The 62,636-nt window shown below is 41.6% G+C and overlaps 1 protein-coding gene, 1 non-coding gene and 2 pseudogenes across 3 annotated transcripts; 1 reads left to right on the top strand and 3 right to left on the bottom strand.

Annotated features, from left to right (window-relative positions):
- Window positions 1-11,216: 11,216 nt before the first annotated feature.
- SPTSSA (serine palmitoyltransferase small subunit A) lies at window positions 11,217-30,407 on the bottom strand. Its single transcript, NM_001195042.1, is given in 2 exon segments — window positions 11,217-12,366; window positions 30,281-30,407. Coding segments are annotated over 2 exon segments (207 nt in total). The 5' UTR covers window positions 30,384-30,407; the 3' UTR covers window positions 11,217-12,262.
- TRNAC-ACA (transfer RNA cysteine (anticodon ACA)) lies at window positions 18,345-18,417 on the top strand. Its single transcript has one exon. It is a non-coding gene; the product is annotated as a tRNA-Cys (tRNA).
- A 17,948-nt stretch (window positions 30,408-48,355) lies between the features above and the next one.
- LOC100299201 (large ribosomal subunit protein uL23-like) lies at window positions 48,356-48,883 on the bottom strand (annotated as a pseudogene).
- Window positions 48,780-60,711, bottom strand: LOC107131615 (small ribosomal subunit protein eS25-like; annotated as a pseudogene). The gene is made up of 2 exons (XR_009492068.1): window positions 60,678-60,711; window positions 48,780-60,053 (listed from the first exon to the last, which is right to left on the bottom strand). The product of XR_009492068.1 is annotated as a small ribosomal subunit protein eS25-like (transcript).
- Between the last annotated feature and the right edge of the window lie 1,925 nt (window positions 60,712-62,636).

Below are 62,636 nucleotides of genomic sequence, written 5' to 3' on the forward strand. Positions count from 1 at the left end.
AAGAAGATATTTGAAGAGTTAGGGTCACTCAATGACTACTTCAAGAACTTACAAAGTATTCCATTCAGTACAAGTTCTCCTTTCACACGTGTAGGCACTAACCATCAGCTTGGTCTTTCTAGTGCCTCTGAAAAGGATGGGACACTTGTGTTCCTGGGTTACCATTGCCTTGCACCAGCAATTTTACCCTGCAGCTAGATAATATTTGAATGGCCTTTCCTTGGAAGTACATACACCAACCTTCACTCTGACTGAACATTAGCATTCGATAGTTTGCCTCAGGGCTGTTCATTCTGTCAAGCTTTGACTTGAGTGGTGACCAAAAGCAAAGGCCTCAAAACCAAAGACGACCTTGATTCCACAGAATGAAGAAAAAAAAAAAAATCTTCCATCTTGGCACAATTCCAAACTTTCTCCTCTAATGGCATTATAGTCCTGTTTCATTTTATATGACATTTTAAAATGTTTAGAATATATGTTTGGGACTCCTGTAATAAAACTGTCTTCAGAGATAAATTATCAGCCACATAAGAAAAATGAGTCCTATTACTCTATAATCACAAAATACTAAAATATTCCTTTATTTATCAAGTTCTCTCTCTTTCTCCCCTTCTCTTTCCTCCTTCCCTTTCCTCTTCCTTCTCTCGCCCAGAATTGCTTAGCTTAGTTCTGATCTCTCTTTCCTTGCTCTTCAAAGCCTGAGAATCCCAGAAGCAAGATGCCCCAGGACCAAAAAGTGGGCTGGAGACAAACTCAGGTGTTAACCATAGAAGGACGTACCCAGAGCATTAGCAAGTAGATCTATACAAGAGGGCACCTATGTTTACTGCTTATTTGCTGGCAGGAGTCAATAAATGGGCACAAATAACTTGGCACCCACATGAATTAATCAGCAATTAATTCAGACCTGCTTGTGCTTGTCTCTAAATTAAGAAAAGGAGACTGTCTGGTATTGTAGAACTATAATTACAGAACAGCATATCGGACTAGCAGGGATTTCCAGGCTCTACTGCAGATCTCCTGAATTAGATATACCATGGATGACCCTCCTGGTTAAGAATCACTTAAAAGAGGGATGCACACAGAGGGTCAGCCTAGTAGCCCAAGGCATAAATCTACAGACACACACGTACATAGAGGCCCATCACTTTTGATTAGCATCTGACTTTGCAAGTCATTATGAATTTTGCTTTCCTTATCTGTAAGACAGAGATGATGCCTACCACACAGGGCTGATTTAAGGATTCTATGCATAAAGCACTTGTACATATCAGATTCTCAACAATAAATTCTTATGATAGTAATAAGATGACTTTAACAAGATGATGAGTGGCATCCAATTTTTTTTTAAATTTTTTACAATAAGCTCATATTTGTTATACTTAGGGGAAAAAATAAAGCTACTTCCATTTTTAATGGGTCTTACTTTTTCAAGAGCATAGGCTTTAAATATCCATTATAGAATCTGCTATTAAAATTTTAAAGAGGAGGGGAAGTGTGGGTCAATTTCGTGGAAGAGGAACTAGGGGAAATAATTTCCATCTCTTCACAACATAACTTTTTTTCATCCCAGGTGTATTTACAGATATTGAAATAGAAATGAACAAGACAGATGCAAGATCTACACTCCAAGTCTTCATAGAGTAGTAGAAAAGCAACAACTCATAAAAGAAACCAATGGAACTGTGCTAAGTGACACGTGTCACAAGGCCCCTCACCAGATCTAGAGGGTCAAAGAGGTTTCCTTGGAAGGATGCCTGAGCTGCTGGGTAGAAAAGACAAAATCTAGAAGAAGGGTGGGGAAGCCCTCACCAGGCAGATGAAAAAGCCTGGGTAAACACCTGTGGGGGAAAGAAGCACAGGAGAGGGAGGGGTAGTTGGTTGGGAACAATAAGAAGCTTGTGAAGCACAGAGGGGGGATCATCCAGGCCTTGTGGAAATGTTAAGGATTTGGGACTTGAACCCAAATGCATTAGAAAGCCATGAGTGGGGGAATTTGCTAGTGGTAGAGTGGCTGGGACTCTGCACTCCCAACGCAGGGGCCCAGGTTCAATCCCTGGTCAGGGAACTAAATCGCACATGGCAGAACTAAAGATCCCACAGGCCACAACAAAGCCCTGATGCGGCAAATACAGAAGTAAAAATAAATATTAAAAAAAAATAGTGGGTTAATGGTGAAATCAAAAAGAAAACTCTAAGAACGAAAACTAGCTCTTTTTAAAAAAAGAAAACAAAGCCATGGATGAGTTTTAGGTGGAAGTGATATCATATGATCTGTTCCTTCATAGGTCAGTCTGGGTGCTACCATTTGGTAGCGTAATCTGGCTTGACCTGAACTCATTTGTAAGCAAAACCTTCTCTGGACTGATTGAAAGGCATTTATAGTTTTATGACCTCGTTTACTGTGAATATTCATATAATTCAATGCAGAGCTAAAAATATATTTGATAAACTACATATTGCCCTGGGTCTGACCAGGAATATTAAATGATATATACCATTTACCTTTCTAAAACCCCCCAAAAATTAGAATTTTGAAAGATAGTCCCAAGTGTCTTTGATAAGGGATTATGGAACTCCTTATTGATTTCTAAACTGTTTTTGTAGATCAGGAAAGTTAACATATTTTCATGGCTATTGCCAGTTTTTCCCCGTTTTGCAATGGTCCAATCTATCTTATACTATCATAGGGTTTTTTAAATTACTAATTCATGTTTAATGAAAAAAAAAAAACACTTCACATATAGATTTTAACGGTGGTTCTTAACCCTCTCAAGCAAATGATGACTTTGAAAATCTGATTAAAGTCATGGGAGAGCTCCCCTAGAAAATGTACAGATAATTTTGCATATAATTTCAGGAGCTTTAGAAGCTCAAACACTAGATTAACAACTTCTGCCTTCTATGCTCTTCCTAGGAACTTTCATCCTTTCCTTCAACTTCAATCTTCAGCCCATATCCATTTCCTGATTATATCTCAATATTCATAAGACTACTAAACATCTCCACTCAAATATTTCACTAACATCAAACTCAACACATCAAAAACTGAAATCATTTTCTCTTATGCTAAATCCATTTATCTCTATGTATTAACTTTTAATGAATCAAAATTCATTAAAAATTCACTAACCACTCAACTGAGTCAGCCAAAAATCTGATCAGCAACCATGACTTCTAAATCTCCTCTAACCTTGACATCTCTCAATTTTATCAGCTTCTCATGTCCATCGCAACAAACTTAGTTTGGCCATCATGCGTTGCCTGAATTACTCTAACAGACACCTAAAATAGTTTTTCTACCAGAGTTTTTATATCCTCTGTGGAGAGAGAGCAAATTAGCCAAGATGGCATGTTCAGGCTGTCCCACCCCGTTTTGTAAGTAATGACTATGCAGCTGCTGAGATCATTTATAGCACTGCACATGTGCGTCATGAGATACTTGCTTAGTCATGGGTTGTGTGTGGTATGCCTGAATGAGCTTCACCCTGAAAGCCCTGGCTGCTGCTGCTGCATTTAGGCTAGACTGGCGCAACATCATGATTATGTTATATGAGGTTATGTTATGGTTCTGTTATGGCTATACTATGGTTATGTTGTGGCTGCTGCTCCAGCTGCTGCATCAGCCAGGAGAAAGGCTGTGTTATGGCTGCCATGCCAGCCAGGAGATAATAAACATGTCTGCAGTTCCTACGGCTCTTTGAGTCTTCTTCCAGCCTCTTAGCTCGCACCTTGCCTACCCTGGGTTCAGCAAATAGGGCAGACAATGTGAACAGCAAGACAACTGGCACTATGAGCAAGATCAGCAATACACCCTCCAATCCCTGTTTAATGTTGTAACCAGAATAACCTTTCTAAAATGCAAATCCGGGGCTGGTGCACTGGGATGACCCAGAAGGATGGTATGGGGAGGGAGGTGGGAGGGGAGTTCAGGATTGGGAACACGTGTACACCCGTAGCGGATTCATGTTGATGTATGGCAAAACCAATACAATATTGTAAAGTGAAAAAAAAAATTAAAAAAAAATAATAATAATAAAATAAAATGCAAATCTGGAGAATTTCCTGATGGTCCAGTGGTTTGACTCTATGCTTTCACTGGGGAGGTTCCAGGTTCAATCCCTGGTTAGGGAACCAAGATCCCACAAGCCATGCTGCATGGCCCAAAAAAAAAAAGCAAATCTGATATCTCCTTCATTTAAAACTCTCCAATGACTCTCACTGCTCTAGGGATTAAGTCCATACTCCTGAAAATGGTTTACAAAGTCCTTTATCATCTACAACTCACTAACTCCTGCATGATCACCCTTATATCTGATCATCTCCCCCAAATGTTAGTGAATGTTACCACTTACCAAGTTATTCAAGACAGAAACCTGGACTCTCTCCTCCCCCTCCCCCTCTGTACCTAATTAGTCACCATATCCTGTTTCTACCTCAGTGCCACCACCTTGGTCCAAGTTACCCTCTTTTTCTCACCTAGACTACTAAACTAGCCTTCTTTCATTGAGGAGAGTGTGAAGCAGACAATTCTCATCAATAGCTTAACCAACCAGGCTTAGGCAAGAGTTCAACTTTGTACTGTACAAATGTTTGTATAAGTACATTTGACATACGCTTTTAAAAAACCTTGGCAAATGAATATTTAAGAATTATAGAAACTAGAGTTTCCATGTAACAACAAAATAAAATAAAATAAAAACAAGATTGAGACTTTGTATATATTCCAAAGACTGAAAGCTGACAAATAAAGAAAGCAAATACCAAGAAAAAATACCATGCTTTAATTAAACCATGGCACTATTTCATTACTCAAGGTCAACACAGTAAAGAAGTTTAAAGAAACTGAGATTTCATTCTGCTTGGTCTTTATTGTCCTCAGCAATACCAGTAACTGAAGGATAGCATTTTCCTACTGAAAGAAAACAAGCTCTAATTCTAAGAGAGACACAAAGAGAGCCTAGGTGACATCATATATACATCAAGTATACAGACAACAGGTTTCATTACTGACGAGAACCCCCGAGCTTCGAGAACCCATATCTTTTTATACTGGACAGCAAGCATGTCTCCACTCTCTGCAAGCATGTCTCCACTCTCTGCTCCAGTGGTGAACACTGTTACCATCCAAGACTCCAAGCAAGCCTACCATTTACCCTAAAAGGAGACACTACATCTTCCAAGGCCTTTTCTTTAATAAATATCCTTGGAAAGATGGTCTAGAACAAAACCAGTCACAACTACTGTTCGCAAGACATGCAGAAATGTGAGAGGCCCACAGAGGACTATATCCCAACAATATCCATTCCACACATCCATATATGTATAATTATGTTCTATACATAATTATGTTGCTCCAATAGTCACTCTAATCTAATCAACAGAGGCGAGAACCAAATCAACTTCTCTAGCACAGCATTTAATTTCTACTTCTGCTTTATTAACTATGCCAAAGGCTTTGACTGTGTGAATCACAACAAACTATGGAAAATTCTTAAAGAGATGGGAAATACCAGACCACCTGACCTGCCTCCTGAGAAATCTGTATGCAGGTCAAGAAGCAAAAGTTAGAACCGGACATGGAACAGACTGGTTCCAAATCGGGAAAGGAGTACATCAAGGCTGTATATTGTCACCCTGCTTATTTAACTTCATTGTAGAGTACATCATGCGAAATGCTGGGCTGGATGAAGCACAAGCTGGAATCAAGATTGCTGGGAGAAATATCAATAACCTCAGATATGCAGATGACACCACCCTTATGGCAGAAAGCAAAGAAGAACCAAAGAGCTACTTGATGAAAGTGAAAGAGGAGAGTGGAAAAGTTGGCTTAAAACTCAATATTTAGAAAACTAAGATCATAGCATCCAGTCCCATCACTTCATGGCAAATAGATGGGGAAACAATGGAAACAGTCAGAGACTCTTTTCTTGGGCTCCAAAATCACTGCAGATGGTGACTGCAGCCATGAAATTAAAAGACACTTGTTCCTTGGAAGAAAAGCTATGACCAACCTAGATAGCATATTAAAAAGCAGAGACATTACTTTGCCAACACAGGTCCGTCTAGTCAAAGATATGGTTTTCCCAGTAGTCATGTATGGATGTGAGAGTTGGACTATAAAGAAAGCTGAGCGCCGAAGAATTGATGGTTTTGAACTGTGGTGTTGGAGAAGACTCCTGAGAGTCCCTTGGACTGCAAAGAGATCCAACCAGTCTATCCTAAAGGAAATCAGTCCTGGGTGTTCATTGGAAGGACTGATGCTGAAGCTGAAACTCCAGTACTTTGGGCACCTGATGCGAAGAACTGACTCATTTGAAAAGACCCTGATGCTGGGAAAGATTGAAGGTGGGAGAGAAGGGGATGACAGAGAATGAGATGGCTGGATGGCATCACCAACTCGATGGACATGAGTTTGAGAAGCTCTGGGAGTTGGTGATGGACAGGGAAGCCTGGCGTGCTGCAGTCTGCCGGGAGCCGGCATATTGCATATTGAGTCCAGCACTTTCCACAGCATCATCTTTCAGGATCTGGAATAGCTCAACTGGAATTCTATCACTGCCGGGAGCCAGCATGAGGAACTCCGCCCATGACAAAGGTCATGAGGAAGGAGGCTCGGCATATGCAAAGGCGGGATCGAGCCTCAGGAGTCCCCCTGGAAATTCTCAAGCATCTACCCCCAAAACCAGAGTCTGCCTACTTTCTGCTTTGTGCTTTCACCTACACCTCTGACTTTACGGGGGGCTGTCCCCCACTACCTCTCTCTGAAAAAAGAGTTAGCTTACAGCTCTAGTTAATAATTCCTGGGTGTGACAGTGTTTAACCTACAAACTCCTTTGGAAATCCTCTAGCCTGCCTGAATAGGTTTTTCTGGCCACATGTGATTGTTCAGAGCCTCCCAACTGTGAGAGGCAGGAGATGTTCTAAACTGTCTAAACACAGATTCCTTTGAGTAGTTAAAAGATTGATTAGAAATTGTATTGGTGAAGGGTTTTTCACTTGTTGGGCCAATGTTTGCTGCTAAGTCTGCATACTCCTTACCTACTGTGTCCTTGGCAGTGTATTGATTGATATAATGGGTGTATAGAAATGTAAGTAGTAGCCTCAATGTTTGTAACCTTGGACCCTTGAGTTAATTCTTTTCTTGATTGAGCCCACCTCACCTTTGCCCTATAGGAATGCAGCTTTGTCCAATGCTGTTTTGGAGGCTGGTGCCTGACTTTGGAATAATCACCTTTAGAGAAAAATAAGTTTCTTAAAATGTTAACAGGCCTCCTGGCCAGAAGATGATGTAATTCACCTGAACTTTTGCATATGGTAAGTTTGCAGGAAGAAAGCCTGGCTTGCTGCATGACTCTACCCCTTCCCTCATTATCCTCTATGCATAACTTAAGGTATAAAAACTACTTTGGAAAATAAAGTGCGGGCCTTGTTCACCGAAACTTGGTCTCCCCATGTCATTCTTTCTTTCACCTTCTAGCTGAATTTTTCCTCTGAGGCGGGGAAGCTCGTCAAGCCTACTTATTTTGCCTGGGCTTCTAAGATCTGACCGGGGAGGCCTTAGTGTCTCCTCTCCTTCGGGAGAACGGGAGGACGCCTGCTGCCTTCGTAGGTGACGTAAATTTCCTGCTTTGGAATTTTATTCAGCCTCTTTTCTCCACTGAATTTCCTCACTGAGCTATCCTCATTCTATTACTCTTTACATCTCTAGTTAATATCTAATTAAAGCTATTGTATCCTGACCCTCGCCAATGCCGTCCCCGCTTCGAATACCCTGGATCAGCCGGGGCTGGACCCCGGCAGCAGTCCATGGGGCCTCAAAGAGTTGGACATGACTGAGCGACTGAACTGAACTGTTAAATAGGATTCTGACAGGAAGCAGCCATCCTATATCAATCTCAATCATGGCACCCAGGGTCTGAGAACCTACCAGCTTAACAAATCCCCAAAACTATCAAGGTCTAATTTAGAAATCCATGTTTCTATAAAGACCTTTCCACTCGGCCCAAGGCATTATTAATCCAGGCATAGCCAAATGTACTTAAGATCGCACAAAATCCACCTTGGCCTTTAAGAAAGAAGTCTAGTGCAATTCTCTCATCCATAACAACCTTGCTTAATGAGCTGAGACCAGCCTGAAATCCCTCCAGAGCCAAGGCACTGTCATGGATCGCTTCAACTAAAATCATGAAATTTTGTACCACCTTTTCTAATCAGATGACTCCTGGTACAGAGATCACTGCCCATAACATATGCATGAATAATAAATCAGTTACCTTTCTGGAGAACCCTGTTAGAGAGATCTCTGCAGTCATCTGAGGGTCACATGATCTGTTAGTGTTTCTAAACACTTGCAGGCAGGTCTCTTATGATTGCCCTGAAGGGTGTTTTTCAGGACACAAGTTAACTTCTTGCTTCCAGAAAAGAAATAAAGTCCAGAAATCACGTAAGGTATCCCTGGAAAGAAAATGTTGTTACAACTGTTGGCCTCAAGTGAGACCTTCATCATTCAAAGGGCATAGGTTGACAGTTCTCCAATGGGGCCTTCTGGCAAGCTAGTATACCTCAGCTAGGGCTCACCATTCAGTTTAAATAACTGAATCTAGGATTGCCTGAGGGCCAACAGCCCCAACTGCCTTGTCAGTCCATGCCACCAGGAAGGTGGCATTTGTTCAGCCCCTAGAGACTGCGAATGGCTATGGGAATGAACGAAATCCAGAGGTGTTGACCAATGTTTTGCATGGAAGATGCAGGAGCAGGGGCTACCCTGTGCTTTACTTGTGAGTCAGTTATGGGAACAGTAAGTTCCTGGCTGTTTTTCAAACAGACAGCCATTATCAGGGGGCAAGAGGACCCAGGAGTCCAAATATGGAAGGAGCACCTTAGATGGAAGATGTCTCTTTATGCCAGATTCTAAATGGCTAAATCATTAGTCATAGAGACCTGTAGCTCAAAGGGGTCATCAGAGTTGTGGAAATGCAAAGGTACTAGTATTTCTCTACATACCTCTCTTGCCAAATATGGGTATCATCTCTGGCACTTACAAGCATTCATAGCACAGACATCGACATCAATTGCATACTCACCATAGGAAGCCACAAGAGTATACTGAATCGGGCCTAACAAGGTCACAGAGATTTTCCTTCTGCATTACAAAAAATGTCCTAACTCCACTAGTTAAATACTGGTGCCCCTTCTCCCACAGGAATGGGTAGGATGACTTGGGTAAGTATATCCTACAGAGCCATCAAGTTTGACTCTCTCCCCTCTGTGAAACTCCCCAGCATACCCAGGCAGGGTACACTGGGTCTCACCTTTAATGAACCTGAAGCCAGGATTGGGGAGAAGGGGCACAAAGGGAGAGAGCAGCTCTGAGCCTATAAGCAAGGCTTTGCATTCAGTTCACCTGAATAAACATGGAATGTTTCAGACCACCCAAATGTGAATAATATGCCCTCGTGTTATTCAACAATTCAACAATGTTGTCACCATTGATTTCCATTTGGAGGTTCTTTGACTTAGCATGACAGACACAATGTCTTTAGAGCTGTCCCTTTATCACGAGGTTCCTTCTTCCAACTCCCCAGAGGAACATGACCAACCACCAAGGCACCAGGTAAGCAGATTGGCACAATCATGTCTCTCGCTTCTCAGCTTCAAAGGATTAGTTAACAAGTAGGATAGCTGGGGACCCTGGTTCCCCTAACTCCCCCAACACTTGAGCAAGAGCATTTACTACTGGATACCAGGGTGTGTCTCATCTCTGAATCTGGCCTGTGGGGCCATGGTCTTTCCTCTTCTAGCAGACACCACATCTCTTCTTCATCGCATTCTCACTACCAAAACAGTGTCAAGAACTGTGAAGAGTCTGCAAGCTAACAAGTTAGTTTGGCATAGCTTTGTGGGTGCTGGCAGAAGGCTGAACAAAACAAAACAAAAGACTTAGTTTCACACATAGAAATAGCCCAAGTATCACTTTCTTGTTTGGTTCCCAAGCTCCAGTCCCCACAGGACAAAGCAAAGAGGACGAGGTGACACCTGTACATGCAGAGGGTCACATTACAGGAGAGGAATCCTGAGCACAGGGAACTCAGATTGTTTATGATGTCCATTGCTTCATAAGGAGACAGTCTTTACCTTCACCTTCCAAAGCTCTAAGCACACCTGCCCTTTGTTCTAGACGGAGGTATTATCTCTTCTTTATCTTCTCTATCATACAAACATCCTTGAAAAATATTCCAGAAAAAAAGACAGTCAGTATCTCTGTTCAGAAGACACAAAAACATAAGCAACCTATATAGAATTATCTAATAAATACCTTCTGCAAACAGATAAAGAGAAATGATCTCCCCATTTGTTATTTACTAACAAATGGACCAGACCCTTGCATCAGTGGGTGAGAATATGCTTCCCTGATCACCTCTCAGTGGACCTGCTTCTATTTCTCTTTCTGACTCTTCTCAAAATTCTCTGTAAGATTAAAAAAAAAAAATTCTTTTTTAATTCTCTGTAAGGCTAAACTTATCTTTCATCTGTCTCTCAGGTCAGTGTTTCATAACAACCATTGGCTATACAACAGCAATTTAATGGATTTCAGCAGAGTGAGGATGAATTAAAGATTTCTGAATAGAGGGTGAAGACAGATTATCTGGATATCCCTGTCAACTAATGATTCTTGACTTGTCTTGTTTTCAACTCAGCAAAGATCCCGATATTAGAAGCTATTTGTCAATGATTAAGAGGGGAGAGAGGATGTCAATGGGGAAAGCCAAATTTGAGCAGTAATTGAATAAATTCAGACTTACATCCTCATATTCATTATTTCACTTGAGATAATCTACTTTTAACCACTTCAAAATCAAATTATACATTACCCTCACTCTCCCTATCTAATGGAGATGATACCAATTGATTCTTTAAAAATACCAGGCTTTCAAATATTACTTAGTACCTCTGGGCTAGAAAACACTTCAAAAGTCTAATCTGTACAATCTGATGCCAAAAATATTTTTCTAAAAAAAAAAAAAATAGCAAAACATTCTGGGAGGCATGCTTTAAAAAAATGTCTAGTTTTTTAAACTAGCAATACTTTTATGTTGAGAGACATGTTAAAATATACTTACTGCTTATTGGCCCACAGTAATCAGTTCAGAAATATAAATATTAGATCAATATTTAACCATCAAGGGAAAAAAAAATACTGCTACATCAGCTGATTTTTCTCTCTTCGAATTTAATGAGTTTACATCAAAAAATTAGGTAGTCATTTTACATTTACGGAATAAAAATCTTTTTAAAAAAAAAAAACAATACAAAGAGTGAGCAGATTTTAACCAAGTGTACATTTCTTTTTGTTATACGTTTTAACAATTCATCTCATCATATTGCAATGTGCAAATGCATTTGCAGCACCCATTACAATCATGAATCTAAATTTAAGGAAGTACAGTGCTACTAATGGCCCTCAGAAGAAGCTCATTACCTTCTGTTAAAAACTCTATGGTATATAAGCCTTACATAATAGTGCTACTAAACCACCATTTGTCACAAGAACCATCATCAAAGTTTTCCGGAAATGAGTTCACACATGAATTAAATATTTAAAAGGTGAAAGTTTCCTTATTTTAACTTTAGCGAGATCTTCCTTTTTCATTAAGAAACACTTTATAGTTTTAAAGCAAAAGCTGATAAGAGTCCAGATAACTAAAACTGTACTCCTGAGTTCAAACTTACAGATAAGTCTTTTGTAAATAGTTCTCAATAAAATATCCTCCCTCCCCAGCCCCCTTGCCCCAAATCTTGAATTTTTTTCTTACAAAACTTTGGTTAAGAGTATAAATATTTCCAGGCAGATATGTATGCCAAACAATAGCAAGAACAGTAAAGCCCAACTAATGACTTTAGGTTTTAGAAATAGAAGGCAATTAAAATGTACTCAAAGTTACATTAAGAAAAGCTTTCACTGGGTAATATTGAAACAGTCACAAAGGTTAAGAAAATACTGATATCAAAGTACAAATGACTACAATGTTAAAATAGACAAAAACTACTATACAAGAGCCTCTTTTAAAATTAAAAATAAAGAACACAACACATGAGTCAGGATCGCTTTCCTGTTCTACTCATGAATTTTAGTCTTTATATTCATAGGGTTGGTTATGTTGACATCTAGGAGAGTTTCTTATGACATCTGATGAAGTCTCTTTCCAAATTCAGGCGATGGGTCTTCCCTAAGGAGCTTCTTGACTTGGCCACATGTTGGTCACTGTACAATTTCGAAGTAGTGCAGTATCGCCATGATGTGCTGAGGCATGAAGACATATCCCGTGTACAGTGCCATCCCCACGATGGAAACCAGCATGGAATCTGAGTCACAGTTAAGGAAACTTCATTTGATTTTTCTCAGTTTATCTAAAACTAAATTCCCCAATTTTTGCAGCAACTGTTTTGTGTGGAAGTATCCATTCACTTAATTCTTTCTCATCCCTATCAAGTATTTATAGAGAACAAATAACTATAATTATAGCTGCTCACCTGAACTATTGTTAAAAACTATTGTTTTTAACAATTTTATTTATTTATTTGGCTGCCTCGGGTTTTAGTTGCAGAATGTGGGATCATGTGTTTGTGACATGTAAACGCAGGTGCAGCATGAGAAGTCTTAGTGGCAGCATGTGGAATCTAGTTCCCTGACCAGGGATTGAACCTGGGGCCCCTGCATTGGGAGTGATGAGTCTTAGCCATGGGACCACCAGAGAAGTCCCCATTCTAAATTTTTTAAGCTCATTTTATCTTCACCATCACCTTGCATGGGGCATACTATTATTCTCCCTGTTTTATTTCAAAACATCAGGCTGCTTAAAATGAAGCAGAGAAAGTGACTGTTAACCTAAGAAATAGAAATGTATAGGAATAAAATTGTACAGTATTTAATGACTGCAAAAGGTCTTCCGACGTGAATAATAAGAATGTCTGATCCAAAAACTTTAGAATTATTTAGACTAGAATGTGGTAAGATATTGATTTTAGGGCCAAAGATAAGATCAATCATAAGTATATAAACTGATAACATATATAACTGATAAGTATATAAAGTGACATAAATTGATAACACCAGCTATATTAAACACATATTATTCTCACTAAACTTTGCAATGTCAAACAAAAGTCATCTTGATAACCTAAACCACAAACATTCTGCACTGTGGTCCTTTCTCTGCATTCCAAAAGGAATTTAAACTGTATAGACACAAATCAACAGAGTCCTCCCTTTGGGCCACGTGAAACACTGTTAACAAAAATTATGTAAAACCTAAGGATTTCTAAGGGAGTAACTGCTTCTGAACTAGGACTGTGTTTCAGTCACTCCTTCATTCATATCCTCAACCTCCCCTCCCCCTACCTCTTGTCTTCCATACATTCAGCTCTACAAACTGGTAGTTCTAGCATACCTTACATTCCTCTGTGAGAAAATAGGGTTTAAATAAACAATGTGCTTACTACCAACTAATATTTGTATAACAGTTTAGTTGACAAATCTTTTATGTATTATCTCACTTGACCTTTACAGCTTTCAGCTTTCCTGTGAAATGTTTATTGACTACCACTCTTCAGAGACTGAGAAAACACTGAGGGGACTTGTCCAAGGCCACACAGGAAGCTTTCTTTAGAGTCGGAGCTCAAACCTGACTCAAACCCTAAGTTCATTCAGCAAACATGGGTGAAAAGTCTCCCACAGTGATTGCTTTTTGAAATGCAACTAAAATCACAATGATTTGGGGACTTTCCTTGATGGTTCAGTGGTTAAGACTCCACGCTCCCAATGCAGGGGGCAAAGGTTCGATCCCTGGTTGGGAAACTAAGATCCCACATGCCACACAGCGCAGCCTGAAAAAAAACAAACAAACATGATTTTATAGTGGGATCTCACAGTCTTCATGGGAGGGGTCAGCCTACATTCAGTCTTAGCTTTTAAGTGAAGGTTGGTCAAACTGTGGGTCCTGGGATGGGGAAGGCAAGTTCTTGATGATTAACAACCATTATTTGGGGATTTACATTTTTCTGGTGGGGTGGGAGGAGCAGTGTGGTGATAGAGTTAGGAGGAAGACAGAGAGAGGGCCACAGTGGACATTCTTAGTCCTTCAGTGTGCCTCACCATACCCAGAATGGTTGACCCAGACAACCCGGACACAGGAATATCCTAAAGCGGGATTCATGAAGAAAATGGACAGGCCTTTGGAAACGAGTCACTAAAGATGGTGGTGGAGGCCAGTGTCACATCTGGAATGACACCAGTGACCCCACTGGGGGTGCCTGGGTTAGTGCTGCTGTCCCTGTGAAGAACTTCACAAGAGGAAGAAGGGGGTTTGCAGGAAGGAGGTTGCCCCGGAGGAGGTGGAACTGGCCACCTTGGTGGAGACGCAGATGTCAGGTGTAGGTAATGTCCACCCATGACAATTTTTTTAACTTACTTTTTAGCCCCCCTTAATTCAGTTCTTTCTTAAACAACCAGCCTGTATTTACCACTTAATTTCTTTTTTTAAAAAAGTGTATGTGTGTGCTGTTTCCACATTACTGTTTATCATCCACACAACCATATGCCTTCTATCCCTCCAGGCTATAGACACTCTCAGGTCACTGATGACCCCCTACCAAACCCAATGGCTATTTGAATTGACACCATTTTCGTCTTTCCTCTTCAAAACCCCTTCTACTCTGGGTTGAGGTACTTCTCTGGGGGTTCTCCTTCCTTCTCTCACATCATTTTCCTGTTTCACTGGTTCTTTTCCCCTGTCTGCCACTGATATGTAAGATGGTTAATGTGCTTTTCTCCCAAATATCCACTCCACTTCTCCTGCTAGTACAGCTGTCATGTTCCTTGAGTGGGCCTTATGCAATCCCATCTCCAGGGACAAGCCCTGACTGATCTGAACCAATTAAGATCTTCTCTTTGTAACAATGCCCACCCCCAAATCTGATCAACCAGTTCAAAGTTTAAGACCTCACCAATCCTAAAAGAAATCAATCCTGAATATTCATTGGAAAGGCTCTTGCTGAAGCTCCAATACTTTGACCACATGATACAAAGAGCTGACTCGTTGGAAAAGACCTTGATGCTAGGAAAGATTGAAGGCAGGAAGAGAAGGGGGTAACAGAGGATGAGATGGTTGGATGGCATCATCAACTCAATGGATACAAATCTGAGCAAACTCCAGGACATAGTGAAGGACAGGGAAGTCTGGCATGCTGCAATCCATGGGGATCGCAAAGAGTTGTACACGACTTAACAACTGAACAACAAAGATAATAGCAGTAGCAGCTTTCATTCTGTGAATATCTAGTGTGCACCTGGAACTGTGTTAAGCCCTTCAGTGAGTTTAAGTAACAGCCCAAAATCAGAGTAAGCAATGGAGCCAATTCCAAACCAAATCACTCAAACCTCCAAAATGTGTTCTTCACCATTACCATAACACCTTCCTATGAACGAGAAGTCCTATTCCTCCAAATAAAACCTAATCATTCTCTCAGCGACTCATCCCTTCTTAGATGAGGCTTTCCCTAACACTCGCTTTTTCCATTCTTACCCCAATGTCCTGACAGAAGTAATTACTCCCTGATGTTTGTCAAACTCTTTATTAAATGTCACAGTGCTTATATCTGTAGATTTATCTCATCCAGATTGTCAACTCCTTGAACACAGGAACAATGTCTAATCATTTTTGTATCTCCAATATCTAACATAACACATGCTTAAAAAATGTGTGATGAATAAAGGAATTGCTCAAGAAACATTATTTGACCCTGGATTCACTGTAGTGCTTTCTACATATTCCACATATGTACTGTGACTGACAAACTCTACAGTGACTACAGCGAAGAAACACAAAATCTTTTTCTAATTGATATTTTCAAAATGTTTTTTGGTTTTTTTATACCTTTTATGTAAGATTTATGAGTGTCTACACCAAACAAATGAAATGACATAGTAATAAAATTCAGGTCATTGGCTCAAATTCAAGTAAGAAGTAATTACTAAAAACAGCCATTTGAATGATTATATTACCTACTCTTTATGGCACTGTAATCCTTCAATTTATTATGGAAAATGTATCAGTTATGGAACATGCATAAATTTAGCTTAACAGAGACTATTCCACATAAGATAGGAATCTGAGACTTAAGGTCAATTTTGTGAACACTAAATTCTCAAATCTTTAAAATTTTCTTTGCATATAAAATCAGGATGTTTTTCTAAATAAAACAAGAACTTACTGAAACTTGAAAAGATTTTTTTTTTGGCCTGATTAAGATATTAGACACTAGAGCTCATGACATTCTATAGCATTCTGTTGTAATGAATACATATGGAATAAGAGGACATATCTATACCTGTGGCTGATTCATGCTGATGTTTGGCAGAAAACAACAAAATTCTGTAAAGCAATTATCCTTCAATTAAAAAACAAATTAAAAAAAAGAATAAATGGCAATTATATAAGCAAAATTCAGCTACTGGATACTTAATGGGGTGAAATGGGAAGAGGAAGAAGAGAGACCCGCAAGAAGGGGTGTAAAGGGGCTTCATATGTATTAGTAATGTTTTCCTTCAACTAGTTGGTAGCACACTTTCATTATATTATCCTTTAAGGGGTGTTTTGCATGGTAGAATAGTCAATAATTTTTTTAATAAGTAAAAATTGCAAAGGAAAATGTAACTGTATATCATACTAGACTAAAAGCTATTTTATTTGAAGGATCTTCTTCCTTGACAAAGTTTGGGTTAGGCATCATTGGATCTAATTTGTTCTTAGGAAATAAATAGAAAGTCTTAGCTCTTAGAATAAATAACTCTCAATTCTGACCAAAATAAACAAAATCACCAAAAGTCACTTGAACCAAGATGCAAATGCCAATTTATTAGCTGCTCGAAATAATAATAATAACCCTAAATTTTTACCCAGAACCACTTATTAAACTTTTATTCTGTTTCCCTCGAAAGTTTCTATATTCTGACCCCAGTTCTCCTAAATATCTTCAGAATCGTAATAATAACTCTCTAAAAGTAAGTTTGCTATACAATTAAATTTCAAAATTATTTCCAAAAATTATCCTAAAGCTCAACCAGAAAAGAATATTTTTCTAATTGAAGTACAGTTGACTTACAACATTTCAGGTATACAGCTAAGTGATTCAGATATACAGATAGATTCTTTTGTAGATTCTTTTCCATTGTAGGTTATTATAAGGTACTGAATATAGCTCCCTGTGCTATACAGTAGATCTCTGCTTAACTAGTTTATATATAGTAGTATCTATTAAACCTAAATTCCTAATTTGAACGTTAAGTCACTCAGTTGTGTCCGACTCTTTGTGACCCCATAGACTATAGCCTACCAGGCTCCTCTGTCCATGGGATTTTCCAGGCAATAGTACTGGAGTGGATTGCCATTTCCTTCTCCAAGGGATCTTCCCAACCCAGGGATGGAACCCAGATCTCCTGCATCGTAGACAGACGCTTTACTGTCTGAGCCACCAGGGAAGTCCACACTCCACTAAATAAGGGACTATTTAAAACTCACAACTGACTTAACTATACAATGAAACTCATAATAAGTGAACAAATAAAACAATGGGACCATGAGGAATTTCTACTGGCCTTAATAATCACCTTGCAAAACATGCAAAAAAAGAAGAAATGCCTTTTATAATAGCTTTCTACAAATGCAATTTAAGCAATTTCAGCCGTGTAGTTGAAATAGCTCTAAATACTGAGTTGGATATTCCCTGAGAATGCTTGGCTCCATTTATGATGGCAGTCTACTGACATTCTTAGGCCTTGGTTTTATTGTGACATTTGCAAGGTTGGGGAACCTGTGACCTTCACCTCCTTAGAAATGTTCTCCCAAACAAAGCTAAAAGTATACTATCTAGAATACAACAGCTATTATTTGTTATCTGAGTCCTTGAGTGGATTTCTCAATCCACTGCATTCTTTTAACACGCCTCTCAAATTTTAAAGTGTCCTTGATACAATGTAAAGTTCAAGAAATGGATACTGGAATCACCACAGCACTAGAAGAGACCTAGGTCTGAGCTGACATTTTGTCAATCCCTGATTGTGCCAAAAATTATCTGATTACTAGTCTCTTTATCTATAATATGAGGATATAGATAACTTACCTTTCAGGGTTGATATAAATCTATTCTTCAACAAAAGGTAACATAATCTTTATTGAAATTACTGTTTTAAGGCTTGGGCACGTAACACTATGACTCAGACCTCTGTTTGGAAATTGCCCAAGGTCACTCTGCTATTAACTTGTTGTTAATTTATAGTATGGACTTCCCTGGTGGCTCAGATGGTAAGAGCGTCTGCCTACAATGCAGGAGACCCAGGTTCGATACCTGGGTTGGAAGATTCCCTGGAGAAGGAAATGGCAACCCACTCCAGTACTCTTGCCTTGAAAATCCCATGGATGGAGGAGCCATGGACGGATGCTACAGTCCATGGGGTCGCAAAGAGTCAGACACGACTAGGGCATCACAACTCTCTGAACCTGTTTCTTCTCCGTAAAATGAAATCCCTTCCTGCATCAACATGTTCAGATTCCACTTGCTTAGAGAAGGCATTTAGGCACCATTTCTCAATCACCTAATGTAATCCTCTGAGATGCTGACACACACACACACACAGATACACACACAGAAAATGTAAATATCAGTGCTACATAATACACTTATATTAGAAGGTGACATAATCTATATTTAATGTTACATAATATACAAAGGTGATAGAGTAATCTTTCCATTTGGGCTTCCCAGGTGGCTCAGTGGCAAAGAATCTGCCTTCTAAAGCAGGAGACTTGGGTTCAATTCCTGGGTTGGGAAGATTCCCTGGAGGAGGAAATGGCAACCCATTCCAGTATCCTTGCCTGGAAAATCCCATGGACAGAGGAGCCTGGTGGGCCACAGTCCAAGGGGTTGAAAGAGACTTGGACAGGACCGAGCGACTAGACCACAACCAACTCTCCACTTACCAAGCCCTTACTGCTGTTTCCACAAGCATCAGTTAGCTGTACAAGACTAACCAGGTTCATGCTTTAAAGCAGGCTCCATGATTCAAGCAATACAGAACTAAGCTAGTGAAATCTAGACTAACAAACCAAAAATCTCAAGAACTAAAAAAAGTCTTTTCTGTTTTGTGTGTATGTAACTGCCTCTACCACTGATTTTGGAGTGCTTCAGAGGGAGTGCCTCGGCTGCTCTTTGCTTCTAGCTGTAGTGCATTGTTAGACAACGCCGGGACTTCGTCAATCATCAAGAACTGAGCAGATGATGTATAAAATAGATATCTAATGAGAACCTACAGTAGAGCCAAGAGGAACTCTACTCAATGCTCTGCGGTGACCTAAATGGAAAGGAAATCAAGAAAAGAGAGGATATAAGTAAGCATATAGCTGATTCACTCTGCTACACAGCAGATACAACAAAAGTCACCGTACTCCAATAAAAATTAAAAACAAACAAACAAAAAAAGAACTGAGCACATAATGTGCCAAGACTGTGCAGGAACTGCCAATAAATGTTCAAGGGCTGAGTGAAAAATTAGAGGTTATTTATAAACCTGGACATAACTTAAATATTTTATGGGTTCAATGGATTAAACAGCAAATGGATGTGAAGCCATATATCTGTGTATTGTTTTCTGTTTTCTTTAACAGGAATCCTCAATTAATCACGAGCTGGTAAGTTCCCAGCTAGATAGGAAAAATAAATAAAGACGTTTTGCTCATACAAGGAATTGGCCACCCTAGGCCTTTTCCCAGCAACCTAAAAACAAAACAAAACAGGAAATGCTTTAAAATACAGTACATCATAAGCTTGCAGAAACTAACATTCCTGCCCTAACCAGTAATCTCACACTATCACCACCTACCTTAGCAACCTGTTTGCAAGACTCTGGAGAAACCAAAATTAGTTCCTCACTGGGAAAAGAGTAAAGGTTTTTGTTCGAGTGGGTATGATTTATTCCTCTTCACTGAATAGTTTCAATGTTTTTAGTCTCTGATGGCCCTGGTCACATCAAAAAACAGAGCTAAAATGTCGTTTTTCAACCTTCTACTAGTCAACCCAATCTTCTATTAATCAAATTCCTTTTGTAAAATGAACTCTCTGAATGCTACTTTTATCCTTGCTGCTGCTGCTGCTGCTGCTAAGTTGCTTCAGTCGTGTCCGACTCTGTGCGACCCCCGAGACGGCAGCCCACCAGGCTCCCCTGTCCCTGGGATTCTCCAGGCAAGAACACTGGAGTGGGTTGCCATTTCCTTCTCCAATGCATGAAAGTGACAAGTGAAAGTGAAAGTGAAGTCGTGTCCGACCCTCAGTGACCCCATGGACTGCAGCCTTCCAGGCTGCTCCGTCCATGGGATTTTCCAGGCAAGAGTACTGGAGTCGGGTGCCATTGCAGTGGAAAAGTGCCATTCTCCAACTTTTATCCTTAGATATATTCAAAAGTTTTGATAAATCTAATTTATTTTAAGGAACCATCTGAAAGAAAACAAAGCATCTGATAAAGTATAACCACAGGCTGTTTGGTGAAAAGCAATCAAAGTTCTAAGGGAAAGCAGGTGTCTGCTGTTAAACAATGCTATGGAAAGGAATCTCCCTTATTACTGCAGGTTTTGTCCCTTGACCGCAAAAAGAAATGTGCTCAGTCTTGTCCGACTCTCTGCAATCCCATGGACTGTAGCCCAGCAGGCTCCTCTGTCCACAGGATTTTCCAGACAAGAATACTGGAGTGGGTTGCCATTTTCTTACTGCAGTTTTTGTTCCCTGACCTTGAAAAGAAATGCTAAGAAAGCTTATTTTGGGAATTGCCTGGCAGTCCAGTGGTTAGGACTCCATGCTTTCACTGCTGAGGGCAGGTTTTCACTTCCTGGTCAGGGAACTAAAATCCTGCAGCCTCAGAACACCACCAAATGTTTAAAAAAAAAAAAAAAAGTTTTTTTCCCCCAAATATGTTACTTTTGATACTCTGGTTGTCATATATGAAAGCAAGTAGAAGATACAGTCCAGTATATGTCAGCCAATTTGATATTCTTGGGCCATAGTAAAGGACGTCATGGGCTTCCCTGGTAGCTCACTGGTAAAGAATCCGCCTGCCAATGCAGGAGACATGGGTTCAAAGCATTGATTGGGAAGATCCCCTGGAGAAGGAAATGGCAACCCACCCCAGTCCAGTATCCTTGCCTGGAAAAATCCATGGACAGAGGAGCCAGGCGGGCTACAGACCATGGAATTGCAGCAGAGTCAGACACAACTTATCGACTAAACAACAACGAAGAACATGACATCAGCATCAGAGGTTAACGTTAGCAGGCAAAACCCATTCTCTGAGCTTTCTGTAGTGTCTGTCATACGTAAGTATGGAAACTGATTTTAGAACAACTCAATGATGAACTCTTTAAAAACTAAACAAGCAAAAAAGTCTGCTGCTAAAACCAGCAATGACACTGTTCAACTCTGAACTGAAATCCTAGAAATGGTTTGCAGATCTGAGCCCAGAGACACTGAAGCTACGTATGGCTATATCCCTTTTTAATTAGAGCTTCTGTTAATCTAATGAAGATCTGAAGTCCCGGAGTCAAGGGGTGGGGGGGGGGGGGTGAATTACCTGTTTGCTCTAAAATATAATCTGCTATAACACATTTCTGAAACGTCAATCAGCTCATACATAACTAGGATTTGTTTCATATGGGATTTTTTCATAAATTAGGGGAGCCAGATTAGTGAGAAAAGAATACTAATCTTCAACAAGAAACATCCCTCAGCTCAGTGGCTGCAAGTCCTTATAGCTCTATTTTAAGAAAATTAAAAATTAGTGTCTGCACCGGTTCTCCCTTTCCAAAAAGGCACACCTCCCAGCTGGAAAAACTCTCCGCTAATGACAGGCCTGCACCGCCTCCTCCAAGGCAGCCCACACCATCTCTGTCACACCCCAGCATTTCCAGTCAACTCTGTCCATCAATTTTTAATGTCCCTTGGGGCAGCCTCCAGTCTGCTTGCCCTGGCTATCCAAGTTATCCCCCCAAATGCTAACCATTGTTCTCATTAGAAGTTGCATCAGTTTTGAGGAGTCTGCGCCAGTGGTATTTTCCCATAAACTATCTTATTTGAGAATTTTTTCAGGAACACATACAACACATAATGGGGTTCACCGGTGGCTCAGCAGTAAAGTATCCGTGTGCCAATGCAGGAGATACGGATTAGGTCCCTGGGTTGGGAAGATCCCCTGGAGGAGGGCATGGCAACCCACTCTAGTATTCTTCCCTGGGAAATCCCATAGACAGAGGAGCCTGGTGGACTACAGTCCACAGGGTCGAAAAGAGTCAGATACAACTTTGCAAGTAAACAACATCATGTGATGCCAAAATTCCTGTATTAGTAATAGTTCTTTTCATAACTTTTGATCATAAATACTCCTCATTCCATAACTGCTATTTTTTTAAGCACTGCAATTCATGAAAAGTATACATCCTCCATTAAGTAGATCTTCTGGAACATGTAGCTTTAAGCATTGGGCTTTTTTTTTTTTTAATCTAAAGAATTTATCTTATCCTTACCCCTAAGCATCACCAATGTTAACAACACTCAAACTCTGAGCTGGGGTTGGGGAGAGGTCACAAAGTCCTTGAGAATATGAAGCAGTAGAGAGAGGATCCACATTCACCTCTACTGAAAAATCACTTGTATCACACACCGAAACACTGTAGATTACATGTGCTTTGTCCCCTCAACCATCAGCTCCCCATGATTTTCCTGACATCCTAGTATAGGAGACTTACTCTTTGTGTAGCACAGTTCTGGTCTTTTGTTTTTGTCTTTTTGTTACTGTTGTTTTGCTTTTATATTCCACCTTTCTCAAAAGAAGAGTTTTTTTTTTCCCCCCACTAAGGGAAAATACTATCCTAAGGAGTACAGATAAGGGATAGTCTAACATTCTCATGTAGCCAGCCAAATATCCAGGCAGTATGAAACAGGCGAGAGCAGCGATTTTCAAACTAAAGCCCACTGGAGCCCTGGAGCAACTTTTCAAAGGGCTTGGATCAGTTAGGGGAATCAGTTTATAAATCAGCTTCCACTGTTTTCTCTCCTCCAGCTGATCTGAGAACTGTGATCTGCTAGTTCTCCTTCTCATCACTCCCTCCCCACTTACAATTTCACTTCTCCCACTTTACTTCCAGAATCTTACAATCACACATTTCCCCAGACTATAAAATAACATCCGGGACAGCAAGCAAAGGAATGGTAACTAACTTACTCTGTACTTTATTTCATTCAAGTTACAAATTTCTGGCACAGCTCCAAGCCTCATCCATCTGTGTAATAACATGAATTTGGAAATGAGACACCTTTCCAATCTGGACCCCACAAAATGCCTCCTGCAAACAGGATACAGAGAAGGGCCATTCTGCCATCAATGAGGCAGTGGCCAGAGAATCCACTGCCAACATTCACAAGTACACCCATGGAGTCGGCTTCAAGAAGCATGACCCTCAGGCATGAAAGAGATCCAGAAATCTGACATGAAGAAAATAGGAAATCCAGATGTGAGCAGTGACACTGGTTTTAATAAAGCTTGGCCAAAGGGATAAGGAATGTCCCATACTGTATTCATGTGTGGTGGTGTGGCTGCCCAGAAAACATAATGAAGCTAAAACTTCACCAAATAAGCTCTATATATCAGTTACCTATGTACCTGTCAGCACTTGCACAAACCTAGAGTTAGCGTAGATGAGAACGAACCACTAGTTATCAGATAAATTAAAAAGCAACAACAAAAATTTTTAAATATAAAACAAATAAAACAGCAACAATAACAAGGTGAGACAGGAGTAAAGGTGTTTACATAAAAATCATTTGGACAAGAAAATGACACTGAGTTTTGTTTTTGTTTTTTTTGCTGCACCATAGGGCATGCAGGATCTTAGTTCCCAGACTAGGGACTGAACCCATGCCCCTGTATGGGGCGTGTGGAGTCCTAACCACTGGACCACCAGGGAAGTCAGATGTTAAGGCTTTTCTGACAGAAATTTAAGACTGAGTTCACCTACCTGGCTTCAGAGTGAGGACCAGCTTTGCTAAATCAGATCATGTGACGAACATTTTCTACGAATTGTATATGGAAAAAAATCATAGTTTAAAGCTTCTAGCAAAAATACACAGTATTTTTTTAATAGCAAAAAAACCCCTCCTGTTATTGTCTAAATTTACTATGAAAGATTTCCAATGTCAACTTAAATGAGTGAGAGGATACGTAGTATGTGCTTTGTGTTCTTTTAGGGGATACACAAACAAAATGTCTGAATACCACTGGGCTGGAGAATTGGAAGTATTAATTTATCAGTTACAGTTTTTCCTACCTCAGCTTTCCTCATTGAGTCCCCTCCCTGACAATGGAAAACTGCCTTCATTCCTCCAAAAGGCAAAAAGGAAATGGCATAAAATACAAAAGAAAGACTGAAGATTGTTGAGAAGAAATTCTTTCCCTACCTAAGTTGGAAGGTAGTACAGAATGTTCAGGTTATTTCGAGGTTATTTGGAAATCCTATTTGACTTGAAAGTACCTTAATAAAATCTTTCTAAAAGGCATTAAGCTTGTTTACTAATAATTTTTTTCTAAAAGTAACTTTCTGATATTAAGAATTTTGCCTAATCACAGGTTGATTTTTACTGGAAACCTATTTAAATTGTCAGATGGTTCTATATTTACAAACATTTTCTTCAAAAAAGGAGCTCATTAAGAAAAAACAAGTTCTAGTAGAAGACACTTGGTGAATTAGGGTTTTAATAATTTACTGACTAGCTCAGAGAAAGCTCTCCCAAAGAGACAGACAATGGTACCCACTGGCCTATACATAGGGGTTTTCTTTGTCAATTTTGTTTTGTGTGCTGTGTTTATTTACAAAATATACTTTATATAGAAAATATACAAAAAACAGAGACACTTCATTGTAGGGAACCATATCAATCATTATTAGTACCTCCAAAAGGGCATAGCAAAATATATTCTTCAAACAATTCTCTATTGGCTTATAAAAGCTTTGATTTCACCAAACTACACGCACCAAAACAACACCTATTACTTTCCAGGTGTTCAAAGAATGAAGACGCACAGGCAGCTGATGACAATGGTTGCCTCGAGGTGGCTGGGGCAGGGGTGGAAGGAAGACTTTCACCATCTACATTTCTGCACCTTTTGAGTTTTGACCCATGAGGATGTATAAACTATTTTTCATTTATAATTCAAGAAGGTGTACTTTCTAAACTCTCAAACACACTACTTATTCAAGTATATTCAGATGTAAAGAAAAATCTTTCTCAGGTCCAGCTTTAGACATTTGAGGATACAGCACCAGCTTTAGACATTTGAGGATACAGCAAAACTCTAAGAATACTCTAGTCGCTACTGAAAAGAACATGCGAAAGCGGGAGTAGTTCAGTCGTATCTGACTCTTTGCAACCCCATAGTTCCTGCCAGGCTCCTCTGTCCATGGAAATCTCCAGGGAAGAATACTGAAGTTAGTAGCCATTCCCTTCACCAAGGGATCTTTCCAACCCAGGGATCGAACCTAGGTCACCTGCGTTACAGGCAGATTCTTCACCATCTGAGCCACCACTGAAAAGAACATACAGCTTAGAAAATGTAATGCTGGGGCTTCCCTGGTGGTCCAGTGGCTAAAATTCTATGCTTCCAGTCAGAGGGTCCAGGCTAGCTCCCTGGTCAGGAAACTAGATTCCACATGCTAACTAAACAACACAGACACGGTGCAATCAAATCAATCAATAAATAACAAAATGCTGGGGAGGGAGGAGGGGAAACAGTGGTGGGGGAGTGAGAGGTACAAACTATTGGGTGTAAGACAGGCTCAAGGCTGTACTGTACCATGTGGGGAACATAGCCAATATATTGTAATAACTGTCAATGGAAAGCAACCTTTAAAGTTGTATAAAAATTTTTTTTACAACGTATGCTGCAGTGAAGATCAAAGATTGAAGATCCTGCATGCTGCAACTAAGACCTGGAGCAGCCAAATAAATAATTTTTCTTAAAGTCAGATTGGAGTACTCTTCTACCAGATCTTCCAAGAGCACCCCTTTTTACCAAAATTAAAAACGAAAGTCCTTACAAAGACCTCCAGGACTTCCAATGAGTCTGATCTCACCGACTTCTACTCTCCCCAGCGCTCACTCTGCTCCAACCATACCTGCCTCAGTGATGGCCTTCATCCACGCCAGGCAGCTATGGACTCAGGGACTTTGCAACTGCTATTCCTTCTGCCAGCTACTGTCTTCTGTCAGATGTCTACCCTGCTAACTCCCTCAACTCCTTCATGTTTCCACTCTCAAGTACGCTTTCACAATGAAGCCTCTCCTGAGACCTTGTTTAAAAATAGTAACTCCATCCTATCCACACATTTCTTATCCCCTTTACCTATTTTTGTTTTCCATATGCTTACCACCTAACACACTATATATGTCACAAGTGCAGAGTCCTAACCACTGGACCACAGAATTCCCACATAGTTCACTTATTATAAAAGTTCCCAAAGACAAGGATCTCTGTCTTGTTTGCTCACTGACACATCAGAAAAAGCACCTAGAGCCAGCATCTGGCACAAAGTATACACACAGAAGCATCCAATTAATAAACAGCCTCAACCTGCTTTTTCAATTGTACTTTCCACCTATTCTGCCTTAAAGAATCTGTGTTCCAGCCAGTCAGCCTGGCATACTCACTCACCATCCTAACACATCTCTACACCCCAGTCCACACCTTCTTCCCATGTGGGGAAAATGCAGCCAAACCCTCAGATACCTCCCTCTGCAATTTCTCTAATCGCTCTTCCTGCCCTGGGTCCCAAAGCACTCAATGCCCAGCTCTGTCAGCTGAATGGGGTGAGGGGGAAGGGGGAATCTGAGAATATGTGTAAATTCTAGTTTTGCCTGAACTTGGATTTAATTTCCCCGAAGGAAAAACTGAAGTTCATATTCTTGGAAACTCAGAAGAACTCAGTACATTGAAAAAAATTTTAATTAAAATAAGTTTCAAAAATCCCATTCCTAGGGTGTGTGTATGTGTGTGCATGGTTTCCACTCAGAATGAAAAGAGCTTTAAGTCTCAAGAGGAAAGGAAAAAATGTATATTCCTATTTCCGACTTTATCCAATATTTAAATGTCAGGGAGAAAAAATGTCAGTGAGAAAACTGTTACTGGATCTGCGTGACTCTACTCAAAAGGTATGAGCACTTCCCTTCACGTCCAGAACTCACACTCCATGCCTAGGAGGCCCTACCGAATTGGATCCGACCTCTCCTGCCACTCACCCTACTTTCTCCACCCCAATCGCACAGCTATCCTTGAAACACACCAGACATGCTGGTGCTTCAGGGCATGGTTACCATTCCTGCTACCTGGAAAGCTCAATCCCCTGGGATTTTCTCCCTGCTTAAATCTTTCTAAATGTCTCCTTCCTGACCACTCTAGCTAAAATCAAAGAACAAGACTTCTTCCTTAGTTCCTATCCTCATCTCTGCTGTTTTTTTTACCTCCATAACATCTATAAGAACCTAATAATCTATATTTTTATTTATTTATCTAGTGGCATTAGAATACTTTTATATTTTATTTGTAGGTAAATCTCTACTCTCTAGAATGGGCTTCCCAGGTGGCACATAGTATCTGCCATTAGAAAGTATATAATACTTGTGGAACAAAGAATTTAACAAATGTACATATTTTACAAATGAGGGGACAACAATGCAAATTTTGTAAACATCTCCAAAATAAAAGAAATTCTTTCAACTGACAGCTTTTTCTACTTCTTTAAGTTTGAATATAACTGAATGTTGTTCATCAGAAACAATCCAGTTCCAAAGCTACTCTAAAAGTGGCTTAAAATCAGCACTTCTGCAACATATAAGCAAATATTTGTCAAGCATTATTTGTGTGCAGTAACATGTTCCTGAACAACAACAAAAAGAACTCTTTCTTTGAAAAAATCATGGTCTCTCGGGGGGGAAATCTAATTTCAAACATACACCAAAAAACTGCCCACATTTTGTTTAAAATAAACTAAAGTATAAAATGCCATGGAAACATAAGAAGCCATAGAAAGGTGGCAAAAATAAGTGATAACAAAATACAAGTTTATTTAGTTTTTCTTTAATTAAAAAACAAGGCTAAAATAAATTTTATGTATGCTTCTAAATTATGTTAACAAAGTATCTGTTAATTTTCCATCTCCCCTCAACAGCATGGTTAAAATGTTATTGGGTGAGCCACACTACAGGGAGTGTCTCACTGGTTACAAAACCCGTCTTGGTTACAAAACCTGGTCTTTTCCTTTGCCACTGATGACTTCCAGGAAGGAAAGGGGATTTCTGAAACATGTTAAAGCTTCCCCTCAAGAGGCGGAAATAAAAAGTTCCCAGCAGATCTCCTTCTGGTTTTTGCAGATCTTATTATTTTTTGTGTTTTAGTTGAAATCATGTGGTTACATAAACCAATGAGAAGTCAAATGCTTCAAAGGCAAATTTCCACAGAGGTACTACAGACAATTTCATAATTTATTTCTCCACATCAAGCCCCCAAAGCCATCATGGAGCTATTTACAGGACATTGTTACTATTGCAACATAGTACAAAAAAGCCTTAACACCACTGACACTGTAGCATTTATCTATAGGCCAAAAAAGCCTTCAAGAGTAAAATCAAGAGTGTAGACTCTGATAGTGGGGCATTACATTCAACTTCTGATTTCTTAAAGAATTTAAATTTACCACAACACTGTTTAAACTCACTTTTTAGTCATTTTAACTAAGTCAAGAGATGGTCTCTATTTTACTATACACTTTACAAGGATGACCTCATGCACTCCAACCTACAGAACTTAGAGTGAAATTAAACTGCAAAAAAAAAAAAAAAAAATCCTAACTAAACTACAGCTACAAGTAAATGATTCAGGAAACTAGAGCATGCTTTACATTCAGATTTTACATCCAAAATATGCATTCTGGTTCTTAAATTCCAGGTTTGAAAAGAAATGCCAACAGTAATAAAACTAAATGTCCTTATAGAGCAGCTAAGATGCCTCAAAAGTGCTGAAACAGAAGACAGCTTTGAGTACAATCTTATGCTAGTTCAATACAAATAAACACTTTTAAGGCTTGGAATGAAATTATCTCACTCTACCACAATGCAACAATGTATTCGCAAAGTTGTTCTGAAGCTACTTCAACTAAAGCTCATTGAAGAGGAGCGGCCCTCCATGGGGCATGCATGCTTTGTAAAGTATTTGTCTCATATTGGTCCTCAAGTTCTTTTTTAAAAAGTTCTATCATTATTAATATTTATTCTGCAAGAATTATATCAAGGAACGTCCATACAGATTCAGGAACCCTTTCTTCACAATCATGAGTTATTCATTGTGGTTATTAAAGTTAAGATGAGTTAAGATACAGGAAAAGTGTTTAGCCCAGTTGTTTGGCTGGTAGTAAACGCCCAGTAGTCATTAACAAGTAGTTATTAGCTATCTACGAAAACACAGTTTCAAACACTATCTGCAAATAACCATAAATTCCTTTTCGGGCTCTCCTGTTCCGGACTGTGCAAACAGAAAATTAATGAGTAAAACACACTTTTAAAACTAACCATCTTGAAGATCAAAAAAGGTACAATTAACAGAGCTGCTTTCAAAAACTGAATTGGGATGCCATAACACAAATTCACAATTTCACTTGAAGGCTGATAAACTAGTTAGCATTCTCATTAGGATCGAAGCCAGCTAAATCAGGGACAGTTAAAGGTCAAAAGCGCCCAAGCCGGGAGCGGTCTGTTTCACTACCCGGTCCCCGCCTCCCACAGGAACAGCAGACCGAACCGACGGCTGGCGCGACCGAAGAGCAGGCGAGGGCACACCCGGTAGACGTCTCCCTAGGGGATCTCCTCCAGTAATAAAGACGCCTCTATCTCGGGTCTGGAGACTCACCCGCGACCGCTGATCTCAAGAGTTCTCGCCCCCTCGGCCCGCTCCCAACCGCAGGAACGCCACCCGCGCAGCCCCCACACCTCGGCCCGCGTGTCCGTCGCGCAGAGGCTAGTCTGCGCGCAGCTCCCGCGGGGCCGGCCCTCCGCCCTTCCGCCTGCCAGGCCCGGAGCCCGAAAGGATGCCGCCCCGGCCCTCCGCGCCCCCACCGGCACCGCGGCCCGGGCAGGATACTGAACACAGTCCGCTCCCAGGGCTCCAGCATGTAGAGCGCCGTGACCAGCAGGTACTGGTAGTAGAACCAGGACATCTGCTTCCAGGCCCGCGCCAGCGCCATCCCCGCCACGCGCCTCCCGCGTTGCAGCCAAACGTCAGTCTGTCCGGCCGGCCTCCCGCTAGCGTCCTAGAGCCCCCCGGCCGTCAGGCCCGCCCGCCCGCCACCCCGCGCCCATTGGCCGGCCAGGCCCGGAGCGTCACCCGTGGGCACGCCCAGCCCCGCGCGCTCCCGGGCCGCCGCCAGCGAGCCCCGCCCGGCCGCGCTCATTGGCCAGGCCCAACCTCGCGCGGCTCCCGGCCCTCCGCGCTTCCCACTCCCGGCGCCGCGCCCACGCGAGCCCGGGAACTGTCCCCGCGAGAGCGCCCCGCCGGGCCTCGCCCTGAGGCCGTTGGTGGGCGGGACCGTACTGCCCGCCGGCTTGAGCGCGGGGGCGGGCGCCCCTACTAGGGCCCAGAAACGCCGGTTGCAAAACTATCTGTGGTATAGCAGTGACTCCTTAGGCGTCCTAATGGGCTCGGGCATTACAAGTTGAATAGAAACTTATTAGGGTGCTTAACTCGTGCAGTTTACGATCTAGAGAGGGAGACAGGCATTCATCACACCAATGCAATTAAAGCTGTGATCGGTGCTGCTGCTGCTGCTACTGCTAAAGTCACTTCAGTCGTGTCCGACTCTGTGCGACCCCATAGATGGCAGCCCACCAGGCTCCCCCGTCCCTGGGATTCTCCAGGCAAGAACACTGGAGTGGGTTGCCATTTCCTTCTCCAATGCATGAAAGTGAAAAGTGAAAGTGAAGTCGCTCAGTCGTGTCCGACTCTTAGCGACCCCATGGACTGCAACCTACTAGGCTCCTCCATCCATGGGATTTTCCAGGCAAGAGTACTGGAGTGGGGTGCCATGATCGGTGCAGAGGGAGAAAATAAGATGCTCCGAGAGAGTGTGGAGGCGAACATCCCCCACTCAAGGAGGTCATGAAAGGCATCTGTGAAGAAGTGTCTGCCCACCTCTCTTAGTAGCTGTAGGTGCCCTGTAGGTCAAGGCCGGGAGAAGGACGGTGATCTGGTTGGTTATGCAGATGACAGATTGCTTGAGATCCGTCGGTGGGGCAGATATTTCTGGAGATGCGCTCTTAAATGTTCAGATTTTCCCACTAACAAATGGGCCCCGACGTCACACACACCTTCAGGAATGAAGATGCACGATTAACATGTGACATGATACTATTAAATGGCCTGCTATTTAAATGTTACAAGGTTTATATTAATAGGTTAAGTAGTTTTCTGCTACACTTTAAAGCTTTGATGGTTGACAACTATTTATTTAGAAATATCAAGTACTGTTCAAGAGCTAAATAGTGGGTATAGAAAGCCAGATAGACTGAGATCTGCCTTCATAAAGTACCCAGTAACTACCAGGGAAGAGAAGCAGGTTAATTGATTACAGTGAGATGTAGTAAAGGGTATTTTTATGTTTTGTGTAGGATGCTATGATAGCCCAGGAAAAATCACATTGGGATTGTAAAAGCCTTTGGGGAAATGGTGCTTGAGCTGAGTATTAAAGGACAAGTAGAAATGGGAGGATGAATGGGGTGGAGTGGATATTACAAACACTGGACTATGGATCCCCTATATGAATGCCTGGTGCTTTTAAAGAGCTGGAAGAACTTCCCTGAAAAGAGAAAAAAGAAAGGCTGAAAAGAAAAGGAAAATAGTGTAGATAGCAGCAAGAGGTAGATAGTAACCAGGTACTATAACCTAAAACACCTTGTTTGAGGAGCTAAAGAATTTTTAACTTACTGTCCAAAAGTTAAAATAACCAGTAGCTTAGTAAGATTTGCTTTTGGGATAAGACATGAGTATTAGCAGTAGACTGGAGGAAAAGAAGATCCAGTTGGAGACCGTAAGAGGTAGAAACTATAAAAGTATACTATAAACCACACTCACTTGGGGCCTCCTTATCCTTGAGAGATCTGAGTACTCTTGTCTCTCCCACTTCTGAATCTTCCTGTGTTGGGCTTCTCTCTCTCTCATCCTAAGCTATCTCTTCAGATCTGTTTGGGCAGGCAAACTCTGTTCCTTTCTCTTTAAGAACCCCAAGTATCTCAGCCGTTGGTGATGCTTGGTTAAGTTTACACAAAGTTGGAAGCATTATAGCTACCCTTCCCAATGCCAGGTCTCTAAGTGCCATTCCTACCATGTGGTCCTCCCTACTGTATGTAGCTCCCCAGTCCACTGCATCTCTTCAGGAGAGCAGCCCCAGCAAGCCAATTTCCATCCCTCAGCTTCCCCAGGATTCCAGTGAACATAACCCCCACCTCCACCCCATCTCTGTACAGTTGATGACTGACTAGAAGTGGTGAAAAGAGGCTGGGATCCTGGATAATGACAATATTCACAAAGAGTCCAAGAGGAAAAGTCTGGCTGAAAAGACATGAATGCTGTTAGGAAGAGGCTGAATCTGAGGTACCTGAGAGACACTCAAATGGAGGTATACAGGGGGCAGTTGGGCACATGGGTCCGGAACTCAGTAGAGAAGCCTGAACAGAAGCTAGAGGCATGTGGATTTTCAGTACGTGCTGGTAATTGAAGCCATGACTGCAGACGGGGCAGCCAGGGAAAGCAATCAGAGTGGGAAGAGCAGACTGAAGCAACTCTACATTTAGAAGATGAAAGTCCAAAGGGACCCAATAAAGGGAACTCAGAAGGAGCTAACAGATTTGACAGCAAAGAGGACTAGCCAAATAGGCAAAGCCAAAGGAGGAAGGGACAACCAGCAGATCAAATAGCTCAGGGAGGACAAGAAAAAGAGGAAGGGACTTACCAATTTGTTTTGCCCATATGGGGCTTAACTGATGACTCATTGATTGTGGAATGATAAGGGCAGAAACCAGATTAGAGAGGGAATGAGAGGTAACAAAAGAAGAGATAGGATCAGACTTATCTTTGCAGGAAGGAGAGAGAGGATGATGAGGGTTTTTTGTTTAGTTTGATTTTCAGATGGGAAAGTGTGAGGAAGTTTATGAGCTTAGAGTAAAGATACAAGTGAAAATGGTGGAATGGCGGGGGCAGGGAGGGGGGCACAAATCTACAGCCTTAATAATCAGGAATTGGTAGCTCTTTTCCTAAGAGAGGAAAAAGGGAGCCAGATGGACATGAACATGGAAGAGTAAGTTAAGGAACTCTCTACTTGACAGCCTCAGTCTCAATCAGGCAGAAAGGACTTCTTAGAGCCTTAAAGTAAGGCTTCTGTAAAGAGTGAGCAAGACGTTGAGGTAAACAGTTGGAAAAGGGAAAGGGGGAATGGGAGAAATTTCCTAAACCTGCGGAGGGATCATCGGACAGAAAAAGCACATCAGTTTCACCATCAAGCCACAGGACCCATGGATGGAACCAGAGAGGATGAATTAGGAGTCTTGCTCCAGGGTGGAGTCTGGCTGACGGAGTACAAGCGAGAGACAAGGAAGCAAGAAGGTTGGTGGGAAGGGCTGTGAGAATTGGATCAGAGATGCAAGTAAATGCAGAATAGTAAAAATTCGATTGTCAAGAGCTGTGCAAGGTTGGGAACTGTAGGAGTACACGGTGGGAGAGCTTCTGTCCTGGAGGAGACATCCTGCCGAATATCCTGCCAAAGCTTGAGATCATAGAGATGAGCCAGACAAGGCAAGGAGAGGCACGAGCTATAACCATGGGACAGGCAGCCAGAGTAGGGCGGAGGGGAAGGAAGGGACTGTCATCACCAACAGTGTTGGCAGGACTGGGCACACGAAAGTTGAAGTGGACACATGAGGTCCAGGATGGTGGCAGGACTAAGGACAGAGAGGAAAAAACTGGAGACCAAACATCAAAGACTTCAGGGAGTACAGAGAAAGCTCAGAGAGAAGTGGAAATGGAGGGGGCAAAGCCCAGTGGCATGTGGTCTCTCTTAGGAAGCAGTAAGAAGGCCAACCCGCTCTGCCTCCAGTAGAGGGGAGATAGGCTCTTCCACAGAGGGCAGAAGAGAGGTGGAGTGCTCACGATGAGGTCAACAGTAGACTTTGTTTATATGGGAAAGGAGAACCTGGCCCAAGAGAGGGTTGGCAAGGAGGGCTCAGTGCAGGAATGTGTCTGGAAGAAAGAAATGTCAGAGCAGAATGGGAAGGTGGGAACTTGGTACCCTAGGGAGGTAGTGCTAACAGCAACATGGGCCAGGCTAACCTCCAGATCTGGCTTCCAGAAACATCAGTGTGGACACAGCAGGACTGAAGTGGTGTTGAGGTACTTTGATCTCCAGGCCAGAAACTATGTACTAGTTTTAATATCCTTGTCTTCTCCCCTCCCCAAACCCCCAACTTCTCTCCCTAAGAGTAATATGGAATCATTCTACCAAGCATCATTTTTTTTTTTTTTCTTGAGGGGGGGTGGTAGGAGGTGGAGCTGCACAGCATGCGGGATCTTAGTTCCCCGATCAAGGAGTGATTTCCTGCCCTCTGCAGTGGAAGCTTGGAGGACTCACCCCTGAACCACCAGCAAAGTCCCCGTTTCAGTCCCAAGTATCTTAGATTTGCCTCCTTTGGTAGGATCTGTACACAGTCTCAGTATTATGATGATGAGCTGGTCATTGTCATCCAAACTTTCCTTATCAACTACCATTGCCTACTTCGGCTTGAAAACTTTTCATTCTGAAAATACTTGCAGTCTATGAGAAGAGAATGGCAAGAGAAGAGAATTATCAAGAACTTGTTTGCATCCTGAAAGTTTTCACTTAAACCATCTTTTCAGTTAAAATGACTCAGTAGTTCACCAATCCATTCACTGACCGTCCATAATATGGCAGCTGTGCCAATGCTGGGTTACAGAAAGACCAATGCAGTGACCTCTGCCCTCAAAGTTTATCATCTAGTGAGAAACATTTCCCTGTGCCCCATGGAAAGAATGTTACAATTTTGTTTAAAACTGCAGTGGGTGCTTTCTTCCCCAGGGGCTGTAGAGAGTGGCAGGGCAGGTCACCTAGAGCCACACATGGCAAGGAAATGTGGGATTCATCCTGCTTGCTAGGTTTTCACAGTATTTCTGGACCAGTAGCCACAGTAACCTCCATGTTCTGGACCCAAGCCCCTCCTTAGGGGCTGAGCAGAGCCTCTGGTGGCTGAGCTGTGCCAGGAGCAATGAGGTTATCATCTGTGCATGAAGGAGAAAGAAAATGAGAGGATGAGAAGCAGAGGCTCTGGGGTCAGCAAAGGTGAGAGCTGGTTCTGAGGGTAGAGAAAATGCTGGTCTGGTGGCTTGGTGCAGAGAGGAAAGGGGTCGAGCAAGGCTAGTCAATGAGTATAAACTAAGGAAAACCCTCCAAACATGTTGCACAATGTCTCAAAATACAGCAAGGGCTTGGTACAATTCTTGTGCATTTTCACTACGGCAAATACAGAGCAGCACAAAGCAGAAAGTTAACATTCACAATAGAATGACTACCAACACCTGCTCCATACACAGTTTGTTCACATGGATTGTTTTTATGGAATAAGAACAGAGTTCAGCAAATTCATTTGCTTCCAAATGGGGTAGAATCCACTTCGGGGTTTCCCTCAGGCCCTGGTGGCTCAGTGGTAAAGAATCTGCCTGCAATGCAGTAGACCTGGGTTCAATCCTTGGGTTGGAAAGATCCCCTGGAGAGGGGAATGGCTACCCACTCCAGTAGTCTGGGCGGGGAGAATTCCATGGACTGTACAGTCCATGGGGTTGCAAAGAGTCAAATACAACTGAGCAACTTTCACTTTCAGCAATGTTATATGTAAAGGCAAATACGCTTTACCAATTGGTTTAAATATGGCAAGTAATTTGATTCAACAGAAAGAAGCTACAAGAAAGCTGATTTAACCATGACATTTTTTCATTCATGCATACATTTGGCAAATCCTTATGGAATTCTTACTATGCACTAGGTATCAAAGACTGATTTCTAACACTCCCATCTTTTTTGGCACTAGTAATGCCAAGGAGAGGATGCAGTGGCCCTAGTAGATCAGGAACCCTGGCATTAGCCAACAGGAAGTCCAGAGCCAGCGCTCTCTGTGGTTTCCTAGGAAATGAACAGCAGGAAGCAAGGGGCTTATTCCACAAACACAAAGGCCTGCACCGTCAGCCCCATCCATCCCCACTATGACCTCAAGTCCTCAAGGAAACGAAAACCTGCTCTCTTTCAAAAGGCACACCTCTTGATGCTGTTGCAGGAAAATGGGGTGCAAGAGGATGTTGGATGAGTCCTGGGATGGGCCATCAAGTGAGGGTCCTTGGCTTGTCACAGGAAAGAATTTAAAAGGGAGCCAATGTAAAGGGACAACAAGTTAATCTGTTAGACAGAAACACACTCCACAGGCAGAGTCTGGGCAGTCTCAGAAGGCCGAAGGTGTGGAGATGGTTAGTTTTTACGGGCTGGTTAATTTCATACTCTAATGAGTGGGAAGATTACTCCAACATTTTGGGGAAGGAGTAGGATTTCCAGGATTTGGGCCACTGTGCACTTTTTGGTCTTTTGTGGCTGGCCTAGGAACCGTCTTGGCACCTGTGTGTATGTATTTAGCTTATGCTAATATATTACAATGAGTGTATAATGAAGCTCAAGGTTTACTGGAAGTTGAATCTTCCACCATCTCAGTCTTAACCAGTTCTAACCAGTTTATGTTGTATTCTGTTCTTAATGGTTGTGTCATTCTTTTAATGGTTGTGCCCTGCTCCCTTCCTTCCTGTCCCAGTGCTGTCCACAGGTTTGTGGGACTAGAAGGATGATACAATCTTACCTTCCTCCACCCAGAGGTCAAAGAGTTCATCCAAATACCCAGACCAACCAACCAATTGTGTGTCAGAGCAGGTAGAAGGGGCCTGAGGGAAAGAGACCCAGACGGTGGAAGGAAATGACCTCAAAGGAGACTGCACCTTGAGAAGTTTGAGGCTGAGGAAGCAAGGAGACTGGGGATGTGGAGAAAGCTGAGGAGATGGAGGTACATAGGTTGCTGGAACACGAGAAAGGCAGGGAGCAGTGTCGAGCTGGAAGGGAGTGGTTCTGAAGGTAGATCCAAAAACAAGAGCCAAAAGTACTCTTTCAGCTGCCCAGTGTTGCAAACCTGCAAGTCTCTTGAGCAAATGAACGTAAACCAGAGGCCCTACTTAAGTCTCACATTAACAGTTCCTCAGTTCAGTTCAGTTGCTTAGTCTTGTCCCACTCTTTGCAAACCCATAGACTGCAGCACGCCAGGCTTCCCTGTCCATCACCAACCCCAGAACTTGCTCAAACTCATGTCCATCAAGTCGGTGATACCACCAAACCATCTCATTCTCTGTCTTCCCCTTCTCCTCCTGCCTTCAATCTTCCCCAGCATCAGAATCTTTTCCAATGAGTCAGTTCTTCGCATCAGGTGGCCAAAGTATTGGAGGTTCAGCTTTGGCATCGGCCCTTCCAATGAATATTCAGGACTGATTTCCTTTAGGATTGACTGGCTTGATCGCCTTGCAGTCCAAGGGATTCTCAAGAGTCTTCTTCAACACCACATTTCAAAAGCATCAGTTCAGCACTAGACTTTCTTTATGGTCCAACTCTCACATCTATACATGACTACTGGAAAAACCATAGCTTTGACTAGATGGACCTTTGCTGGCAAAGTAATGTCTCTGCTTTTTAATATGCTGTCTAGGTTGGTCACAGCTTTTCTTCCAAGGAGCAAGTGTCTTTTAATTTCATGGCTGCAGTCACCATCTGCAGTGATTTTGAGCCCAAAAAAATAGAGTTTCTCACTGTTTCCACTGTTTCCCCATCTATTTGCCATGAAGTGATGAGACCAGATGCCATGATCTTAGTTTTCTGAATGTTGAGTTTTAAGCCAGCTTTTTTGCTCTCCTCTTTCACTTTCATCAAGAGGCTCTTTAGTTCTTCTTCACTTTCTGGTATCATCTGCATATCTGAGGTTATTGATATTTCTCCCGGCAATCTTGATTTCAGCTTGTGCTTCATCCAGCCCAGCATTTTGCATGATGTACTCTGCATACAAAGTAAATAAGCAGGGTGACAATATACAGCCTTGATGTACTCCTCTCCCAATTTGCAACCAGTCCATTTTTCCATGTCCAGTTCTAACTGTTGCTTCTTGACCTGCATACAGATTTCTCAGGAGGCAGGTCAGGTGGTCTAGTATTCCCATCTCTTTAAGAATTTTCCACAGTTTGTGTGATCTACACAGTCAAAGGCTTTGGCATAATCAATAAGCAGAAGTAGATGTTTTTCTGGAATTTTCTTGCTTTTTCGATGATCCAGTGGATGTTGGCAATCTGATCTCTGGTTCTTCTGCCTTTTCTAAACCCAGCTTGGATATCTGAAAGTTCACAGTTCACATACTGTTGAAACCTGGCTTGGAGAATTTTGAGCATTACTTTGCTAGCGTGTGAGATGAGTGCAATTGTGAGGTAGTTTGAACATTCTTTGGCATTGCCCTTCTTTGGGATTGGGATGAAAACTGCCCTTTCCAGTCCTGTGGCCACTGCTGAGTTTTCCAAATTTGCTGGCATATTGAGTGCAGCACTTTCACAGCATCATCTTTTAGGATTTTAAATAACTCAACTGGAATTCCATCACCTCCACTAGCTTTGTTCATAGTGATGCTTTCTAAGCTCCTACTTTCTCTAATCCAATCTACTTTCCAAGTACAAATAGAATAATGATTTCCCACTTAGTTTCCTTATATTGCAAATAAATATCCATCCTTGTCAGTGGTGTCATTCTATGTAGTCTTTATAATAACTCCCTATATAAATATAGAAATACAGTTTTAAAACCCTGCTGTATATATATGCATGCATGCTAAGTCACTTCAGTTGTGTCTGACTCTTTGTGACTTATGGACTGTAGCCCACCAGGTTCCTCTGTCTATGGGATTCTCCAGGCAAGAATATTGGAGTGGGTTGCCATGTCATGCTCCAGGGGATCTTCCTGATCCAGGGATGAAACCCTGTCTCTTACATCTCCTGCATTGGCAGGCAGGTTCTTTACCACCTGGGAAGCCCAAGTGTGTGTGTGTGTGTGTGTGTGTGTGTGTGTGTGTATATACACACATATGTAAACAAACATAATTTTATTTCTTTCAAACTCCAATCCAGGGGGATCTGTCAAATCTCTTCGTGCTAGATGTGAGGTTACTTAATGATATCTTGGCCACATTCCAAGGTTTTCTTGTCATTTTTGTTTGTAGAAGAGTCTAAAAGTGAATTATTTTGGCAGGTGATCATCAATTTTAGGGCCTGAAATTTTCAAGTCTAAAATTCACAGGCAGGGACTTCCCTGGTGGTCCAGTGGTTAAGACTGCATGCTTCCAATGCAGGAGGTGCAGGTTTGATCCCTGGTCAGAAAACTAAGAGCCCATATGCCACATGGCATGGCCAGAAAATAAAACTTTAAAAAAGTAATATTCACAGGCAAGATATTTGGCTACTTAGGGAGATATTTAAACTGACCAGCAGTTCACCTGTGAGGCAGAATTCTACAAAATAATCATTTTGTAAATCCCCCTTATATGACTCTGAAAATTGTCAAATAAGTTTTGAACTGTGCTGTTCATTCCAGATATAAATAAATCAACTTAAGGTCCTGGAAAAACTTGTCCAAAGCTTAAGATGGATGAGGTCTCCAACTCTTTGCTTAAATTGCACATCTGCTCATTAAAACTAATTAGTATTTTCTGTCATTAATGCTAGAACATCCAGCTTCCTACTGATGAATTTCAATCCCATCTGGAACATATATCACACAGGCCAGGGATTCAGAAGCAGTTGCCCTGTATCATTATGTCACATTACATGTTATCTCATTACAATTTTATAAATTACATGTATAATAAAAGCTGGGTTGATAATCTGACACTGCCCTAACAAGTTCTAGGAATCGGTATCTCTGGTATTCTCCTAAAATAAATCTGCTAGCCAACTACTAATACTGAAATTCAACCAATGTCAACACACTCTGAAGACCTGTCAGAGTTCTCTCAGAGTCTTCAGATAAGCAGAGTAAGATAAGAAAAAAAAAATCTTTCTCCCAGTATTCAAAAATAAGAAAGGCTTCAGAGATTCATAAGAAATTTATTTTAAAAAATAATAAAATTTAGCATACTGAGTTAGGGCTGTTGTATTTTTATGCAAGGGATGTGTTCCTAAAGATTTTATATAATTTAAAACATTAATTTAAGACAGAGCCTGACCAAGTGTAGCCTTTATTTTTGCTTATATCATAAAGAAGAAATGCCATGTAGCAATGCTTAAATTAAGTTTACAATTTACTAATTCCACTGAAACAGGGGGGAAGGGGGCAGGGCACAACACTTAAAGAATGACATAGCTCTTGAGGATACAGCATATACTGGTTAGAAACCACTAAGCCCAGGGTAGTGGAAGATTCAGCTTCCAGTAGATCTTGAGCCTCATTACATGCTCATTGTGAACATTAGCATTTGGTAAATACACACCTACAGGTACCATGACAGTTCTGAGGCCAACTATAAAAGGCCAAAAAGTGGGCAGTTGCCCAAATCCTGCAGATCCAGCCTGTTCCCCAAAATAGTTGGAATAATCCTCCTACTTGTTAGCCTAAGAAATTACCCAGCCCATAAAACTAAGCACTCCGTATTTTGGGGCCGCTCTCGCCTTTTGAGCAGGACAGCATTCTGTCCTTCTCAAATTTAATGATTCCCTGTTCTTTTAAAATGTAGTAACAGCTGCAGTGTGTGCCAGCCGCAGGACTCTTCACTTGATTTTTTTCTCACATTTTGGGTAACATCTTCACTCTGATCACTTAGAGTCCTCCCTAGCCCCTTTCCTTTCCCCACCATCCCAGCCTAATTCCCAGTCTTGCTCCCTGTCTACCTTGCCCCTCCAGGCCTTCCAGAAGCAATAATCCTGGCCCTGAACACCACCCTCACCTGGCTTTCATTTCACTTCTCCCTGGTGCCCACCTGTTGCTACTGCCAGGTGCCAAGAGGCTCAGCCCCCTGGCTGGGCCCCTTCACACAGCCTCCTCCTCGTGGGCTCTGGCTTCCAACCTTCCCAGGCAGATGTAATATTCATGACCACATTTCTGAATCCTCTATAATTCAACCAAATGGATTAAACTTCTGCTAAATCCAGGTGTGTGAATGATGGTGACTCGAAGGTGGGCAGGTGGGGCCTCCATTAAAAGAGTGCATGGTCTACTGGGGAAAACAGTGTGTAAGAGGCTGTGACTCTCCTGCGTGGGGTGTGAGGGTGTCAGGAAGGCAGAAGAGGTGACATTCCACCTTGGCCTCGAAGGGTGTGTCTGACTCCCCAGTTAGAAATGGGGAGAAGGGTGACACATGGAGACATTCCAGGCAGAACACTGCCTGGGTCGGAGGCACGGAGGACATAAAAGGCTTGGTCTCTTCAGAATAACCAAGCACACCAGTGCTGTTAGAGACTGAGTTCTCACTAAATGTTTCCAATTATGAAATGTTTTCCCCATTCTAGGTAAGGGAAGAAAAGATTTTATAGGACAGAACTTGAGTGTGTGCTCACGCAGATCCTTACCAAGGGTAAACCTTATCCTTGAAAGTATTGAACAGATCCTTTTTGTAAATATCTCAAAGTTAATTTCAATCAGAGGACAATCCAGTCACTCATGTGGGTTATCAAACTGGTTCATGCTCTAGGGAAAAAGTAAAAATAGATGACCCAGTGAGTCTCTTTCATGCTCTACGGAGTAAAAAAGTAATGAAACTGATCTTCTTGGCCTCATAAAGAGACCCAGAAGGCAATTTCAAAAGCTAGTGACCAAACTGGAAATATAGCAATTATCCTAGACCACTCCTTCAGCCTCTACCTTCACTGGAAATTACTAACCAAGATCTGTAATCATTTGCCTAACCACTGAATGACTCCATTGTCCTGGCCACCTTCCTCCTTTCCTTCTCAGCCCCTACCTCAGGTTAATTCTCACCTGATGGGCCCAAGGTGCACCATGACTAACAGGTTATTTGATGGGGCAGTGATGGCGAAACCAGGTTGTCATTTTCTATCTTGATGAGAAATGCTCAACGGTTATGTTCCTGTAGAACATGCGGAACTGTGGGCTACATTTCAACATGCACACATACAGTTCATGTACTGGACAGTTACCACACTGCTGAGATGTGTACTGAGTGTACAGGATACACACTACTATATATAAGATAGATCGATAACGAGGTCCTACTCTATAGTACAGGGAACTATATCAATACCTTGTAATAACTTACAATGGGAAAGAATCACATATATATATAATTACGTGTATATATTTATGAACTGAATTACTATATTGTACACCTGAAACTAACACAACATTGTAAATCAAGAACACTTCAATTTAAAAAAGAAAAAGTGCCTCTAGTACCTCTAGGAACTCAGGGAGGAGGGACATATTCCCTTGAGCACCTCCCACCTCACTGCCCAGTTTGTGCAGAGAAGTACATTAGCCTCACACCTCATCTTCCTGTTTTGTCCCGGAAGCCAGTCCTTCCTCACTGCTGCCAGAATCCACTTTCCAAGAACCTTTCCACAACCTTCTTCACCTCAGCATGGTAGGCAAGGCTCCTCCCCACCCCCAGCCCCCTGAGCCATCCCTGCTCTCTGCAGCACTCTCTTCTCACTCCCTCCCTACATAAAAGCATTTTTATCTGCTCTGCCAGGAGGCATCTGAGCGCTCACTCCTGCCCCCCTGGCAAACTCCAGCTCACCATTCAGCGAGCAGCTCCACAGCTTCCTCCGGCAGGCGCCCTCGCCGGCTCCTTCAGACCCCCAGCAGCCCTCTCGCCCCACAGGGAGCCAGCACTGTACTGCCCACCAGAGCACCTGCTACCTGAGCTCACTGTCCACCGATCAGTGAGCTCCTGGAGGACAGCCCTAGGCGTCTTCATCTTTAGGTGCCCAGCAGTGTTTGGGACAAAACAGATTCTCAACAAATGTTTGAGAAGGAATAAACAGAAGAATGAAGAGCTCTGAAAATATTTTAGCAACAACAGCATCAGAAAAACACACACACACGCACGCACAAACACAAAAAGAGAGAGAAATAAGCACACAATTTCCCAAACTCAGTGCTATTAAGAATAAAATTATTTTAAAAGATAATGGCATGGCATACTTATATTGGATATTGCAGGCAGAAAGTCATGCTTTGACTTTTTTTTAATATAAAAGTTTCAGTGATATCATCTCCTGATTTTAAAGATATTTAAAGTGTGTTATACTTAAATAAGGGCTTCCCTGGTGGCTCAGAGGTTAAAGCATCTGCCCCCAATGCGGGAGACCCAGGTTTGATCCCTGGGTGGGGAAGATCCCCTGGAGAAGGAAATGGTAACCCACCCCAGTATTGTTGCCTGGAGAATCCCACGGATGGAGAATCCTGGTAGGCGACAGTCCATGGGGTCGTCGGACACGACTGAGCGACTTCACTCACTCACTCACACTTAAATACGTAATGTGCTCAGTTGTGCATGCTCAGTAGCTCAGTCGTGTCCGACACTTTGCAACCCCATGGACTGTAGCCCACAAGGTTCCTCTGTCCATAGGATTTCCCAGCAAGAACACTGGAGTGGGTTTCCATTTCTTTCCCAGGGGATCTTCCCAACCCAGGGATCGAACCTGCGTCTCTTGCATCTCCTGCATTGACAGGCAGATTCGTTACCTGGGAAGCCTCTAAATATCTAATAGTCATGACTAATTAAGCCAGAAATGGTCACTTTCTTCTCCTTGTTCCAGCTTGAAATAAAGATATAAATCAGAAGATACAAAAATTTGGTGACTAGCAAATGCAAAAATCTGATGTACGGGTATCATTCTAAGTACTTAAAATATACATCAAATCAACCAACTACAAGGCATTTTTTGCCTTCTCTGCCAGCTTTTTCGCCTCCTTCTCAGGTCAGTCCAGCTAACAGCTCATGCAGTGAACTTCATCAATGTGTTGTGCGGGCACTGAGCTCGATGATCCCTACACCCACCCCTCCCCAAGTCTGAGGAACACTAGGTCTGGTCTGAAGACTTCCCTGGATGTAACTGCCCAGATGAAAGGCTCTTCCCATTCCAACCAAGAGCATCTTGCCATTTTCCTGGGCATGATTTGCCCATCCCCAACTTAGAGCCTCCATAAATGCTGTCCTCTGGAAAGCTTCTCTCCCAAGAAAGCCAATATATCCTCCTCCTGTCAGTCAGTGGTTCCCATTCAGGGGTGATTTTGCCCTCCAGGGAATATTTGGCAATATCTGGAGACATTTTTGGTTGTTAAAAGTGTTGCTCCTGGTATCTAGTGGGTAGAGGCCAGACATGCTGCAAAATATCCTACAATGCACAGGACACCCACATATACAGACAAAGAATTATCTGGCCCCAAAATGTCAAGAGTACTTAGACTAAGAATCTCTGCTCTAAGTTGAGCTTTAAATTCATCTGTTTGAATTAGGAAATATTCCCAAGTTAACCACACCCAACTCTGACCATGCGCTTGTTTTGCATAACCACAGAATGTACAGAGTGATCTACAGTAACTTGGATGTGAGGTTGAGAATCATAGAGTCTCTGGATAGAATAGGACTTCAAAAGTCATACAGTCTAACCACTTCCTTGTCAACACTGCTTTGTAAACTCCATTTCAATTGCTGTCTTTCTTCAAAAAATTATAAGCAACTGCATTAAAAACTCCACGTCCATTCACTCTGCACGTCTTAAGCATCTGCTATGAAACAAGCACTATTCTAGGCACTGAGGACAGTGATAATTAGACATTATCTATGCTCTTGTGGATATTAACTTTGGCAGGATAGATATTTTTTTAATTATATAACTTCCATAGTGGTAAGTGCTCCAGTGGGAAGAACATGGTTTACCTGATAACAGGAGCTCCTTAAACTGATCTGTGACACCCGACAAGGCTTCCCTGAGGATGGCACATTTAAGCACCTGGTAGGCATTCAGTCAGTATTTGCTGAAAAAATAGAGGTGAAGCATGAAAGATGAATAGAAGTTATCCGGATAAAGTGTGCAGAGCTGGGAGGAAAGAGAAGGGGAGCTGAGTAGCCACAATGGGTTTAAGATGCCAATGAAACATCAAGATAGAGAAACCAGAGCCCAGATAGGAGGGGAGTTTGGGGGGAAATGGATAAATGTATATGGACGGCTGAGTCCCTTTGCTGTTCACCTGAAACTATCACAACCTTGTTAATCAGCTAAACCTCAATACAAAATAAAAAGTTTAAAAAGGAGAGAGAGAGAAACTGCTTGGTCTGTTGAACGTAATTGTCTGGAGCCCAGAAAAAAAGGCTGGGATCACAGCCAGGGGACCTCCAATCCAACATGTAGGTCAGGAAGAGGAGGAAAAATCAATGAAAGACTAGTAATGAGAGGCCAGAGACACAGGCAGAAAACCATGAAAGGCTGTGTCATAGAAGGAAACTTTTTAAGAAACTCAATGCTGGGTATTGAGCAGTCTGTCCTGACTATAACAAGCATCCTACAGGATGAACTAACCACGGGTTTTTATTTTGAATTAGCATAAAATCTCTTCCTGATGAATTTCTACTTCAAGTTTAAACATGTTGATCTGAGTAGCAATCAGAGTTCAATTTTGTGGGTGTTTTCATTTATGACACTCAAATTATTTAGACCTTAGGGTTACAATGCTCTCCCAGCTACAGTATCAAAGGGAAATAGTTTGGAGCCAGGATTTCAGTGGCTTAATAAACAAAAGATGTATCTAGCAACACACAATTAGATCTTGATTATCTGCGCCAGTGAGAGGTAGGAATATATGAATAAAATTAATGGAATCTAAAACCCCAAGTTCAACCTTTTTTGCAATTAAATCAGATCAGTCACTCAGTCGTGTCCGACTCTTTGCGACCCCATGAATCGCAGCACGCCAGGCCTCCCTGTCCATCACCAACTCCCGGAGTTCACTCAGACTCACGTCCATCGAGTCAGTGATGCCATCCAGCCATCTCATCCTCTGTCGTCCCATTCTCCTCCTGCCCCCAATCCCTCCCAGCATCAGAGTCTTTTCCAATGAGTCAACTCTTTGCATGAGGTGGCCAAAGTACTGGAGTTTCAGCTTTAGCATCATTCCTTCCAAAGAAATCCCAGGGCTGATCTCCTTCAGAATGGACTGGTTGGATCTCCTTGCAGTCCAAGGGACTCTCAAGAGTCTTCTCCAACACCACAGTTCAAAAGCATCAATTCTTCGGCACTCAGCCTTCTTCACAGTCCAACTCTCACATCCATACATGACCACAGGAAAAACCATAGCCTTGACTAGATGAACCTTTGTTGGCAAAGTAATGTCTCTGCTTTTGAATATGCTATCTAGGTTGGTCATAACTTTCCTTCCAAGGAGTAAGCGTCTTTTAATTTCATGGCTGCAGTCACCATCTGCAGTGATTTTGGAGCCCAGAAAAATAAAGTCTGACACTGTTTCCACTGTTTCCCCATCTATTTCCCATGAAGTGGTGGGACTGGATGCCATGATCTTTGTTTTCTGAATGTTGAGCTTTAAGCCAACCTTTTCACTCTCCACTTTCACTTTCATCAAGAGGCTTTTGAGTTCCTCTTCACTTTCTGCCTTAAGGGTGGTGTCATCTGCATATCTGAGGTTATTGATATTTCTCCCGGCAATCTTGATTCCAGCTTGTGTTTCTTCCAGTCCAGCGTTTCTCATGATGTACTCTGCATATAAGTTAAATAAACAGGGTGACAATATACAGCCTTGATGAACTTCTTTTTCTATTTGGAACCAGTATGTTGTTCCATGTCCAGTTCTAACTGTTGCTTCCTGACCTGCATACAAATTTCTTAAGAGGCAGATCAGGTGGTCTGGTATTCCCATCTCTTTCAGAATTTTCTACAGTTTATTGTGATCCACACAGTCAAAGGCTTTGGCATAGTCAATAAAGCAGAAATAGATGTTTTTCTGGAACTCTCTTGCTTTTTCTATGATCCAGCGGATGTTGGCAATTTGATCTCTGGTTCCTCTGCCTTTTCTAAAACCAGCTTGAACATCTGGAAGTTCATGATTCACATATTGCTGAAGCCTGGCTTGGAGAATTTTGAGCATTACTTTACTAGCGTGTGAGATGAGTGCAATTGTGCGGTAGTTTGAGCATTCTTTGGCATTGCCTTTCTTTGGGATTGGAATGAAAACTGACCTTTTCCAGTCCTGTGGCCACTGCTGAGTTTTCCAAATTTGCTGGCATATTGAGTGCAGCACTTTCACAGCATCATCTTTCAGGATTTGGAATAGCTCAACTGGAATTCCATCACCTCCACTAGCTTTGTTCATAGTGATGTTTTCTAAGGCCCACTTGACTTCACATTCCAGGATATCTGGCTCTAGGTCAGTGATCACACCATTGTGATTATCTGGGTCGTGAAGATCTTTTTTGTAGTTCTTCTGTGTATTCTTGCCATCTTTTCTTAATATCTTCTGCTTCTGTTAGGTCCATACCATTTCTGTCCTTTATCAAGCTCATCTTTGCATGAAATGTTCCTTTGGTATCTCTGATTTTCTTGAAGAGATCCCTAGTCTTTCCCATTCTGTTGTTTTCCTCTATTTCTTCGCACTGATCACTGAAGAAGGCTTTCTTATCTCTTCTTGCTATTCTTTGGAACTCTGCATTCAGATGTTTATATCTTTCCTTTTCTCCTTTGCTTTTTGCTTCTCTTCTTTTCACAGCTATTTGTAAGGCCTCCCCAGACAGCCATTTTGCTTTTTTGCATTTCTTTTCTATGGGAATGGTCTTGATCCCTGTCTCCTGTACAATGTCATGAACCTCATTCCATAGTTCATCAGGCACTCTATCTATCAGATCTAGGCCCTTAAATCTATTTCTCACTTCCACTGTATAATCATAAGGGATTTGATTTAGGTCATACCTGAATGGTCTAGTGGTTTTCCCTACTTTCTTCAATTTAAGTCTGAATTTGGCAATAAGGAGTTCATGGTCTGAGCCACAGTTAGCTCCTGGTCTTGTTTTTTTGTTTTTTGTTTTTTTTTATTATAGTGAAAACTTTTATATTTGGAATTAGCCAGCTGGACTCAGTTTAGATGATGCCAATTTTGTTGGCAACATCCAAAGCATCATAGTCAGGAGCCAGTCAAACATATGCCTTCTTCTCTCCATCAGGCCTGATCAGCGTATTGACCTTAGCCACGTCAATGTCATAGAGCTTCTTCACAGCCTGTTTAATTTGGTGCTTGTTGGCCTTGACATCCACAATGAATACCAGTGTGTTGTTGTCTTCTTCATGGCTGACTCAGTGGTGAGGGGGAATTTGATGATGGCATAGTGGTCAAGTTTGTTTCTCCTAGGGGCGCTCTTCCAAGGATATTTGGGCTGCCTCCTGAGTCGCAGTGTTTTGGGCCGCCAGAAGGTGGGCGACGTCCGGATCTTCTTTTTTTTGTGGCTGTGGACACCTTTCAACACTGCTTTCTTGGCCTTCAAAGCCTTTGCTTTGGCTTCAGCTTTAGGAGGAGCAGGGGCTTCCTTCTTCGCCTTCGGCGCCATCTTCACAAAAAGGCCCTGGTCTTGTTTTTGCTGACTGTATAGAGCTTCTCCATCTTTGGCTGCAGAGAATATAATCAATCTGATTTCGGTGTTGACCATCTGGTGATGTCCATGTATAGAGTCTTCTCTTGTGTTATTGGAAGAGGGTGTTTGTTATGACCAGTGCATTTTCTTGGCAAAACTCTATTAGTCTTTGCCCTGCTTCATTCCGTATTCCAAGTCCAAATTTGCCTGTTACTCCAGGTGTTTCTTGACTTCCTACTTTTGCATTCCAGTCCCCTATAATGAAAAGGACATCTTTTTTGGGTGTTAGTTCTAAAAGGTCTTGTAGGTCTTCATAGAACCGTTCAACTTCAGCTTCTTCAGCATTACTGGTTGGGGCATAGACTTGGATTACTGTGATATTGAATGGTTTGCCTTGGAAACGAACAGAGATCATTCTGTCGTTTTTGAGATTGCATCCAAGTACTGCATTTTGGACTCTCTTGTTGACCATGATGGCCACTCCATTTCTTCTGAGGGATTCCTGCCCGCAGTATACTTATTCTTTAAATTACTAAATAGCAGACAAGTTTAGAGTAATTTCACTGTCAGTTTCCTTTTACCCTGATCTGGAAGAGATGAAACCACTGAAAAGCCATCTAGATGAGAGTAAATTAATAACATGCCAGATAACCTAGAAATTGAAGAATCAACTCCTCAATAATGTTACCTCTTATTGTTTCAGGTTGGATCTCCAAAGAGTGCTTCTGTTTCTAATTTTTAATAAGCTATGATTGAATATTTACCTAAATCAGTACACATGCTAGAATTATGAAATAAAAAAGATATTGTCTTGCCCTGAGGGGTCTTAGATTCCACCAGTGAGACAACAGCTGCAAGGCTGAACGTACTAAGTCTAACAGAATCACTGACAAAACGGCAGAGCACAGGGGGAGGGAATGACTTATGTTCCAACATGAGTAGTGCCTGGGGAAGGAAGTGGATCAGGGAGGCATTCGTGGGACATGATGAGAAGTAAGGGTAGAACATTCAGCGTGAAAGAAGAGCAGGAACTGGACTTTCCAGTTACTCTGTAGGCCTGAGGTAAAACTCATGATCAAGTTGGCTGAAATGTGCAGGAGCATGAGGAAATGGTGGAACAGTGGGTAGGAGGATCTGTTACGGCCAAAACATGGAGGATCTTGAGGATGGACTGTATTTTTTCATGAAAATAGGAAAGCTTTCTGAGAACTGAAATGCCAAGATGGGCTTTGTGAGTTAGAAAAGTGTGGCAAAAATATAAATCACAGTTTTAGGATAAAAGAGACTGGGGACAGGGAAAACCCCTTAGGCGGTTATTGAATGACCCAGTTCAGGGTTGCTCAATATGCTCCAAGGAACACTGGTATTCTCAAAAGAAAGGTGGGGGAGGACAGTCTTCTTGGGGAGTTATAATGCATGGTAGCTGTTCTTAGAAGTCCTGCAGTAAAAATCTAACTTTGCATAACCCAATGTATCCCAAACTCACTTGACCAAAGCATCTCTGTTGTGATAGATGTGTTGGTGGCTATAGAATATTTCTTAATACTCAGCAAGATGCTAGGATTAAATAGGATATAATTGTGAAATGCAGTTCAGGTAGTAGATGACATTCTGAACTAGGATATAGCAGTATAAGATATAGTAATCACTCCTATATCCCCAGGAAGCTCAGTAACAAAGAATCCGCCTAACAATGCAGGAGACACGGCTTGATCCTTGGGTCAGGAAGACTCCCCCAGGGGGAAATGGCAACCCACTCCAGTATTCTTGCCTGGAAAATCCATGGACAGAGGAGCCTGGTGGGTTACAATGCATGGGTCACAAAGTCAGACACGGCTGAGTGACTAAGAATGCACATACACACCTATATTATCTGTTTAAAATCTTGCAGTAGTTTCAATATGATGATATATGCTATATATAAAAATGAAAGAAAGTGTAAGAAGGTGTTTTGCTCAGTCGTGTCCGACTCTTTGTGACCCCATGGATTACAGCTCACCAGGCTCCTCTGTCCATGGAATTTTCCAGGCAGGAATACTAGAATGGGTAACCGTACCCTTCTCCAGGGGATCTTCCCAGTCCAGGGATCAAACCCAGGTCTCACACGTTGCAGCCAGATTCCTTACTGTTTAGCCACCAGGGAGGTCCCATATCCTGTACATAGGAAAAGCCAAAGTTGAGAATTTGGGGTGGAGGGCAGAGGGAGTGAGATGAGAGGCTGGGGACAAGAGAAATGGTTAAAAGGCTGCTTAAGAAGCTGTTTGGCACCAGGTCTCATCACCACCCTGAAAAGCCAAGTGACTTCCCCTTTCTCCCAACCCTGCAGGAAAGAGGAAGTAAAGGCAAAATATAACTTCAGGAAAAATACAATGTAGAAGAACTATAACCATCTTACACTGCTTACTTCAGCCATACTAATGTAATCATTTAATACTGACATTAAAAAGAAAGCCTGCACCACGTTCATACTGAGAGGTGGCAGGGTATGAGAGTTCTAGGTCCTTGCTGGCCAGAGAGAAAGTAAACAACATGATCTAAGGTTGATTAGTCAAGAATCCATGGTATAAGCATATTATGTAGATAGAAGTGAATAGCAGGAAAAAAACAGTTACATTAGAAAGAGATGTCTTTGGGTAGTAGCAGCATGGCTGGAGGCAGGGAACATGGTTTTTGTTGCATTTGAACACTATTTTATTCTTAAAATTAAAAAATTCTAACATCTGCTGTGATAAAGAGCAAAAGCTTTATGCGTTACCTAAAGATTAATTTCATTCTTTTATTCAAGGCACACTGGCAAGAGGCACTTCTATACTAGGCTGGACCATCTGTGAAGAGCTCTCTTGAGATCCCCAGATAAAAGTTACTGAAGGCACAAGTTTTATTTTGTCAGTGATTCTCCCTATGAATTATTTATCATATTTTTATATAGTGGAAAACTACCTTGGCAACTGGTATATCATGATTACATTGTGGATACAGACAGTTAATAAGCAGGGACTGCTATATTTGATTCAACAAAATAATCCTCAACCAGAAGCAGAAGTTACTTTAGAAAGCAGCTTACCACAATAAAGAGAGAGAGGAAATCACTGTGGCCCGGGTACCTAGACCTTGTACAAGCTGCCATTTCCATGTGTGCACAGGAATCCCAGGTCTAGAACCAGGCAATTGAAAACCCAAGAGAAAGTGATTTAACTTGAAAGCCTTTAAGGAGACTCATATTAGCTACTCCTATGACAACACAGATGGATTACATACCAATGAAGTTAGTTTAGGAAGCTAAGAGTTCATTTTAATATGAGACTGCTCCCTTTAAACTCTGTGATTTGAAGAATCCATGACTGTTGCGTACCTGTTGGCCTTTTTTTTATATATAAGGATCTTCCAGAAAAGCATCAACTCAACAGCCTGTGCCTGGAGGGAACTTTGGTACCACACCTAAAGAAGGTGTTTTTTACATGCCTTGTTTGTAAAGGTGGGGCCAGAGAGTCTGCAAGAGGCTCAGAACAAGACTTGTGGCTCTGTGGAAGTCAGCTGATTTTAACATATATGCAAATGACTTCCCTGCCATTCTTCACTAACCAACCACACCAAGAGCCAAGAGCACTTTTCCAGTCCTAGGAACTCTAGGGACACACTGCTCAGGTGACAGGTAGTGCTTGCTACCTCCACCTTGGATGTGGCAGAGTGGCAGAGCAGTAAAAACTTAGGGGTGAGCAACCCTGATGACTCACGTGTGAATTCACTCAGCATCGTGGGCCAGAACTGGGGGGACAAAGGGAATCTTTGAAACGCCCGACACTCAAGATGCTCACAGCCCAGATTCATAAAGATGATTATATACCATTCTATTATAGAGGTACGCAGCTGATGCCAGGAGCAAGGAGGCCCACCAACCACTGGCTTCACAGAGGAGTGCCCCTCTTCATCAGACCCCTTTCTGCCTTTTGTCTACAGATCCTGCTTTATTATAATATGAGGACTGAAAAAGTCAAAATTTGGTAGGACCGAGAACATTTGAAACCTGTCTTGCCATTACCCAGGCTAGGCTAACAGACACAGTAAAAGGCAGCTGCAGAATAACAGAAGCATCTCTCCCCATGATACATTACAGTTGTAGAGTATCAAATAACCCCCATCTTTGTATGACTCCTGCTTTCTTACTCACTGGAAGCTTTTGTTCTCTAAAATTATTAATCAGAAGAAACTTTCCTATTTGAAATTAAACCCATAAAAATGAAATATTCCATTACTGACTGAACATCCAAGTCACTCTGACACAGAGAAGCAGCCTTTATTTACAACCCCGGTGTAAAGCCTCAGGAAAGGAGTTGTGGATGTAGTATTCCACAACTAAACTTTTAGTTTCCAAGGAAACATCACTCCTGAGCTCACTCTAACAGTTTAAACCTGACACTGACCATGGGAGCCCTGTTTTGCTATCAGCCTGTCAAAATACTGTTTCATTCACATTTTATCTCCACGCTTCCCTCAAATCCTGTATTAACTCTATACTTTATCTGGTCCTCTAGTGTATAGCCTCCCTTATTGTAATGGGTTAATAAACCTGTTTGTCAGATTACTGGTCTGTGGATGGGCTAAGAGGGCATCATAATCTATCAGAGACTTGTTGATTTCCAGAATCTGATCATAACAATCTAGACACTATTGGGGATATGACTATACAACTATGGTAAGGGGTTGTTCAGTCACTAAGTCGTGCCCAACTCTTTGCGACTCCATGGACTGCAGCACATCAGGCTTCCCTGTCCTTCACCAACTCCCAGAGTTTGCTTAAACTCATGGCCATTGAGTCAGTGATGTTATCTAACCATCTCATCCTCTGGGGGAAAGATTAACAGATTTATACTTGAAGTTTGGGCTTTCCAGGTGACTCAGTGAGTAAAGAAACTGCCTGCAATGCCGGAGATGCAGGTTTGAACCCTGGGTCAGGAAGATCTCCTGGAGGAGGGCATGGCAACCCACTTCAGTGTTCCTGCCTGGAGAATCCCATGGACAGAGGAGCCTGGCAGGGTACAGTCCATGGCGTCACAAGAATCAGATATGACTGAAGATGAGCACACGTGCACAAACCTGGAGTTTAGTTTCTTAGTAAATCTAGCCATTTGTTAGCTTGAAATTTGATTCCATGCTGAATTAAAATGACTGAACTGTGAAAATAGCCCTTACAGAACCTTAAAGTCTCATACCAAAAAAATAGGATATATGGCAAGCATTTCGAGAAAACAACTTTCCCAAATAAGTGTTTGATCTAACAGAGTTAGCAACCCCAGACGGCTAAATTCCTGGCCAATTCATACCAATTCTGTGAGACCCAGCTCAAGCCTTACCTCCTCTCCAGAGCTGTCCCAAGTCCTTCCTTTTCCATACTCTGGTGGCACCTGGTGTCACATCTGTGCCATGGCACACACCACACAATACCGTGATTGCTTGGTTACCTGTTTTCCCTGTTCATCTCAACGCGTTGAGAGTAGGTCCTTGTTCGTAAAGTCCTAGCACCTGACACAATCCCAGGCAGACAGGAGCTCAGTTAATGTTGATGAACCAACAAACGAAGAGACGGGGAACAAGAAAACCGGTTGGCAAGTGGTAGTAATGGTTCAAAAGGGATAGAAATGACCTGGACTCAGCGTGACTAGAAGGAAATGATAGATAAATGTGGGACATTTGAAAGGAAGATTAAAAAAAAAAAAAAAAGATTTGTTAACTAAGTGGAAGTGGAAAACAAAGAAAAATTTTAAATCTTAAAACTACACAGGAAGTGGATATCACAACCGGAATAAAGGAATCCTAGACTATTTTGCTGAGCTTTTTTCGTTTTGATTTTTTTTCTTTTTTTGTCCTGTGCAGTATGTGGGATCTTAGTCTCCTGACTAAGGATGGAACCTGTGCCCCCTGCAGTGGAAGCTCAGAGCCTTAACCGTTGGACCTCCAGGGAAGTCCCTATTCAGCTTTAGAAAAGCACATTTCTCAAGGTCCTAGGACAGTCCAGGGTATTTCCAGACATTTAGAATTAGAGTCAAGGCTCAGAATACACTGGGAACCATTAACATTGAGGCAAACTTTAAAAAGTGGATGAACACTCATCCGAGGAAGAGACTATGCACTGAATGGTTGAAGGACTGAAACTTGGAGAATGAAGAGTTCTAGAGGAAAATAAGCAAAAAAGACAACAGAAAGAACACATTCACAGTATCCTGGACACCAGTGCAGAAGGGCTGCCTACAGGTAACAGGAGGACAACCCAAAAACCGTGACTGAAAAACCGTGACAACTTGAGGTTCATCACGGTAGCGAGTTATAAAATACAACAGTTGCTTACATCAGTGGCTTTCCTCCAGCTGCTATCTGTGAGAATATATAATGGACAAAAGATCCAATTTCAATGGCAAAAAACAAACAAAAATACCTGGTAGTAAACTTTTTTACTAATTTACAAAGACCAAGAGATTTTAATAACAAAGAGATGCAGTACATGGGAAACATGATAAAATGAAATGTTAGTGTCCTCCAAATGGACACATTAAATAACAATTTAAAGCCAGAATAAATTGCAAGTGGACCAATGAGGTATTTGAAAAACAAAGAAAAGCAGATAAAAGTAGCATAAATGGGGAGAAAGGGAGAACATTTTCTAGACATAATCCCCAAAAGCAGGACTTAAAAAAAGAGGATTGACAGATAAGACTGTGAAAAAACCTGATCCTAGAGTCCAAGCCACACAGCTCAGGCCTTTAAAATGTCCTTTTCAGTCCTTGGATCTGTGATCATTACAATCCCCCGACCCTCACCCACCACAAACACACACTGCACCATCCCCACCGCCAACCCTGGCCTGAGCAGATGAACCATCTGTAAGGACTCACCAAGGATCTTCACAGTCCCATTCTAGCTAGATCAACACTGCAGATTTTCAACTTTCAAAACCACTCTCAAAGCCTGTGATACAGCTAGCCCTCAGCTCTGTCTGAGAAACAGGATCAAGAGGAAAAAACAACCAGGCCATGGCTGCTGCTGCTAAGTCAAAAGCCAAGATTTGACACCACGAGTGTTTGGGCTGAGGTTATTTTGGCCCTAGAAGTAACAGCGACACACCCCACCTGACCAAAAGTAGAGACCAAAAGCAGAAGAAAGACAGTAGCAAGTATAAAACCTAATAGGGTATATGTTCAAATGTTCTCTGGCTTGTTTTTTACCTTGACTTAAAAAAAAAAAAAAAAAAAAATCTATCATAGTGGTTCTCAAACTTCAGAGTACATCAGAATCACCTGGAAGGCTTTTGTAAAAAGATGGCTGGGTACCACCCGCCCCCTCCAAGTTCCTGACTTAGATGGTCTGGAGTGGGACCAGAAGGTCTGTATGTCTACAGATGAATTAAATAAAATTCTAAAACAAGTCAACAAGTGACTTCCCTAATGGTCTAGTGGCTAAGACTCCATGCTCTCATTGGAGGGGGCCAGGGTTCAATCCCTGGTCAGGGAACTAGATCCCACACGCCACAACTGAAAAAGATCCAGAATGCTACAACTAAGAGCTGGCACAGCCAAATAAATAAATACTAAAAAAAAAAAAAAAAAAGACATGGAGGAAAGCTATGTGTGCATGTGTCTGTTTAAATAATCACTTTATATTAAATCAATGACCCTGGAAGTGCTTTTCAGGTACTTAGCCCTATGGTAGGTAGTATCTTTTTCAGGTAGATCTAAATTTATTATGACTAAATAGAGGAATTCCTTGGTGGCCCAGTGGCTAGGACTCTGCTCTCACTGCCAAGGGCCCGGGTTCTATCCGTGGTTGGGAAACTAAGATCACAAAAGCCCCACAGGGTGGTCAAAATAAAGAAATAAATAGAGTTACAAATATTTCATATAAGTGTGTGAATTTTAATTGTCTAGTTATAACTATAATGTATATCATAGAGATATCATTTATATATGTCTCAAATCTTATTGGAGAAGGAAATGGCAACCCACTCCGGTGTTCTTGCCTGGAGAATCCCAGGGACAGGGGAGCCTGGTGGGCTGCCGTCTATGGGGTCGCAGAGAGTCAGACACGACTGGTGACTTAGCATAGCATAGCAAATCTTATTAACCAATAAAAATTAATAATACTGGGACTTCCCTGGCAGTCCAGTGGTTAAGACTCCACATTTCCACCACAGGGGGCGAGTTTGATCCCTGGTCAGAGAACATGGCCATGTGCCATGTGCCGTGGCCAAAATGCAAAATAATAATACCTAGCTTAGTTTACTATGCTTTATAAAACCATAGATATTAACACAAAAAAAGCAATTCAGAATTATGATTAAAGTGGGCATTTGCTTTTATATTTAAAAAGCAATTGCTCCTTCAATAGCTGAATGACTAAACAAACTGAATACATCCAGAAAATGAAATAAAAAAGGAATGACCTACTGACACATGCAGTGATTTGGATGGATCTCAGGGCATTTATACCGAGTGAAAAAAAAAATTCTCAGAAGACTATGTATTGTATGAGTCCATTTAGATAAATTCCTCAAAATGATAAAATTACAGATATGGAGAATAGATTATTAACTACCAGGGTCTAAAAATAATACTTGAATGCCAGGTAGATAGAGCCATAAATGGGCAGCATGAGGGAGAGCTTTGTGGTAATGGAATAGATGTTTCTTGATAGCATTGATGGTTACAGGAATCCACACACTTGACAAAATGACACAGAACTATACATATATGTTGCACCAATGTCCATTTCTTGGCTTTGATACTGTACTATATCCACATAAGACAGAACCATTGGGAAACTGGGTAGAGTACATGGAACTCTCCGTACTATTTTTACACCTTCCTATGAATCTACAATTGTATAAAAATTAAAGTTAAGAAAAAAAAAAAAGTCGGGAATTCCCTGGCAGTCTCATGGTTTGGACTTGGCACTTTAACTGCCATGGCCCAGGGTTCAATCCTTGGTAGGGAACTAAGATCCTGCAAGCCACATGGTATGGCAAAAAAAAAAAAAAGAGAGAGAGAGAGAAAAAGTTAAAAAGCAGTCGCCTATCTATATAACAAAGTTAGAAAGCAATTTTTTTAAAGAGACAATTTAGGGGCTTCCCTGGTGGCTCAGTGGTGAAGAATCACCTGCCAATGCAGGAGACATGGGTTTGATCCCTGGTCCAGGAGAATCCCACATGCCTTGGAGCAACTAAGCCTGTGCGCCACAACTATTGAGCCTGTGCTCTAGAGCCCAGAAACTGCAACTACTGAACCCATGTATCCCAGAGCCCAGGCCCCACAAGAGAAGCCACTACAGTGAGAAGCCCCCACACTGCAACAGAGCAGCCCCTGTTCACCACAAGTAGAGAAAAGCCAGCACAACGAAGACCCAGCACAGCCAAAAATAGACCACTTAAATAAATAATAAAAATCATTAGTTACCTAGGAATTGTTCAGTCACTAAACAGTGTCCGACTCTTTGCTTCCCCACGGACTGCAGCACATCAGACTCCCCTGTCCTCCCAGAGTTTGGTCAGATTCATGTCTATTGAGTCAGTGATGCTATCTGACCATCTCAACCTCTGCTGCCCTTCTCCTTTTACCTTCAATCTTTACCAGCATCAGGGTCTTTTCCAAGAGTACCTGGAGCTGACTGTGGCTCAGATCATGAGCTCCTTATAACCTACAAAATAAATCTTTTTAAAAGATATTCATGAGTGGCATGTAAAAAATTATAAACTTCATTGAAATGTAAGTGGAGCAATATCATGTTCATTGATAGCAAGATTCAATATTGTAAAGATGTCAATTTCTTTAAAAATGACCTAAAGATTAAATGAATTTCCAATTAAGATCTCAAATAGGTTTACAGAACTTTTACTGGTTGCTTCTAAAATGTAATAGCATGACTTACCATAAAGCCACAGAAATGAACATGGTACACTGCGCTGATACAAAACCACCAATAAAACAGAATGGAGAGCCCAGAAGCAGATCCATGCACACTTGGAAATTTGATAAGACAGAGATGCCATTTAGGTCACTGGAGAAAGAATGGACTTTTCAATAAAGAGTGCTAAGTATCCACAAGGAAAAAAGGAATCAGTGATAGATAAAATAATTAGATATGAGTACATATTTTAGAAACATTTCAAAGAAAATAGAGAATTGTCTGTGACCTCAGGGTTAGGAGAGAGCTATTAAACAAGACACAAAAAGTGTTAACCATAAAATGACAAATTCGACCATCTTAAAAAAACTTTATTAAAAGAAACTATGAGGAAGGTGAAATGAGAGCCACAAAATGAAAAAATATTTGCAATATATCACTCACAAAAATCTGCTACCCACAATGTATTTTTAAATTTATTTTAAAAAGTAAAATAAAAAAACAGATAATAATCAGGAAAATAAAATTAAAATTGCAATGAAAAATTGGTAAAAATACATATTTAGATTGGTAAAAATTAAATTTGTGAAGTACTGACAAGAATGAAGATTCTTATGGGAAGTTTGGGAGATTCTCAAATAGAATTTCTCCATTTTTTTTTTAATGAACCCTGGCTCTGAGTCTTTTTTTTTTTTTTTTTTAGTTGTATTGGATCTTCATTGCTGCACAGGCTTTTCTCTCATTTTGGTGAGCAGTGGGGCTACTCTTTAGTTGCAGGCTTCTCATTGCAGTAGCTTCTCTTGTTTTTTTTTTTTTATTTAATAAAGTTTTATTTTTCAAAATCTACAGTTGGTGGGACCTGTTCATGCATCTTCACCAGCAGCTGGGACATTTCCACCCTTGGTGTGTCTGATGTAAATCACTTGAGCTCTGTGTTTTGAAACCAGTTTAATAAGTCCTTTACTAAGGAGTTCCTGAAGGGCTGCCCTGGCCAGGGAACCACGAATCTTCAGACTCTCAGAGACAACAGCTGGAGTTATAAGTTTAGAGTTGGGAACTTCTTTACAGAGTCTGTCATGTTGCTTGTCAAACAAGACTAGTATTGAGCTTGTCCTGAACTTTGCCTTTGGACCACTTCTTTTTGGCCCCAGATTTGTTCACTGGATCTTTGTCTTTCTTGGTCGACTTTCTGGCATCTTTCTTCTTCTTGTCACCCTTGGGCGGCACAGCGAAGCCCGGAGAGCAGCTGCAACAACTGCCGCCTCACTACGATGCCGGACAAAAAGGCTGTGGTGGCTTCTCTCATTGCAGAGCACGGGCTCTGGGCACACGGGCTCAGTAGTTGATGCTCCCAGGCTCCAGAGCACAGACAGGCTCAACTGCGGCACATGGGCTTAGCTGCTCCTCGCCACGTGGGATCTTTCCAGATCAGGGATTGAACCCATGTCTCCTGCACTGGCAGGCGGATTCACCACTGAGCCACCAGGGGAGCCTATTAAATGGAATTTCTTTTGTTTCCTTCATGGATGTAAATTGGTATAAATATTGTGGAAAATGATTCGGCACCATCCTGAAAACTAAACATTCACATACAGAATAACATACAATTAACACTCCTAGATTTAACCTTAAAATTCTTGGAAATATCCATCAAGAAATGTGTGTAAGAATGTTCAAAGCATCAATGTTTTTAACAGCAAAATAAATAGGAAGAAAAACAACCCAAATATCCATCTGCAGGAAAGTAACTCTTCTTCTCAATGGGGAGGTTTCACCTCAAATACCACTTCATTAGGCCTTCTCCAAGCTCTATTTAAATTTAAAACACACATTCTCTTATAGTAGCTACCCCCTTGCTTTCACATCAAATCACAACTCTCAGTTACCATCTAAAGTCAGTGCATTTTTTTTAAAGGTCATCTTCCCACACTGGACAGTAAACTTCACGAAAAGAACATGTATTTCTTCTTACTCTGTATGTCTAGGCCTTTGCACACAGTAACACCAAAAATAAAAAGGAAGGTGAAAGAGAAATAAAAAAAAGACGGGGATAAGTGAGGTGGTAGAAGAGTTCATTGAAAACTTACCTACCAAAACGGAAACAGACTCGCAGACATAGAGAACTGACTTGTGGTTGTTAAGGAGAGGGGGAAGGGGGAAGGATGGGTTGGGGTTAGCAAACGCAACTATTATATATAGAATAAACAAGGTCCTACTGTACAACACAGGGAACTATATCCAATATTCTATAATAAACCATATAGATAAGAATACCTATCTATATATCTGAATCACACTGCTACAGAGCAGAGTACAGTATTGTAAATCAACTCTACTTCCATAAAATTAGGTGTTTTTTTTAAAACAGTTCATTGAGATCTCGGACAAAAGGGGAAAGGGAAGCCAAGTTATAGAATCTTCCACATGAAATGGAGCAACTCTGTATCTGGAAGGTATGCTCATCATTTGAAGAAGGACTGAAGACAATATAAATAAAAGACTTGGTAAAGCAGCAAGAATAAAATCAAAATTGCGGGGGTAGGATCTGGATAGTACAGAGTAATTCAAAATTGTTTCTGCTTTTGAGCTTAAGGTCTTACTCTTGCTATCGATATGTTTCACTGAGGGGTGGGAGGGCAGTATATTCCCATTGGAAGACAGTAGGAAAACAGATTTACCTTAATTGAAGTGTGCTTTATCATCAAGTTTGCTATACATAAAATAAAAGATGACAATTGTTATGGGCTTAATTTTATCTTCTCAACAAGCGTATGTTGAAATCCGAACCCCTGGTACATCATAACATGACTGTGCTTGGAGACAGGATCTGTAGTGAGGTAATTACAATAAAGTGAGGTCACATAGGTAGGCCCTAATCCATTGTAACTGCTTTCCTTATTAAGAAGAGATGAGGATAGACCTGCATACACACAGAGAAAAGTCATGTGAAAACACAGCAAGGTGGCCCTCTGCTAGTCAGGCAAAGAAGACTCAAGACAAAAACAAAAAACCAAACCTGCTGACCTTGATCTTGGGCTTTCCACCTCCTGAGCTGTCAGAAAATACATTTGTTGTTTAAGCCACCTAGTTTGTGGTATTTTGTTGTGGCAGCCCTGGCAATATATCACTCTAAATAAATACTACTCTGCCTAGAACTGCTTTAATGCAAAAGAAATTTTCCTGTGCTTCCCTAGGTCCCATTAGCTAATACCTATTAAAAGATAATAAAATCTGTCATGCTATTAAGAATTACTGAAATTGCTTAATTACCTGAAATTACAAGATGCTTACTCCTTGGAAGGAAAGTTATGACCAATCTAGATAGCATATTCAAAAGCAGAGATATTACTTTGCCAACAAAGGTTCGTCTAGTCAAGGCTATTGCTTTTCCTGTGGTCATGTATGGATGTGAGAGTTGGACTGTGAAGAAAGCAGAGAGCCGAAGAATTGATGCTTTTGAACTGTGGTGTTGGAGAAGACTCTTGAGACTCCCTTGGACTGCGAAGAGATCCAACCAGTCCATTCTGAAGGAGATCAGTCCTGGGTGTTCATTGGAAGGACTGATGCTGAAGCTAAAACTCCAATACTTCGGCCACCTCATGCAAAGTGTTGACTCATTGGAAAAGACCCTGATGCTGGGGGGGATTGGGGGCAGGAGGAGAAGGGGATGACAGATGATGAGATGGCTGGATGGCATCACCGACTCGATGAACGTGAGTTTGAGTGAACTCCGGGAATTGGTGATGGACAGGGAGGCCTGTCGTGCTGCGATTCATGGGGTCTCAAAGAGTCGGACATGACTGAGCGACTGAGCTGAACTGAACTGATGGGATGTTGATAAACTA

Source organism: Bos taurus, chromosome 21 (assembly GCF_002263795.3).
Source record: "Bos taurus isolate L1 Dominette 01449 registration number 42190680 breed Hereford chromosome 21, ARS-UCD2.0, whole genome shotgun sequence".
NCBI lineage: Eukaryota > Metazoa > Chordata > Mammalia > Artiodactyla > Bovidae > Bos > Bos taurus.